The sequence below is a fragment of the Heterodontus francisci genome, unplaced genomic scaffold (assembly GCF_036365525.1).
Source record: "Heterodontus francisci isolate sHetFra1 unplaced genomic scaffold, sHetFra1.hap1 HAP1_SCAFFOLD_86, whole genome shotgun sequence".
Taxonomy (NCBI): Eukaryota; Metazoa; Chordata; class Chondrichthyes; order Heterodontiformes; family Heterodontidae; genus Heterodontus; species Heterodontus francisci.
This window is the reverse complement of record NW_027141093.1, coordinates 1,925,204-1,997,292: the sequence shown is the minus strand read 5'-3', so window position 1 is coordinate 1,997,292 and position 72,089 is coordinate 1,925,204. Positions and strand designations below refer to the sequence as shown.

The following is a 72,089-nucleotide window of genomic DNA, read 5'->3' as shown; positions in this document are numbered from 1 at the left end:
AGTCCCTCGAGAGGGGCCACATGCAGGAGGAATATGTGTGTCCACATCATGGACTGCTGGACTATCACCATCAGAGATATTGGGTTTGTCCCCGCTGGGAGACTAACTTTGTTGATCATAGTGGCTGCAGGAGAAGACAGCCCACAATCGGAAAGAGTATGTCAAGACTGGCAGTGGATGCCTTATCTCCATGTCCTCATCCCGATGGAGGAGGAGGCCATGGAAAAGGCCGGGCAGCAAAGCAGCTGCTCCATAGCTGATGGAGAGACAGGGACACCTACCTAAGAGAGTGAATGAACATCTCCTGGGGCACAAGGGTGCATGCGCTGCAAAGGAGCCACACTGCTCTTCTGTTCACCACTGCATCAATGGAGCTGCACAGTAGGGGTGGTTGGAATGTCACGATGGGCAGACCCTAACCCTTCAATGTCCCTGTTTTCACATGCAGGCTAGGATGAACGACAAGAGCGAAGAGCTGGAGAGACTGGGGGACAGCCAGACACCTCTGAGGAGGAGGAGGGAGCCTCAGAGGGTGCACCGTCACATCATTCCCCTGCACCCTCCACCAGCACAGAAACCCTCACTCGGTGGGTATCCACTCGCTGTTAGATTTGGGCACACAAGCTGGTGAGCACGTCACAGACAGGCCCGGGCAGCTGACGGAGGCAGTGACAGCCGAGGCAACTGGCAGTTGGAAGTCTGTGGGAGGCCAGGCCCATGCTGAGTCCCAGGCTGATGACGTGCCTCTGGTGTCAACAGCAACACGGGAAATGCTGAAGCTGCAGCAGAGTTGCCGGAGGTTATGTGTACCCAATTTCGGATGATGGAGGAGTCCATCCAGGCCTTGCATGCTGTACTGTCTCTGATGGGGGTGTGTCTGGCTTCCTTCCTTGAGAGATTGGTGACTCTGATGGAGAGCCAGATCCAGCCGACCAATCAGTGGCTGCCGGAGATGTGTGCAGACCTGCACTCCATCGCTTTGTCCAAGAGCTCCATCCAGCGGTGACAAGGCGAGAGGGGGGACGAGGCACCTGAACTCTTCACCAGGTCCACGTCCCTCTCAGGTCAGCAGCGAGTTACAAGTGTGTCTTATAAGGGGGAGGAGCAGCTGGCTGCTACATCTGGGGTCTCCTCTCAGGGTGCTCCTGGTGTGGACAGTAGCTCCAAAGCCCCTCTGCCAGTGACACAAGTGATGCCAGTGCCTGCCTCCATCACCTTCGATGACAGAGGGGGGTCCCTGTACCTGTGCAGGAGGCCCTCAGTGTGCCGGGGCCCTCCAGGCCTCAGGCAGCAAGAGGACGGCCACCAATGTCATCCCAAGCCATGGGGCAGCAAGGTCAGCAGCCTGTCTCCACCTCAGCTGACAGAGCAGGGGGAGCACCACGTAGGAGCACCCGGAAAAGATTTCAGAAGAGCACCTAGATTCACTTAGGGTTCACGGTGAATGTACATTCCAGATGGATAGGGTTGCGTTTGTTGTCACACGGAAGAAAGAAATGATGTTCTCTCACTATGTCTCCTTCCTATTGTTGATGCCTTTTGGGACTTCATTTAAACCCTTCCTCCCAAGGGGCTGGAAGTGAGGGACCAAGCCCTGAGTTCACAAAGCTTCGGCCTTGTCACTGTGCGATGTGTACCTGGATGCTGCAGTGCAGAAGGAAGGAGGCGACAACAGGGCTGTTTAAAGCTAAGACTTTATTGACTTGGTTCCTGAAGGTGGTAAGACTCAAAGGAAACTTGAATGTATAAGGGTGTCTCATGTCTCCCTTGTGTGTATCTCATGGCCCCTTTCCTGCTGTGCCTGAGGTTCTTCATCTGGCACTGCTTGGGCAGCATCCTCCTCCACATCCTCATCATCAGAGGAGACATCACACTCCACGATATCCTCACTAGTCAACACCTCACCCCTCTGTAATGCCAGATTGTGCTGTGCACAGCAAACCACCACGATATGCGAGACCCTCGCCGGGACATACTGAAGGGCTCCACTGGATCGATCTAGGCACCTGAATCTCATCTTCAGGAGACCAATGGCCTCCTTGATGGTCGCTCGGGTTGACCCGCAGCAGGTGTTGTACCTCTCCTCTGCTTCCGTGCGTGGGTTCCTCACAGACGTCAGTAGTCATGTCCTCAGTGGGTAGCCCTTGTCTCCAAGGATCCATCTCTGAAAGCGGATGGGGCCGCGGAAAGGTTCTGGCACCTGGGAGTGCCTTGGTATGCAGGCGTTGTGGCTGCTTCCCGGGATTTGTGCACACACCTATGGGATCCATTTGCAGTGGTCGCAGACCAATTGCACACTGAGCAAGTGGAAGCCCTTCCTGTTGAAGGCTGCTGGCTGGTCTGCAGGAGCCATGATGGTCACATGGGTGCAGTCAATGACAGCCTACACCTGGTGGAATCCAGCGATGGCCCCGAATCCTACAGCTCTCTCAGCTTGACTGTTTGGATCAATGTGCACATAGTCACCGGCCCTCCTGAACAGGACATTGGTGACCTCCTTGATGCACTGATACACTACAGACTGTGAGATTCCGCACATATCTCCAGTGGATCCCCGCAATGATCTGGTGGTGAAGAAGTTCAGTGGCACGGTGACCTTCAGTGACACTGGCATCAGGTGCCCACCAAGTCGCATGGGGCACAGCTGCATCATGGCAGAGAGATCAGTGACGACCCCCGTGGAGAGGTGCAGTCTGCGGAGACACTGCAGGTAGTTGATCCTCGGCTGACGTGTTCCTCTGCTCCTTCTCCAGCCTCCTGTTCGAGGCTGGCCTTCCTGTGGGCCCCCAAGCTGCTGTGGTGCCCCTGCTGGTGCCTGCGCCTCCCTCCCTTCCTCTCTACCCCTCCTCCTCCTCCTCAATGGGAGCCTCGAATCCAATGAGAGCCTCGAATGAGGCCCATGACAGGTTGCCCCTCCCTGAGTGCAAGGCCTTCACAGTGAACAACACCCAGCCACATTTACCTCACTTGTCACCCTCAATGAAGTGGCACTGCCCCAATGGCACCCTGGTTTTGTTCCCTCTGCAGAGCTGTCACATTGGCCCCCACTCCTGACAGTGTTTCCCGATGCCCTTTCCCCCTCCACCCTTGCTGCCAAGTTTTGCTGCCTCACCCGATAGCTTCCCAGTGAAGACAACACTCAGCTCCCACCTCCCAGTCACCTCCTTTAACCAGGCGAGGCTCTGAAGCCCCGTGGTTCCCGTGTGCTATTAGTTCAATTGGATCCAGTGAATAAAATTGCTGACAATTGGACTCATAAATACTTGAAATGCCTTCTTGCCGTGTGGATGTGCGAAGTCTGCCCTGCATGTCAGTCGCCGACAGAAAAATCCGGTCCAACGTCTTCCATCCCTATTTTATACACCCCCCCCCTCCCCCTCCCCGGCCTCCATTCCCGTCTCCAACGGTCCCTTAAAATTCTGGCGCATGTCTCTAAGACTAATGGGAGTGAAACTACATCTGCTCCTTAGACTGAACAGGGAGAGCTGCTCTCTCTGTGTTTAAAGTGAATGAATCTGCTCTTTCCCTTGTCTTACTGGAACGTTCACTGTCTGGAGATGTCTGTTTGAAAATGTTTTCCTGTTATATTAATGGAGCAGAGGAGCAGATGTGAAGTACTGTTGAACAGAGAGGTTTGGAAGTGGGTGAAGGGGTGCAGTGACGGTGTGAGTGAGAGGCGCAGTGAGTTGGCCATTCTCAATAGAGTGTCAGGAATGAAGGTCAGAGGAACAGACCAGGCTGGAAACACAGAAAGAGCGAGGAGAAGCTGGTGTGAAAAACAGAGATTAAACAACGGGCTTGTTCATTTGGTTTGGGTCTGGTGTTTAGAATACCCAGAATCTGGGTTCACTTCCCTTCCAACTCAGGAAATTGTACCAACATTATGTTCATAAAACCATAGATTGATACCCAAAGAAGGAGACCATTTGGTCCATTGTGTCAGTGCTGTCTCTTTGGTTGTGCTATCCAATTAGTCCTGGTGTTCAGCTTTTTCCTGTAATCTGTAAATTTTCCTTCCAGTATTTATCCCAATTGCTTTTCAAAGTTACTACTGAATCTGCTTTCAAGTCCTGATCAGACAGTGCATTCCAGATGACAACACATCACTGTATAAAAAATCATTCCTCATTTCGCCTCTGGTCTTTTCTCAATCACCTGATAAATACATCCTCTGGTTACTGACCCTTTTGCCACTGGAAACAATTTCTCCTTATTTAACTTATTGAAACCTTCTTGATGATGTCACATACTAGACTGCCAGTAAAACTGAAGCCCATGGAATAATAGGGACAATGACAGCATGCACATGAAGTTTGCAGACTGATAGGAACATAGGAGCAGGAGTAGGCCATTCAGCCCGTCGAGCCCACCCTGCCATTCAATATGATGATGACTGATCGTCCACTTCAATGCCTTTTTCCCACACTATCTCCATATCCCCTATGTCATTTGTATTTCGAAATCTGTCAATCTCTGCTTTAAACATACTCAATGACTGAGCTTCCACAGCCCTCTGAGATAGAGAATTCCAAAGATTCACAACCCACTGAGTAAAGAAATTTCTCCTCATCGCTGTCCTAAGTGGCTTTCCCCTTACGTTGAAATTGTGTCCCCTGGTTCCCGACTCCTCAACCGGGGGAAACACCTTAGCTTCATCGACCCTGTCTATCCCTTTAAATATTTTGTAAGTTTCAATGAGATCACCTCTCATTCTTCAAAACTCTAGAGAATACAGGCCCAGTTTCCCCAATCTCTCTTCATTTGACAGTCCCGCCATCCCGGGAACAAGTCTGGTGAACCTTCGTTGCACTCCCTCTATGGCAATGATATCCTTCCTGAGGTAAGGGGAACAAAACTTCACACAGTATTCCAAAGTGCAGTCCAACCAAGGTTATATACAATTGAAGCAAGACTTTACTGCTCCTGTACTCAAATCCTCTTGTGATAGAGGCTAACATATCATTACTTGCTGCACCTGCATGTTAGCTTTCAGTCACTTATTGACAAGGACACCCAGGCCCCTTTGTACATTCACACTCTTACCATTTAACAAATAATCTGCACATCTGTTTCTCCTACCAAAGTGGATAACCTCACATTTTGACACATTATATTTCATGTGCCACTTTCTTGTCCACTCACTAAGTCTGTCCAAATTCCCTTGAAGCCGCTTTGCATCTTCCTCACAACACACATTCCCACCTAGTTTTGTGTCATCTGCTAACTTGGAAATACTACATTTGGTCCCCGCATCCAAATCATGTGAACAGCTTGGTCACAGTGTGGTGGTGAACAGTTGTATTTCTGTCTGGAGGAAGGTTTACAGTGGGTTCCCCATGGTTCCTCATAACTTCAGTTATGTGCAGACACTGGAAAAGCTGGGGTTGTTCTCCTTGGAGCAGAGCAAGTTCAGAACAACTTTGACAGAGTTAGAATCAAGGAATCAAATGGTTACAGTACAGAAGGAGACCATTCAGTCCATCATGTCCTTGACAGCTCTTTGCAAGAGCAGATCAGCTAATTCCACTCCTCTGCCCTTTCATTGTAGCCCTGCAAATTTTCTCTCTTCAGGTGTTTATCCAATTCCCTTTTGAAAGCCACGATTGAATCTGCCTCCAGCACACTCTCAGGCAGTGTATTCCAGATCCGAACCACTCACTCTGTCCCACACCCCTGGTACCATTGCAGAAAATCTTTTCTGTTCATTTCATCCCTCATAAATAATTGAAATGAAATGTTTATTCGGAAATGCACAACATAAAAAGGAGAGAGAAATAAATGCTGAGCAAAATAGAAGTCAATGTTTGGAAGGTAAAAAGAGCAAAAGATGTAACTTTTATTCTGGTTGAGTGAGGAATATATCACACTTTGGGGCTTTTGTAAGAGGATTTACTGATAAACCTGGGATTTGAGAGGAAGCTGCTTCATGGTTTACAGAACAAATTTAGCCCCTGGGGTGGAGCCAACAGCTGCACCGTCCAATAACAGACAGGATGGGGACACTGTCTCAGGCCTGGTGAGCTCAGTCGATGAAAGCATGAAACTCTGAATCTCAAGTTTTTGAGCTTGAGCCCACGGTGGGTGTTTTCTATTTCCTTTTTATGCTGATTTTACAGGCGTTATCCAGCTCTGAATACCTCGGCAGAGAGTTCAAGGAGTGTTTGAAATGAGATTCAACAGCAGTATGAGAAAGTCTCTCCTTGATTCAGGACTCTTACCTCTCTGCAGCATCTCGCTGCTGAAGATTGAACTTTTTCTCATTTCATTCTCAGCTCAGGGTCAGTGTGGATCACTGGGACTTCTGGCTGTCTCCCACTTCACAATCCATCAGTGCTGAGAAATCAATGGGGAATATTACTCACATGTTGTAATGTTTTATAAATACTTGAATGTATTTCACACTGTGTCCAACAGTGTGAATCTCCCCTGGTATATCAGCTCACCAACACTTCAACAGAACATTCACATAATGTGAGCTCTGACATCTGTTCAGATCCCATTCCCAAGACCTGGAAAGTGGGATTGGGCTGGATCGCTCTTTTTCAGCTGGCACAGACACGATTGCTAAATGGTCTCATTCTGTGCCATAAATTTTCTCGATTTTCTATGTTCTATGAAGTGAGGTGTGATTGGGAGGGGCAATTCCACCAAGGTTATATTTTCGACCAAAAGAATGACACAAGGGATACTTCACATTTTTATTCATTCATTCATGCGATGTGGGTATCGCTGGCTAGGCCAGCACTTATTGCCCATCCCTAATTGCCCATGAGAAGGTGGTGGTGAACTGCCTTCTTGAACCGCTGCAGTCCATGTGGGGTAGGTACACCCACAGTGCTGTGAGAAAGGGAGTTCCAGGATTTTGACCCAGCGACAGTGAAGGAACGGCGATATAGTTCCAAGTCAGGATGTTGTGTGGCTTGGAGGGGAACTTGCAGGTGGTGGTATCCCCTGCATTTGCTGCCCTTGCCCTTCTCGGTGGTAAAGGTGGCTGGGTTTGGAAGGTGCTGTCTAAGGAGTCTTGGTGCATTGCTGCAGTGCATCTTGTAGACGGTGCACACTGCTGCCACTGTGTGCCGATGGTGGAGGGAGTGAATGTTTGTAGATGGGGTGCCAATCAAGTGGGCTGCTTTGTCCTGGACGGTGTTGAGATTCTTGAGTTGGAATTGCACCCATCCAGGCAAGTGGAGAGTATTCCATCACACTCTTGACTTGTGAATTGCAGATGGTGGACAGGCTTTGGGGAGTCAGGAGTCATGGATGAGTGAGAGGAATATATCACACTTTGGGGCTTTTGGAAGAGGATTTATTGATAAACCTGGGATTTGAGAGGAAGCTGCTTCATGGTTTACAGAACAAATTCAGCCCCTGGGGTGGAGCCAACAGCTGCACTGTAATTACTCACCTCAGGATTCCAAGCCTCTGACCTGCTCTTCTAGTCACGTTATTTGTATGGCTACCCATGATAACCTCCATGATGTTGATGGTGGGGGATTCAGTGATTGTAATGCTATTGAATGTCAAGGGGAGATAGTTAGATTCTCTCTTGTTGGAGATGGTCATTGCCTGGCACTTGTGTGGTGCGAATGTTACTTGCCACTTATCATCCCAAGCCTGTGAGACTGAAATAGCTCAGTTGGGAGTGTGTTGGACTGAAGATCCCTGGTTCAATCTGGGGTTTTGGCAGTTCTCCTTTATTCTGCATCGCCCTTTGGTTTTGACTCTTGAGCTGCACAATTTACACTGAAATTATTTACCCAACTCTGAAGGTTGGATTGGAATAGAGAGATATCAATGATGGGAAATATTTACATTGTCAGCTTTAGCTTATTCTCTATCTCCTTGTGTCCGTTTCCCCAGTTTTTGACTCTTTCGGGGCCGGGTGAACATTTGATTTGCTGCATATGTCCCAAACTGAAGCCTTTTCCACATCTCTGGGCGGTCAGACTTGCTCTGTCTGTTTTTGCTGCTCGTGACCATTAACGAGAACAGGCCACGAGTTGAACGTTTATCAGCAAATGGAAGATAATTGGAAAGAATTCTGTGTTACTCCAGACCAGTGACAAAGATGCAATGGATGTTATTCAAAATAAATTCCCTTTGACATTTTATGTAAACTTGTTTGCATCTAAAAGTTGGATTTTAAGTGTTCCAAAAATGTGTCAAATTAATGACTGACCATGTGACAGTGCACATGGGGATCAAATCCACAGCCTTGTTGTTATCAACACTGCGTCCTAACCAACTGAACTAAGCGGCCGATGGACAGAGCCAGGTATGGGTTTGAGCCGCACGCTGTGCGGTTTGTGTTTTATTTCTCACACTGGGTGACAGAGCGATTGTCCACATCACATCCCTGAAACATTGTTCTGATATAAAACAGTGTGAAATAAGAACTGAGCATGGAAATGGAACGGAACCAGAAATCAGGACTTTAATCTATTAAAGTTGACATTGAAATTCTACCATGCACGAACATTCCAAGAGAACGAACTCTCTTCTGATACAAAATCCAGGAACTTGAGCTGCTGTGAAACATAACTGAGCCTAACATGATTTGAACACGCAACCTTCTGATCTGGATTCAGACGCGCTACCGTTGCGCCACAAGCTTACAGATAAAGCAAAGCCTTCCATTCCTGGCAGATTTACTTCTTGTTTAGATTCAGTGATTGAAATTAATTCAATCCTCATCTGACCTCCGCTCTGTGAAGGCCTATCTCTGTACTACCTCCAATGCATTTACATCCTTCCGCAAATAAGGAGACCAGTACAGTACTCAGTACTGCAGAAGAGGTCTCACCAATGTCCTGTGTAGCTGAAGCATAACCTCCCTACTATTGTATTCAATTCCCATGGTGATAAATGATAACATTCTATTAGCTTTCCTAATTACGTGCTGGACCTGCATACTCACCTTTTGCAATTCATGCCCTCGGACACCCAGATCCGTCTGCATCTCAGAGCTCTGCAATCTCTCACCATTTAGATAATATGCTTTTTTATTCTTCCTGCCATAGTGGACAATTTCCGACTTTCCCACATTATACTCCATTTGCCAGGTCTTTGCCCAATCACTTAACGTATCTATATCCCTTTGTAGCCCCCTTATGTCCTCTTCACAACCTACTTTCCTACCTATCTTTGTGATCAGCAAATTTAGCAACAATACCTTCGGTCCCTTCATCTAAGTCATTTATATAAATTGTAAAAAGTTGAGGCCTCAGCACAGATCCCTGTGGCACACCACTCGTTACTTCTTGCCAACCAGAAAATGACCCATTTATGCTGACTCTCTGTTTCCTGTCAGCTAGCCAATCTTCTATCCATGCCAATATGTTACCCCCGACACCATGAGCTTTTATTTTCTGCAATAACCTTTGATATGGCACCTTATCCTTCTGGAAATCGAAATACAATACATCCACTGGTTCCCCTTTATCCACAGCACATGTAACTCCCTCAAAGAACTCCAATAAATTGGTTAAACATGATTTCCCTTTCAAAAGACCATGTTGACTGTGCCTGATTACCTTAATTTTTTCTAAATGCCCTGCTATAACATCCTCTGTAATAGCTCCAAACACTTTCCCGAAGACAAATGTTAAGTTCACTGGCCTGTCGTTTCCTGCTTTCTGTCTCCCTCCCTTTTTGAATAAATGAGTTACATTCACTCTTTTCCAATCTAACGGAACCTTCCCGAATCTAGGGAATTTTGGAATATTAAAACCAGCGCATCAACTATTTCACTAGCCAATTCAGGACCTGGCGACTTGTCAACCCGCAGCTCCAACAATTTGTTTAGTACCACTTCCCTGGTGATTGTAATTTTCTTGAGTTCCTCCATCCCTTCAATTTCCTGATATACGGTTAATACTGGGATGTTATTTGTATACTCAATAGTGAAGACCGATGCAAAGTATCTGTTCAATTCATCTGCCATCTCTTAATTATCCATTATTAATTCCCCAGACACACTTTCTATAGGACCAACAGTCGCTTTGTTAACTCTTTTCTTTTTAAAATATCTATCAAAACTCTTACTAGTTGTCTTGAAATTTCTTTCGAGCTTTCTCTCATACTCTAATTTTACCTTCCTTATCAATCTTTTAGTCATTCTTTGCTGTTTTTTTATCTTCTGTCCAATCTTCTGACCTGCCTCCCACCTTTGCACAATTATAGGCTTTTTCTTTAAGTTTGATAGTATCTTTAACTGTTTTCGTGAACCATGGATGGTGAGTCCCACCTTTGGATCTTTTCTTTCGCGTTGAAATGTATCTATTCTGTGTAGTCTGAAATATCCCCTTAAATGTCTGCCACTGCATCTCTATTGACTTATCCCTTAACCTAATTTGCCAGTTCACTTTAGCTAGCTCTGCTTTCATGACCTTATAATTGCCCTTATTTAAATTTAAAATACTAGTCTGGGACCCACTCTCCTCACCCTCAAACTAAATGTAAAATTCACTCATATTATAATCGCTACTACCGAGGGGCACCTGAACTATGAGGTCATTAATTAATCCTATCTCGTTGCACAATGCCAGGTCTAGTATAGCCTGCTCTCTGGTTGGCTCCAGAATGTATTGTTCCAAGAAATTATCCCCAAAACATTCTATGTACTCCTCATCTAGGCTACCTCTGCCCATCTGAATTTTCCAGTCTATATGTAGATTAAAACCCCCATAATTATCACAGTACCTTTCTGACAAGCTGCCATTATTTCTTCCTTTATATCCCATCCGACAGTGTGGTTAATGTTAGGTGGCCTGGACACCACTCCCACAAGTGACTTCTTGCCTTTATGATTTCTCATTTGTACCCAAACTGCTTCTGCATCCTGATCTCCAGAACTCAGGTCATCCCTCTCTATTACGCTAATACCATCATTAATTAACAGAGCTACCCCGCCAACTTTGCCTAGCTTCCTGTCCTTCCAAAATGCCATGTCACCTCCAATATTCTCATCCCAATCTAGGTCGCCCTGCAGCCATGTCTCTGTAAAGACTATCAGATCGTACGTATTTATTCTATTTGTGCTCTCAGTTCATCTGTTTTGTTTCGAATGCTCCATGCAGAGCATTTAGTTTTGTCCTTTTATTATTTTTGTCACCTCTAGCCTTATCTGTCGATTTACTCTTAGATTTGTACATTCTGTCCCTTCCTGTCACAGTCTGTTTATCATTTCCCATATTTATACCTTTCTCTCTTGCCTTGTCTCTCCTCCTTGATTCACCATATCTTCCCAAATTTGATCCCTTGCCCCCACTATTCAGTTTAAAACCGTCTCTACTTCCCTCATTATGTGGCTCGCTAGAACACCGGCACCAGCACGGTTCAGGTGTAGACCGTCCCAACGGTACAGCCACCTCTTTCCCCAGTACTGGTGCCAATGCCCCACGAACCAGAACCCACTACTACCACACCAGTCTTTCAGCCGCACATTACTTTCTCTAATCTTATTTGTCCTATGCCAATTTGCACATGGCTCAGGTAATAATTCAGAGATGATTAACTTTGAGGTTCTGCTTCTTAATTTGCTGCCCAGTTCCTCATACTGACTATGCAGAACCTCTATCCTTGTCCTGCCTATGCCGTTGGTACTGACATGGACCACGACGACTGGATCCTCCCCCTCCCATTGTATGTTTCGCTCCAGCACTGAGCAGATGTCCTGAATCCTGGCACCGGCAGGCAACACAGCCGTCTGGACTCTTGCTCTTTGCTGCAGAGAACAGAGTCAATCCACCTTACTATACTGTCCCCTACTACCACTACATTCCTTTTTTCTCCCTCTTTGAGCCGCAAACACTTACTGCAGACGTGTTTGCCCTGGATCACACTGGCATCCAGGAGCTCCCACATGCTGCAGCTGTGACACATCACCTGTCCTGTCATCCTTAACGTGTTTCAATTAACTACTTAAATATTTTATTCAATTATTCATTTTATTGCATATTTTATTAAACTTACCACTAGTTTGTTTACTATTTTAAACGTTAGGGCTAAAATGGACCTTAATCACTTACCAGATGCGAACAAGCAGGTCGGTTCTTCCAAACCAATCAACTACCTGCTTGCCTGTGATGTCACAGCTTTCCAGATCCTCACCAAACAGCTCCTTCCACTGCACCGCAGAAAGAACCATTTCCTGTGCACTCACCCCAGCGGCTCTCTGTTTCCCTGCTCTCAATCTCCATTGTGACGTCACTCCTCGATTTTATTCCCCTGCTCTGCTCCTGCCGTGCTCCTTTCTCTCTCGCTCTGTCTCCGAGTCTGTGCTTTTGGCGCATTTCTTCATTTGTTGTTCCGTTGTGCTCCTCTGTTTCTGGTCCAAAATCTGACTCTGGTGGGACTTGAACCCACAACCTTTGAATATCTTCTTAGTCATTATTTAGAAGTCCAACACGCTATCCACTGCACCACAGAGCCTCACACAATTCTATCGACATCACTAAGGCCTTTGATCTTGTCAGCAGAGACGGCCTCTTCAAACTGCGATGGAACATAGGCTGCCCTCCTGACCTCTTGGGCATCATCTCTTCTTTCCACGAGAACATGCATAGTTCCATCAGTTACAATGGAGCAACATCAGACGCTTTCAAGATCAGCAGTGGGGTAAAGCAGGGCTGCACGCTGGCGCCAACTCTCATAGGAACAGAGGAACATCGGAGTAAGCCATTCAGCCCATCGAGCCTGCTCTGCCATTCAATTCGATCATGTCTGATCATCTACCTCAAAGCCCCTTTCCCGTGCTATCCCCATATCCCTTGATGTCATGAGTATCAAGATTTCTATCAATTTCTGTCTTGAACATGCTCAATGATTGAGCTGCCACAGCCCTCTGGGGCACAGTATTCCAATGATTCACCACCGTCTGAGTGAAGAAATTCCACCCATCTCAGTTTTAAATGGCCTACTCCTTATTCTGAGACGATGTCCTTTGGTTTTAGACTCACCAACCAGGGCAAACATCCTGTCTACATCCACACTGTCACGCCCTGTAAGAATTTTGTCAGTTTCAATCAGATCACCTCTCATTCTTCGAAACTTTAAGGAATACAGGCCCAGTTTCCTCAAAAGACAATCCCACCATCCGAGGGATTAGTCTGGTGACACAAAAACAAGAAATGCTGGAACCACTCAGCAGGTCTGGCAGCATCTGTGAAAAGAGAAGCAGAGTTAACGTTTCAGGTCAGTGACCCTTCTTCGGAACTGACATATATTAGAAAAGTCACAGGTGATTAGCAAGTGAGGTGGGGGTGGGGCAAGAGATAACAAAGGAGAAGGTGTAGATTGGACAAGGCCACATAGCTGACCAAAAGGTCATGCAGCAAAGGCAAACAATATGTTAATGGTGTGTTGAAAGACAAAGCATTAGTACAGAGTAGGTGTTAACGGACTGAATATTGAACAGCAGCAAGTACAAACCTGAAAAAAACAGTAGGTAAGCAAACTGAACAAACTGAGATGAAATGAAATAAATGCAAAAAAAAGATTAGTCTGTTGACCCTCTGTTTCACCCCCTCTATGGCAAGTGTATCCTTCATAAGATGAGGAGACTAAACTGTACACAATACTCCAGTGCGGATTCACCAAGGCTCTATACAATTGCAGCAAGACATCTTTACTCCTGTACTCATGACCCCTCATGTGGGTACAACATACCATTTGCCTTCCTAATTGATTGCTGCACCTGCACAAGAGCTTTCAGTGTCTCAGGAACAAGGACACCCAGGTCCCTTTGGACATCAACACTTCCCAACCTCTCACCATTTAAGAAATACTCTGTCTTTCTGTTTATTCCACCAAAGTGGATAACTTCACACTTATTCACATTATATTCCATGTTCTTGCCCATTCACTGAGCAGCTCCAGGTCCCCTGGAAGCCTCTCTGCATCCTCCTCACAACTCACACTTCACCGAGCTTTGTGTCATCTGCAAACTTGGAAATATTACATTTAATCCCCACATCCAAATCATTTATTTCGGTTGTTAACAGCTGTGGCTCCAACACTGATCCTTGCAGTACCCCAATAGTAACAGCCTGCCATCCTGAGAAGGACCCGTTATTCCTGCTCTCTGTTTTCGGTCTGTTAACCAATTCTCAATCCATATCAGTATATTATCCCCAAGCCTATGTGCTCTAATTTTGTTTACTCACCTCCTGTGTGGGACCTTACCAAAGGAAAATACAAATACCACACATCCACTGGTTCTCCTTTATCTGTTCTGTAGGTAACATCCTCAAAAATCTCAACAGGTTTTTCAAACCTGTTTTCCTTTTCATAATTCTATGTTGACTCTGCCCAATCATGTCATCATTTTCGAACTGTCTAGTTATCACATCCTTTATAATTGGCATATTCTTCTCCATGCTGCTATTGTACACTTTCAATTACTCAGATATAGGTGTTCACCTGCACATCAGAGCTGACGACAAGCTGTTCAACTTGGCAAGACTGTGCGCCAAGACCAAAGTGGGTAAATTCCTAGTCTATGAGTTGCTATTTGCTGATGATGCTGTGCTGACATCCCATAATGAAGTTCAGTCACAGCAGCTTGTAGATCGGTTCTCCCTGGCCTGCAAAGAGTTTGGACTGACAATCAGCATCAGGAAGATGAAAGTTACGGGCCAGGACGTAGAGACTCCACTTTCCATCAACATCGACAACGTCACTTTGGAGGTTGTCAACAGCTTCACATACCTTCAATCAACAATCACCAGCAATCTGGCCCTTGATGCTGAAATCAGCACCAGGATTGCCAATGCTGCAGCTGTCATGTCAAAGTTGAGTAGACAAGTGTGAACCGACAGCAAACTGACCGAAAATACAAAGCTCCACGTGTACAAGGCTTGTGTTCTCAGCACCCTCCTTTCTAGTAGAGAAGCATCAACAACTTATACAAGCCAAAAAAAGCGGCTGAACAGCTTCCACCTCCACTGCCTCAGATGGATACTGGGCATCTCCTGGCAGGACAGAGTGCCGAATGCGGAAGTACACCAGCTTGCAGGGATCCGCAGCATGTTTCCCCTCTTGAGTCAGCGGTGACTCTGTTGACTGGGCCAAATGGATGACGGTCACATTGCCAAATACATGCTCTCTGGTGAGCTTGCTATCAGCATGAGATCAACAGGTCAGGGAAAAAAATCAAGTCCTTTGGAGAGGTTTGAGTTAATTCAGGAGAGTGGGCATGGATTTATCAATGGGAGTTCATGCTTGACGAATCGAACTGCATTTGTTGATGAACTATCTGAGAATACTGATGAAGGGAATGCAGTGGATGTTGCTTATATGGATGTTAGGAAAGCATTTTATAAAGTACCACATAAAAGGGTGGTTAACAAAATTGGGGTTCATGGATTAGGAGGGTCAGTGTCCATTTGGAGAGTAAATTGTTTTAAAGACTGAAAACAGCGAGTCATATTAAATGCTTCCTTATGCGTCCCTTGCCTTGGTTCTGATTTTCCAGTTGCACAATTTACTTTGAGATTATTTACCAAGCACCAGTGGATTGAATTTGAGAAACAACACAGAGTCATTTACAGCACAGAAGGTGGTCGTTTGGCCTATCACGTCAATGCTGGCTCTCCCGGAGCAAACTAGTCAGTTCCACTCACCTGCTCGGTCCCTTTCCTCCTGCAAGTTTCTTTCCTTCAAGTATCCATCTAATTTCCTTTTCAAATCATTGATTGTCTCTGCTTCCACCACACTCGTGGGCCAAGACATTACTACCCACAGCATAAAAAATTCCACCTCATCAAGGATGGGAAATACTTATATCTTCTATATTTGCTTATTCTCTATTTCTATGAGAATAGACTGACAGTCAACATGAAAGGAAACCCAAAAATCTTCGAGCAGCATGTAAATGATAAGTGGGTAGTAAGAGGTTGAGTCGGGCCTATGAGGGACAAAAAGGATAATATAAGCTTAGAGGTGCAGGGCGATGTTAATCGACTTAATGAGTACTTTGTATCAGTGATCACCAAGGAAGTGGAATTTGACAAAATATCAGTCGAAGTGAAGAGAGTAGAGTCAATGGAGAGGGTACAAATTGAGAGAGGGAGGTACTAAAAAGGCTGGCTGTGCTTAGGGAAGATAAATCACCTGGTCCGGATGGCTCACATCCCAGGTTGCGAAAGGAAATGCGGATGCAGATAACGGAAGGGCTTGCTATAATCTTCCAATCTTCCCTGGATACGGGGGAGGTGCCAGAGGATTAAACAGTGGCAAATGCGACACCCTTATACAAGAAAGGGTGTAAGGACAGTCCGGGTAACTACAGGCTAGTTAGATTAACAGCAGCGGTGGGAAAGGTTTTAGAAAGAATAATCAGGGTAAATAGTCAACAGTCACTTGGAGAGGTTTGACTTAATTAAGGAGAGTGAGCATGGATTTATAAATGGGAGTTCATGCTTGACTAATTTAACTGCATTTTTTGATGAACTAACAGAGCAGGTTGATGAAGGGAATGCAGTGGATGTTGTCTATATTGATTTTAAGGAAGCGTTTGACAAGGTACCACATAAAAGGGCGGTTAACAAAATTGAGGTTCGTGGTATAGGAGGGTCAGTGTCCAATTGGATAGAAAATTGGTTTAAGGACAGAAAACAGCGAGTCTTATTAAATGGTTCTTTGTCAGACTGGACGATAGTCGACAGTGGTGTTCTCCAAGGGTCAGTGCTAGAACCACTGCTTTTTTTGCTCAAGGTAAGTGACTTGGATCTTGGAATACAGAGTAGAATCTCAAAATATGCCGATGACACCAAACCTGGAGGAGCGGCAAACAGTGAAGATTAAAAGAACTGCCTGCAACAGGACAGTGATAGGCTAGCAGAATGGGCAGGCAGGTGGCAGATGGAATTTAATAGTGACAAGTGTGAGGTGATGTATTTTGGCATAAGGAATAGGGAGAGGCAATATATACTTAATGGCACAGTTCTAAAGAGTGTACTGGAATAGAGGGACTTGGGGTTCATGTGCATCAATCTTTGAAGAAGGCAAGACATATTGCGAGAGTGGTTCGCAAAGCATATGGGATCTTGGGCTTTATAAGTAGAGGCATTGAGTACAAAAGCAGGGAAGTTATGCTGAACCATTATAAAACTCTGGTTAGGCCCCAATTGGAGTGTTGCTTCCAGTTCTGCTCAGCAGACTTTAGAAAGAATGTGAGGGTCCTTGAGAGGACGCAGAGGCGATTTACCAGAATGGATCCAGGGATGGGGGATTTTAGTTACAAGGTTAGGTTGGAAAAGCTAGGATTATTCTGCCTTTCTCAAAGGAGATTGAGTGGAGAATTGATAGAGGTGTATAACACCTCTAGAGAACAGGCCATCCTGGACTGGGTATTGTGCAATGATAAAGGATTAGTTAACAATCTTGTTGTGTGGGGTCCCTTGGGGAAGTGCGCCCATAATATGATAAAATTCTTCATTAAGATGGAGAGTGAGAGAGTTGATTCCGAGACTCGGGTCCTGAATCTAAACAAAGAAAACTATGAATGTATGAGGCGGGAGTTGGCTATGATAGATTGGGGAACGTTACTTAAAGGGTTGACAGTGGATAGGCAATGGCTAGCATTTAAGGAGCGCATGGATGAATTACAACAATTGTTCATTCCTGTCTGTGCAAAAGTAAAACAGGAAGGGTGGCTCAACTGTGGCTTACAAAAGAAATTAAGGAAAGTATTAGATCCAAGGAGGAGAAATATAAAATGGCCAAAACAAGCAGCAAACCTGAAGTTTGTGAGCAGTTTGGAATTTAGCAGAGGAGGACAAAAGGATTGATTAAGAAGGGGGAAATAGAGTATGAGAGTAAGCTAGCAGAGAACATAAAAACTGACTGTAAAAGCTTCCATAGATATGTGCAGAGAAAAAGATTAGTGAAGACAAATGTGGGCCCCTTACAGTCAGAAACGGGGGAATTTATAATGGGGAACAAAGAAATGGCAGACCAATTAAATACATACTTTGGTTCTGTCTTCACAAAGGAGGATACAAATTATCTCCCAGAAATGTTGGGGAACATAGGGTCTAGTGAGAAGGACGAACTGTATGAAATCAGTATTAGTAGGGAATGTTTGGGAAATTGATGGGATTGAAGGCAGATAAATCCCCAGGGCCTGATAATCTACATCCCAGAGTAATTAAGGAAGTGGCCCTTGAAATAGCAGATGCATTTCTGGTCTTTTTTCAAAAATCTACCGACTCTGGCACAGTTCCAATGGATTGGACGGTAGTTAATGTAACTCCGCTATTTAAAAAAAGAAGCAGAAAGAAAACAGCGAATTATATACCGGTTAGCCTGACATCAGTCGTGGGGAAAATGCTGGAGTCCATTATAAAAGATGTAATAGCAGAGTGCAATAATAACTCGTCTCCACTCCTAGTATTTCTAAATCCCACACATTCACTATAATGTGAACAATTATTTCCTGTTGTGTCTCTCTCAGATTTGTAAACTTCACTGTATTGGAGTGCGGTGACATCTACTGGCGGGAAGCAAGGACTGCAATCAAGCAGCAGAAACTCCACAGTCTGTCAGGGTGAAAGAAACATTGCAATGTGAGGAAACAGCGAAGTGGTTTGATTGGGTAGATGGAGACATGATTCCACTTGTGGTGGTGTCTGAAGCAAAGGCCAGAAATACAAAATTGTCATTAATAAAAGAAATGAGGAATTCATGAAAAATGTAGTAACGTAGTGAATGGTTAGAATGTGGATAGAATAGAAAGTGAGATTGGATGGACAGAAGCAGTCTGAAAGGATGGCTGAAACAAAAGGTGAGTGCCGTGAAACGTTAACTGTGTTTCTCACAGCACAGATGCTGCCAGAGCTGCTGAACATTTCCAGCACTTTCTGTTTTTATTTCAGCATTTGCAGGATGTCGCTTTGATCTGAAAAAAAATGGATGATTGGCTGGGGGGGTTCCAGTGAAATTCCACAGCAGCTAATAAAGCTTAATCTGTCAGCGGTTCGTTGGTCTAGGGGTATGATTCATCCTTTGAGTGTATGGTTAATTAACATGCGAGAGATCCCGGGTTCAAGTCCCGGGCGAGTCTTGGTCTGCTGGCATTTTTAGATTATGGTTATCTATTGGTTTCAGCCTTGCAGAAGGTGGAATTGACTTCCATCCGGAGCTGGCTTGAAGACCAGACAACTGGATTCAAAGAGCTTGTCGACAAAATTGTAATTAACTAAATGTACAGATAGCCAAGTGGAAATATAAAGTTGTTGCTGTAATTGTGACCTGACTCCAAAAATAACAGGACTGGGTTCTGGACTGGAATGGAATGGAATTTTCAGTGTTTCTGTTGTTTGGCTTGCATTGACTCATCGATTTTCTTGTTTTTCACTTTGTCGATGCCTTTGAATAATTGTGGATCCTTCTTCAGAGTGTCTTCTTTCACCAGGTAGTTCTGACCTCTGATGATGTTGATTGCAATCAGCTTCAATTCGCTGATAGTTTTGGAAGTGAGCAGATTTCCTTTGCTTGAGTCTACAACATGGAACTCAGTCTGACATGTGGACCCATGGGAGGATTTGAATGCCAGCCCTGCGTTGGAGTTGCATCCATCCAATAAGAGACCGAGTAGAAGTGACAGTTCTGTCAGTCGAATATGAGACTTTTAATGGCAGGGTTGTGAGTTTGAGTGCTATTCCGTTTTTCCCTTTTTTAAGGCTTCATGAGCAGAGAGTACAGGGAGTGTTTGAAATGAGCAAGTCTCGCTTTGATTCAGGACTCTTACCTCTCAGCAGCATCTCACTATGAAAGATTGAATTTGATCTCATTTCATTCTCAGCTCGGGGTCTGTGCGGCTCAGTGGCACTTCTGGCTGTCTCCCGCTTCACAATCCATCAGTACTGAGAAAGCAATGGGGAATATTACTCACATGTTGTGTTCTTAAATTTTTTGGAAAACTTGAATGTATGTATTTTCTTCCAAAACAAGGACACCAAGCCACTGTTAACGTCGGGCTGAAATAGCTCAGTTGGGAGAGCGTTAGACTGAAGATCTAAAGGTTCCTGGTTCAATTTCGGGTTTCAGCAACTTTGCTTCCTTATGCGTCCCTTGTCTTGGTTCTGATTTTCCGGTTGCACAATTTGCTTTGAGATTATTTACCAAGCACCAGTGGATTGAATTTGAGAAACAACACAGAGTCATTTACAGCACATAAGGTTGTCGTTTGGCCTATCACGTCCATGCTGGCTCTCCCCGGAGCTATCTAGTCAGTTCCACTCACCAGCTCGGTCCCTTTCCTCCTGCAAGTTTCTTTCCTTCAAGTATCCATCTAATTTCCTTTTCAAATCATTGATTGTCTCTGCTTCCACCACACTCGTGGGCCAAGACATTACTACCCACAGCATAAAAAATTCCACCTCATCAAGGATGGGAAATACTTATATCTTCTATATTTGCTTATTCTCTATTTCTATGAGAATAGAGCGACAGTCAACATGAAAGGAAACCCAAACATCTTCGAGCAGCGTGTAAATGATAAGTGGGTAGTAAGAGTTTGAGTCGGGCCTATTAGGAACAAAAAGGAGAATATAAGCTTCGAGGTGCAGGGCAATGTTAATCTACTTAATGAGTACTTTGCATCAGTGATCACTAAGGAAGTGGAATTTGGCAAAATATCAGTCGAAGTGAAGAGAGTAGAGTCAATGGAGAGGGTACAAATTGAGAGAGGGAGGTACTAAAAAGGCTGGCTGTCCTTAGGGGAGATAAATCACCTGGTCTGGATGGCTGGCATCCCAGGTTGCGAAAGGAAATGCGGATGCAGATACTGGAAGAGTTTGCCATAATCTTCCAATCTTCCCTTGATACGGGGGAGGTGCCAGGAGTAAACAGTGTCAAATGCGACGCCCTTATTCAAGAAAGGGTGTAAGGACAGTCCGGCTAACTACAGGCTAGTTAGATTAACAGCAGCGGTGGGTAAGGTTTTAGAAAGAATAATCAGGGTAAAAAATCAACAGTCACTTGGAGAGGTTCGAGTTAATTAAGGAGAGTGAGCATGGATTTATAAATGGGAGTTCATGCTTGACTAATCTAACTGCATTTTTTGATGCACTAACAGAGCAGGTTGATGAAGGGAATGCAGTGGATGTTGTTTATATGGATTTTAAGGAAGCGTTTGACAAGGTACCACATAAAAGTGGGGTTTACAAAATTGAGGTTCGTGGTATAGGAGGGTCAGTGTCCAATTGGATAGAAAATTGGTTTAAGGACAGAAAACAGCGAGTCTTATGAAATGATTCTTTGTCAGACTGGAGGATAGTCGACAGTGGTGTTTCCCAAGGGTCAGTGCTGGAACCACTGCTTTTTGTGCGAAAGATAAATGACTTGGATCTTGGAATATTGAGTCGAATCTCAAAATATCCCGATGACAACAAACTTGGAGGAGTGGCAAACAGTGAGGATGATATGAACTGCCTGCAACAGGACAATGATAGGCTAGCAGAATGGGCAGACAGGTGGCAGATGGAATTTAATAGTGACAAGTGTGAGGTGATGTATTTTTGCATAAGGAATAGGGAGAGGCAATATTTACTTAATGGCACAGTTCTAAAGTGTGTGTTGGAATAGAGGGACTTGGGGTTCATGTGCATCAATCTTTGAAGGTGGCAAGACATATTGCGAGAGTGGTTCGCAAAGCATATGGGATCTTGGGCTTGAAAAAAAGAGGCATTGAGTACAAAGCAGGGAAGTTATGCTGAACCATTATAAAGCTCTGGTTAGGCCCCAGTTGGCGTGTTGCTTCCAGTTTTGCTTACCACACTTAAGAAAGAATGTGAGCGTCCTTGAGAGGATGCAGAGGAAATTCACCAGAATGGATCCAGGGATGGAGGATTTTAGTTACAAGGTTAGGTTGGAAAAGCTAGGGTTGTTCTACCTGCATCAAAGGAGAGTGAGGGGAGAATTGATAGATGTGTTTTCGGCTATGACAGTTTTAAATAAGTTGGCAAGGAAACATTGTTCCCGTTAACTATTGGTACAAGGACTAGGGGACACAGATTGAAGGTTTTGGACAGGAGATACAGGGGGAATGTGCGCAAGAACTTTCTTACAATGATTGGTGATGATCTGTAACTCGCTGCCCACGGGGGCAGTGGAAATTGAGACAATCGAGGATTACAAAAGGAATTTGAATGGGCACTTGAAGGAAATAATTTTACAGGGCTATGGGGATCGAGCAGACAAGTAATAACTCGTCTCCACTCCTAGTATTTCTAAATCCCACACATTCACTATAATGTGAACAATTCTTTCCTGTTGTGTCTCTCTCAGATTTGTAAACTTCACTGTATTGGAGTGAAGTGACATCTACTGGCAAGAAACAAGAACTGCCGTGATGAGATCAGCCATGATTGTATTGAATGGCAGAGCAGGCTCGAGGGGCTGACTTGCCGACTCAGGCTCCTCGTTCTTATGTTCATAGAATCATACAGCACAGAAGGAGGCCATTCGGCCCCATTGTGTCTCTGCTGACTCTCTGACAAAAAGATGCAATTAGTCCAACCCCCTGCCTATTTCCCCATAATCCTGGAGAATTTCACTTTGAAATATTTGTCCAATTCCTTTATGAAAGTTATAATTGAATCTGTTTCCACCACCCTGTCAGACAATTCATTCCAAATCCGAATCAGTTACTGGGTAAAAAGATCTCTCCTCACCTCCCCTTGACATTTTTGGCCAATTATTTTAAATCTGTGCCCTCTGGTTACTGACCCCCAGGACAGTGGAAACAGTTTCTCCCTCTCTACCCTATGAAAATCCTTCATGATTCTGAACACCTCTATTAAATCTTCCCTTAACCTTCTCTACTCTGAAGAGAACAATCCCAGCTTCACCAGCCTGTCCAGAGAACTGACACCCCGCATCTCTGGGATCATTCTAGTAAATCTCCTCTGAACTGTCTCAGAAGCGTTGATGTCCTTTCTAAAGCCTGGTGCCCAGAACTGGACACATTACTCGAGCTGAGATCGAGCCAGCGACGCCCACATCCCACGAACGAATAAAAAAACGCTCCCGAACCAGTCCCCAATTCTTATCCATTTATTGACGCCGTTTCGGGAAGCCTCACCGGGAAAAGCTTCACCACCGCCATCCGCAGGGATACAGATGGGATTGTTCCATCTTATTGTGGCCCTGAGGCCCTGCTCCAGCTGTGTGAGCCCGCAAAGTCTTCTCGCACATTGTGAATATCCAACTCCGAACCCGCAGCTCTTGCTGCTGACAAAGCTCTCTACCGCGCCTGCGCGCCCCGCTCCTGTCACAGACAGGGCGGATTCTAGGCCGCTGAGCATTCTGGGTATAACACCTGTCATTAATGCTATTCTTTCAGCTGAAAGGTTTTATGACGTACATTTCATGACCTGGAATCGTCGTGAGTGTTTTCTTTTACACCTGTCAGTGCTTCACTTTGTAGCCATGAGTTTCTGGTGTGAGAAAGTGGTGTTTAACTCAGTATATTTCAGTTTTTGGTCTGTGACTGTGGGTATTATTCAGTACTTGTTTGTTTCTGCTATTGCTCTGTGAGTTTCACCACATATCTTTCAACAACTTGTATGTGATCATCAGCTTTTGTCTATATCTATCAGTTTCTGAGAAGTGAGAAAGGGTTTGATTCTATCCCTATCAGTTTCTGTTCCATGCATGTGTCTTTAATCTGCACCTCCTCTGAGTGTGTCTTCTTCTCTGTACTTGTAGGTGAGTATGTGTTTTGCTTTGTATCTCTCAGTCTTTGAAGTGTGAGCCTGGGTTTGTACCTAATTTCCTTTGTACCTTGCAGTTGGGATATGAAAGAAAGATTTTTACACGTTACCTGCCAACCGCTGCTACGTGACTGTGGGTTTCACACTGTATCTGTCAATTTCTTGTCTGGTAATGCGAAGTTTACAGTGTACCTGTCAGTTTCTTGTATGTGAGTGTTGATTTCACTCTGAAAAGAATCATAGATCATAGAATAGTTACAGAACAAAAGGAAGTCTTTCAGCTCATTGTGCTTGTGTTGCTTCTATGCACGAGCAACTCAGCTCATGCCACAGACTCATGTATTCCATGAAAACATGCAATTTTTCCACTTCAGATAATTATCTTATACCATTTTGAAAGCCATGGTTGAATCAGCCTCCATCACACTCTCAAGCAGTGCATATCAGATCTTAACCACTCGCTGTGCAAAAGAAGTTTTTCCTCATGTTGCCTTTGGTTCTTTTGCCATTCACCTTAAATCGGTGTCCTCTGGTTACAGAGCTTTGAATAATATTCCCCATTGCTTTCTCAGCACTGATGGATTGTGAAGCAGGAGACAGCCAGAAGTCCCACTGAGCCGCACTGACCCCGAGCTGAGAATGAAATGAGATGAAGTTCAATATTTCACAGCGAGATGCTGCAGAGAGATGAGACCCGAATCAAAGTGAGACTTTCTCATACTTTTGCTGAATTTCATTTCAAACACTCCTTGTACTCTCTGCTAATGAAGCCTTAAAAAAGGGAAAAACAAAATGGCACTCAAACTCACCACCCTGAAATTAAAAGTTTAATGTTTGACTGACTGAACTGTCACTTCTACTCGGTCTCTTATTGGATGGATGCAACTGTATTCTTCAACGCAGGGGTGGCATTCAAATCCTCCCATGGGTCCACATGTCAGACTGAGTTCCATGTTGTAGACTCAAGCAAAGGAAATCTGTTCAGTTCCAAAACTATCAGTGAGTTGAAGCTCATTACGATCATCATCATCAGAGGTCAGAACTACCTGGTGAAAGATGACAATCTGAAGAAGGATCCACAATTATTCAAAGGCATCGACAAAGTGAAAAACAAGAAAATCGATGAGTCAATGCAAGCCAAACAGCAGAAACACTGAAGAATTCCATTCCATTCCAGTCCAGAACCCAGTCCTGTTGTTTTTGGAGTCAGGTCACAATTACTGCAACAACTTTATATTCCCACTTGGCTATCTGTACATTTAGTTAATCAAGCTCTTTGAATCCAGCTCTCTGGTCCTCAAGCAGGCTCCATATGGAAATCAATTCCGCCTTCTGCAAGGCTGAAACCAATCAATGACCTTAAACTAAAAATGCCAATGAAGAAGGGCTTGTCTAGGATTTGAACCCAGGATCTCTCACACATTAATTAATCACTCACCCTAAGCAAGGATCATACCCCTAGATCAACATGCCACTGTTATCAGAACTTCCTTTTAGCTCCTGTGGAATTTCACTGGCAGCCAAAGCCGACCATCCATTTTTTTTCAGAGCAAAGCAACATCTTGCAAATTCTGAAATAAAAACAGAAAGTGTTGGAAATGTTCAGAAACTCTGGCAGCATCTGTGGAGAGAGAAACAGAGTTCACCTTTCAGGGCGTTTACCTTTTGTTTGAGCCATCCTTTCACACTGCTTCTGTCCACCCAATCTCACTTTCTATTTTATCTAGATTCCACCCACTCACTACCTAAATACATTTATCATGAATTCCTCATATCTTTTAATAATGCCAATTTTATATTTCTGGCCTTTGCTTTGGACTCCACCACAAGTGGAATCATGTCTCCATCAGCCCAATCAAACCCATTCACTATTTCCTCACATTGCAATGTTTCTTTCACCCTGACAGACGATGGAATTTCTGCTGCTTGATTGCAGTTCTTGCTTTCTGCCAGTAGATGTCACCTCACTCCAGTACATTGAAGGTGACAAATCTGAGAGCACACAACAAGAAGTAATTGTTCACGTTGTTCATTGTTCAGTGAACAGGTCCCTCTATTCCTGCACACTCTTTAGAACTGTGCCATTAAGTATATATTGCCTCTCCCTATTCCTTCTGCTAAAATGCATCACCTCACACTAGTCACTCTTAAAATCCATCTGCACCTGTCTGCCCATTCTGCTGGCCTATCACTGTCTTGTTGCAGGTGGTTCATTTCATCCTCACTGTTTGCCACTTCTCCAAGTTTGGTGTTATCGGCATATTTTGAGATTCTACTCTATATTCCAAGATCCAAGTCATTTATTTGTCGCAAGTAAAAAGCAGTGGTTCCAGCAGTTACCCTTGGGGAACAGCACTGTCGACAACCTTCCAGTCTGAGAATGAATCATTTATTATGACTTGCTGTTTTCTGTCCTTAAGCCAATTTTCTATCCAATTGGACACTGACACTCCTATTCCATGAACCTCAATGTTGTTAATCACCCTTATATGTGCCGTTTCTTAAAATCCATATAAACAACATCCACTGCATGCCCTTCATAAACCTTCTCTGTTAGTTCATCAAAAAATGCATTGAGATTAGTCAAGCATGAACTCCCATGTATAAATCCATGCTCACTCTCCTTAATTAACTCAAACCTCTACAAGTGACTGTTGATTTTTTCCCTGATTGTTCTTTCTGAAACCTTACCCACCACTGCTGTTAATCTAACTAGCCTGTAGTTACCCGGACTGTCCTTACACCCTTTCTTGAATAAGGGTGTCACATTTGCCACTGTTTAATCCTCTGACACCTCCCCCGTATCCAGGGAAGATTGGAAGATTATAGCAAGCCTTTCTGTTATCTGCATCCACATTTCCTTTCGCAATCTGGGATGAAAGCCATCCGGACCAGGTAATTTATCTTTCTGAAGCATAACCAGCCTTTTCAGTACCTCCCTCTCTCAATTTGTACCCTCTCCATTGCCTCTACACTCTCCACTTCTCCTGATATTTTGTCAAATTCCACTTCCTTAGTGATCATTGATACAAGGTACTTATTAACTAGATTAACATTGCCCTGCAGCTCAAAGTATATATTGCCCTCTTTGTCCCTAATGGGGCCCACTTCACCGCTGACTACCTGCTTATTATTTATATACTGCTCGAAGATTTTTGGGTTCCCTTTCATGTTGACTGCCATTCTATTCTCGTAGAGATACGGAATAAGCTAAATATAGAAGATATAAATATTTCCCATCCTTGGGTGAGGTGGAATTTTTTTATGCTGTGAGTGGTAATGTCCTGACCCATGAGTGTGGTGGAAGTAGAGACAATCAATGATTTGAAAAGGAAATTGGATGGATACCTGAAGCAAAGGAACTTGCAGGAGGAAAGGGATCGAGCAGGTGAGTGGAACTGAGTAGTTGGCTCCGATAATTGCTGCAGTCACTGCGATCCCCCTTAATTTTGTACAAGGTGACAATGTTTGCAGCACGCATGTTTTGAGCCCTTGTTGAGCTCGACTATGGAGGGCTCACTGTCCAGTTCATCCATGACAGGGAAGTCTGGAATGGCACTGAGAGCGACTTCAATGACAATGTTCTCCGTTATGTAGAGTTCAAGATAATGCTCCACTCACCTTTCCATCTGCTTGTTAGGTTCAGTGATGATCACCCCTCTCTTTGTCTTCAAAAGGTGCTGATTTAGTTACTACTGGGCCCATTGCTTTCTTAATTCCTTCATACATCCCTCTAGCATCCCCGGATTCATCAGCAGAGTTTTAACCAGTATTGATTGGTGCAGTGCCGAGCAGTCTGCAGAGACTTGATTCTGGCAGCTCTGAGAGCATTTAGATGTTGTTTGCTGGGGACTTGTTTGTAGTTCATGAGGGCTCTCCTCTTAGTTACAGTAACTGACTCCATTTCAGTCCAATAAGCCTCAAACCAGCCTGATCAAGGATGTTGAGGAACTCCTGGGTCCTTTCTGGATCAGTGGTTCGGCAAGTGTTGATCAGAAGACGAGCTTTCATCATGGATGGATGAAGCTTCCTTGGCTGAAGCCTGACCTTGTTACACACCAGGGAGTGGTCAGTGTCACAGTCAGCGCTGTGATAGCTGCGAGTGATGAGGACACTGCTGAGGGTGTTATGTCTGGTGAAGATAAGGTCTAGCTGGTGCCAATGGCATGATCTCGGATGTCTCCAGGACACCTTGCAGCACAGCTTGACCTGGAAGTAGCTGTTCATCACACAGAATCCATGGTGACAGCATAGCTCCAGCTATCTCTGTCCATTTTCGTTCATCTTGCCAATCCCCTGGTGCCCTATGCACATTGGCAAAGCTGTGTAGTCAGTACCCAAGCTTTTGTTGAAGTCTCCTAGAAGGTACAGTCCCTCAGTGCTGGGAATTCTACTGATGGCAGTGTCAAGTGTCACATAGAATTGATCCTTGACATCTGGGGTGGAGGTGAGTGTCGGGACATAGATGCACATGAGATTAACTGGGCCCACACTTGTTGTCAAGTGAAGAGTAAGAAGTCTCTCTGAGCCTACTGTGGGTGGTTCACTCATCTGAAGTGGCGTGTATTTTACTGTGAACCCCACTCCATGCTCACGAGTTGCCTCTTGGGCTTTCCCCTGCCAGAAGAAGGTGTAGTGTTTCTCTTTGAGGGATCCACTTTGAACAAGTCTAGTTTCTTGCAGCACAGCAATGTCCACATTGAGCCTTGTGAGTTCCTTGTCGATCAGAGCTGACTTGTGTGTGTCATCAACCTGCAGAAGGTTGTCGGTAAGGCAAGGACACATGGTCCTTACATTCCAGCTTGTGATGCGAAGGACTGGTGTCTTCTTTGTTGAGTTTGTTTTTCTTGGTGCATAGATAATCAATCCGCCTGTTGAGAGATGACTCTCTAAGCTCCAAGCACCCATTGAAGCAAGCAGGTCGTGGCTTCACAGCACCTAACTAACTGGGGGCTGCCCAACTTGGAGTGAATGGTAGCTATCCAATGAGACACTAAGAGCTCTCCCACTGTCCGAAGTAACCCCTGGCGCTCATACTCTGCACCAATTGAAAGAGAGCTTATAATCAGTAACTGTTTATTCCCGGGTTGTGCTCATGTTTAACCACAAAGCTGGAGTGTCCTCTCTAGGGCACAGGCCTGGGCAAACAGGATGGAGACCCTGAGCATCAGGACCCCCTCTCAGCATTGCTCGTATTGTCCAAAGGAAAGGAAAATACCAGTACTGTTTGCTACCAGCTCTGCTGTCGGAGTTGCTGGAAAACTGCCTGATAAGTCACAGGTAACCGCCTCCAGGACTCCACTCCGGATTTACTGTCCAGGTTTACTGCCTCAGCCTTCTTATTTATTTATTTAGAGATACAGTACTGAAACAGGTCCTTCCAGCCCACCGAGTCTGTACCGACCATCAACCACCCATTTATACTAATCCTACATTAATCCCATATTCCTAACACATCCCCTCAATTCCCCCACCACCTACCTGCAATAGGGGCAATTTACAATGGCCAATTTACCTATCAACCTGCAAGTCTTTGGCTGTGGGAGGAAACCAGAGCACCCGGCAGAAACCCACGCAGTCACAGGGGGAACTTGTAAACTCTGCACAGGCAGTACCCAGAATCGAACGCGGGTCACTAGAGGTGTGAGGCTGCGGTGCTAACCACTGCGCCACTGTGTCTTCTCGAGACACCCCTTGAGAAGTGAGACTTTTTGCCCAGAGATGGGGCTCTGTTTCTTGGCATCAGGATGGAACCACACACCAGTGGGCCTGTATGACATGCACAAGGATATCACACACTGCCCCATCTCTGGTACAGATCAGAGTCAGACACTGAACAGATTGCAACCCACAAGGACATCACAACCTTCCCGCTCTCTGGGACAGGTCAGTGTGATACACCAAACAAACAGCACCCCACAGGGACCTCATAAATGCCACGTCCCTGTGACAGATCAAGGTCAGACACTGCAAATATTGCAACCACAGGAACATCACAAATTGCCCCATCCCTCGGACAGCTCGGGGTCTGACATTGAACATATTGCAACAACAAGGACATTACTGTATAACTCCCTCCATTCTGAAAAACAAGCATTCACCCTACTTTTTACCCTGCAGCCAATTTTGGATCCACACTGCCACTGCCTCTTTAATCCCATCTGCTTGAATTTTGTTAGCAAGTCATAGAGAGATGCAAAACTGAAACAGGCCATCCGGCCCACTGAGTCTGTGCTGACCAACCACCACCCATTTATAGTAATCCTACAGCAATCCCATATTCCCTACCACGTCCCCACCATTCTCTTACCTACACTAGGAGCAATTTACAACAGCCAATTTACCTATCAACCTGCAGTCTTTGCTTGTGGGAGGAAACCGGAGCACCCAGCAGAAACACACACAGTCACAGGGAGAACTTGCAAACTCTGCACAGGCAGTACCCAGAACTGAACCTGGGTTGCGAGAGCTGTGAGGTTGCAGTGCCAACCACTGTGCCATTGTGCTGCCCCAAGTCTAGTTTATGGTACCTTTTCAAACACAATTTTGATGTCCAGACACGTACCATCAACCTCACCACCCTCGTCAACTCTCTCTGAAACGTCATCAAAGAAATTAATTCATTAATTATTTCAGACACAATCTTCTGTTAACCAATCTGTACTGGCTGTCGTTTATTAGCCCATGTTCTACCAAGTGACAGTTAATTTCCTCCTGGATAATTGTCTCTAAAAGTTTCCCCACCACCGACATTAGACTAATTGGTCTGTAGTTCCTGGGTTTATCTCTCTTTTTAAACAGGGCTGTAATATTCACAATCCTTGCTGACTTATCTTTTAATTCTGGAAAGTCTATTGCAGACAATCACTTTGGGCATGACTTTAACCAATTAAAGCAACAGGATACTTGATTAATAAGTCCAGAACTTTTATTGAGAGTAAAATAGTACTTAATAATTGAAAGTAAAATTATACTTAACAAACTTGGGGAATATAACTTGACAGCTCTGGGGACTGGTCGAGCTTGGTCTCAGAGTGTCACGGTCCTCTTTGTCCAGTCTAGATCCCTCATCAGGTGGAGAACTTGGTCGATGATCTGAGCCTTTACCCCTGAGATCTTCTAGTGTTCCTGCACACTGAAACCTGACAAGATCCCTACTTTTAACCCCTGGATGGCCATCACACCACCATGTAAAATAATAATTGGTCCCAGCTGTTGCTAGGTACATTTAATTAGTTCTTAATAATGTCTTCCACGAACAGTCACCTGTCCTCAGAATCTCAGACATGAGGACAATGGAGTGGTTTCACACTGTCTCCCAATCTGATCTGAAACAAGTTTCCTGTTCATTAAATCAAGACTCTTGAAGGTCACGATGTGGCATACCATGGGTTTTATCAGGGGTCCGAGAAAGGTCCATTGTTTGAATAAATTTAGCTGAAACTGCCCTTTCCCACAAAGACACAGAAACTCACAGTAATTAGATTGAACTAACTTTAAATGAAAACCCATTCTCTCTAAAATGTTTATTGATTCATTAATTATAACTCAATCAAGGTTCATTACTTTTACAATCATCTGTTTCAGGATGGGTAGCTACTCATTAATTATACAGGATTTAAACATTAGTACTGAACACAAAATGGTTCCTTTGGTCATGTGTTAATTATAAAATGGCTTTCGTAATGTTGTTAGTTATGACAATGGATACATTATAAAAATGGTCAAGTTAAACTAAGATCGAACTACCCAAGCTTACCTCCATCCTCCAGTCCTCTGGCATCATTCCCATATTCAAGGAGGATTGAAAGATTGTGGTTCGAGTCTCCTCTATTTCCACCCTTACTTCCCTCAGCAACCCAGGATGCAGCCCATCCAGACCGGGTGACTTTTCTACTGTGAGCACTGCTAAACTTGTAATTGTCTCCTCTTTATCTATTTTCATCTCCTCCAAATTCTCCACTTCCTCCTCCTTTACTGTGACATTTGCAGCACCCGTTTGTTTTGTGACAGATGAAATCTACTTAATTAGTGCCTCAGCCACACCCTCTGCCTCCACAGGATCTCCTAATTGACCCACCCTTTCATTGACTGTCCATATGTTGGTAAAAGACTTCAGTGTTCCCAGTTATGTGACCTGCTAATCTTTTCTCATACATTCTCTTGCTGATCTCTTTTCCTTTTTCAGCTCTCCTCTGTACTTTCTGTATTCTGCTTGTTTCTCTACTGCATATGAATCCTCACATGATTTCTCAGTGAATGGTTTTTGAACTATTTTGTAAAAGGATTTAATTTTGTAAATTTCTCCCTAGCTCCCCTCATGGTCAGGCAGAAAGTTTAACTGCTGTGTTTTCAAACAGCAACAGCTTTATTTGAAAAGCCATTGGGACAGGATTCCGGGTTTTAATCCAGTCACAAATCTGGTTCTGACGTCTTGTGGCTCCAGCTGTCACATGACCTGTCAGAGGATGACCTCATCATTGACCCAGTCATGGAGCTGTGGGTTGATGTTTAAATTGTTTCAAAATAATTTTCCAGAAGGACAATCAAAATGAATCCATATATAAAAGGTAGATTTTGTGAATTTGTGCTCCCAGTGGAAATTCCTGCAGAGTCTGCTGGTTTTCATATCCCCAATTCCCCACAGGAAGCTCTGTGCTCAGAGTCTGTATTCATTACATCAACATTATACAGAATCATTTCATGGGAGACCTCAGTGTGAATTGTAGACAGGTGGGTCAGTTTTAACGTTCAAAGTAACACAGAAGCAAAATACTGCTGATACTGGAAATCTGAAATAAAAACAGAAAATGCTGGAAATACTCAGCAGGTCTGGCAGCATCTGTGGAGAGAGAAACAGAGTTCACGTTTCAGATCTGTGACCTTTCATCAGAACTGAGCTGAAATTGTCTGAGGGACTGCGATTGTGGAATCAATTTCAGGGTCAAAGACATTGTACTTGGTAAGGATAGGAAGATGGAGATTATTAAGTATAGTGCAAAAATATAGATGCTTTTACATTATTTTAATCAAAATTGATTTAAACTTTGTGCTCATGAATCCTATCTTTTGATCACAATGACACTGATAACAATGGAAAAAGCAAGACTTGCATTTCACGACCACAGGACATTGCAAAGCCTTTGAGAGCCAATGAAGGAAGGACTTTTCAAGTGTCGTCACTCAACAGTACAATAGAGTACCCTACAATAAAGATGTGTAAGATTCTCACCACACAACTGCCAGACAATGACCATTCTAAACAAGAGAGAATCTAACCATCTCCCTTTGACATTCAATGGCATTACCATCGCTGAATCCCCCACTCTCAACAACCTGGGGGTTACCATTGAGCAGAAACTGAGCTACAGTAGCCAGATAAATATTATGGCTACAAGAGCAGGTCAAGAGACTGGGAATCCTCCGGCAAGTAACTCACCTCCTGACTCCCCAAAGCCTGTTCATTAGTCAGGGGTATGATGGAATACTCTCCACTTGTCTGGCTGGATGCAGCTCCAACAATACTCAATAAACTCAACAGGACAAAGCAGCCCGCTTGATTGGCACCCCATTTACAACATTCATGCCCTCCATCACTGGCACATAGTGGCAGCAGTGTGTACCATCCACAAGATGCACTGCAGCAATGTGCCAAGGCTCCTGAGACAGCACCTTCCAAACCCGCGACCTTGATCACCTAGAAGGACAAGGGCAGCAGATGCATGGGAACACCACAACCTGCAAGTTCCCCTCCAAGCCACACACCATCCTGAATTGTAACTGTATCACCGTTCCTTCACTGTTGCTGGGTCAAAATCCTGGAACTCCCTTCATAACAGCAGCACATGGACTGCAGTGGTTCAAGAAGGCAGCTCAGCACCACCTTCTCAAGGCAATTAGGGATGGATAATAAATGCTGGCCTAGCCAGTGACACCCACCTCCCATAAATGAATAAAAAAAATGATAATATCCTGTAATCCTCCAAAGTAGAAAATACAGATGGAAATGAAAAATAATAAAGCACAGTCAGCATGGATTTCATAAAGAAAGACTTGATTAACCTTATCTTTGAAAAATCAACAGCAAGAGTAATATAGCAGATGTAGAAGAGTTTAAGTTAATAAAGCCTCATCCATTTATGTGCTTGAACCAACAAATTGTGGGTTAACAAACAAACACACTAACTGACAGAGCTGGGTGTTGTTCTTTCTAAATTACCATAAAGTAGGTTGTTAATGAGTTAAAGCTTCATGTTCCTGCAACCAGAATAGCCATTGTCCACTATCAGTTTTAATGTTATAAATAAAGGGTGGAACATTCATCGTGAATCTATAGAAACAGTCTGGTCCTGCACACTGCAGACACATCCACGTCATCACCAACCAGCTCTCCTATAATTGGTGCAGTTATTTGACTTTGCCCCATTCGCTCCATGGAATTACTTTTAAAAGATTTTAAATTCCAAGAAGTTTTGTTAATGTTCAGCCTTTGAGAAGAAATCATTCCCTGGCCACAGTGGAGAGAGCATTAAATATAAAACTGTAGATTACCAGGTAACACAGTGAAAGCTGATCAGCTAATCTATAATTACTTACTTTTCTTACTTTTGCTCTTGCTATTCAGTTTTTCATCATTTTCAGTTCCTGACTCCGGATATTATTGTGATTAAATGTGAAAAGATGCACTGTGTCTCAGCCCCGGTATATTGACTCTTTCTCTGTACAGTGCTGTGTACACTCAGATACTGACACTGTCTCTCCCTCCCTCCATTTTCCAGCCCTGACGGTGCAGAAAGCGCTGCTCAAAGTTACACATTCTGACTGTTTGCAGTTGATTAGTGAGAGATTATTAACGTATCCTTCTGCAGCGCTGCCTCGGTTAATAACAGCAGATAGAAGTCACATTTCAGGTACAGAAACAGACGCATCAATTATTCACTCTTTCCCAGTGTGAGTGAGGCCGGGACAAGCAGCAACATTCCAGCCTCACACTCTGCAATTACCCAGCACCAGCGGAAAGCAGTGAATACAGATTCAATCAGTGGGTTAATGTCCATTACAGGGATGCAAGATTCCACAGCCCAGGACAAACATCCCCAAACACCGAGAACAAGCTCAGGAAAACCCAGGGGAGGTAATATCCCAGTCACTGAACATTCCAGTAACATTGAACATTTCCTGAACTGAGTGAACCTTTCAAAGTACAGAAGTGAGGACGAGGTCAAAAACGTCTGAACAGTTGAGGTGACTGAGTGGTTTCAGCTTCTCTGTTCAGGTTGCAGCTTTCACTGGAGGCATGTGTTTAAATCCCACTTCTGACAAGTTGATTTTCAGTTACTTTGCAGAGCTTCCTTGAAGGTTTGAGGTAGAGGAAATACTGAGGAACTGTTTCTAACTGCTGAACGGTCAATAACCGAAGGTTACAGATTTAAGGTGACTCACAAAACCAGAAGGAACTTGAGGAAAAATTCCTTTCTGCAACGTGTGGTTAGAATTTCAGTTATGTGGATAGATTGGAGAAGCTGGGGTTGTTCTCCTTGGAGAGGAGATTTGATAGAGGTGTTCACAATCATGAGGGGTCGTGACAGACCCGATAGAGAGAAACTGTTGGTAGAAGGATTGAGACTCGGGTAAAAGCTGTGGCTCAGTCGGTCACACTCACCTCGAAATCACAAGCTTCTGGGTTCATATTTCACAGCTGACACTCCAGTGCAGCACTGAGGGTGTTGAAGGTGCTGCCTTTCAGGTGTGATGTTAAACCAAGACCTGGTCTGCATGTTTGGGTGAATGTAAAAGATCCCATGCTGCAATTTCAAACAAGTGAAGAGCAATTCTCCCTGGTGTTGTGATCAATATTTGCCCCTGAATCAGATCAGTTGGTCATTATCACATTGCTGTTTGTGAATATCAGCTGCTGCATTTCTGACATTACAACAGTGATTACACTTCAAAAGTATTTCATTGTCTACAAAGTGCTTTGATATATCCAGTGGCCTTGAAAGGTGCTATAGAAATGCAAGTCTTTTCTTTCTTTATCACAACACATTGCTGTGTAAAAAATGGTTCTTCATGTCACCTCTGGTTCTTCTCCAATCACCTGATATCTGTGTCCTCTGCTTACTGACCCTTTTACAACAGGAAACAGTTTCTCCTGATTTAAACTATTGAAAACGTCCATGATATTGAACAAATGTGTCAAATGTCTTCTGGATTTTCTCTGCTGCAAGGAGAACAACCCCAGCTTCTCCAATCTCTCCACATAACTGAAATCCCTCACCCTGCTACCATTGTGGTAAATCTCTTTTTTATTCTTTCCTGGGTTGTGGGCACTGCTGACACAATGTGATTCATTTCAACGCAGCGGCCCGCTGACATCATCGGACTGTGCCAAGCTGTGCATAGGCACAGCTACATCTTGCCAGGATTAAGTGGCACATGCGTAGGATGATGTCATTGTGCAGCGCCAACATCATCGCATATCTGCGCCTGGTCCATCTTCGCACATGTGCGCTAAAGAGTCATCGGGTATCCAGCCCCTCACTCAGCTGGAGGAAGCGGCTGAATAGGAGACTTTGAGGCTGGAGCTCTCCCCCCTCGGCAACTCGCTCCAGGCCTCGACGCTTCCTCCCCTCAGCCGCTCGCTCCACACCTCGATGCTCCCCTGGACAATTGTTCCCCACTCGCGTCATCCAGCTCTATGGCCGCTTGCTCTCTGCCCCCCAACCCCCGCTCCAGCCGCAAGCACTAGGCCGTGCCACTTCCCTCGTCCAGGCCACTCACTACTCACTCCTACGTCACACTTTGCAGCCCACATTGCTTCTTCGGGCGGCACGTGGAGACTGGACAAACGTGGGAGCAAGTAGCCGAGAGAAGGGAAGCAGCGCAGCCCAGAGCTAGCGGCTGGAGGGGAGGGGGGGTGGGGAGTGAGCGAACGACTGGAGAATGGGGTGACATGATCGGGAGACAATCGGCCAGGGAAGTAGGGGGGGGAGCAGCGAGGTCTGGAGCGAGCGACTGTGGAGGGTGGAGGCGGCCGGTGCAAAGCAGGGGGAGAAAGCGAGTTGTGCCACTTAGTGGTTGCGTTGTCAGCAAACGCAGCCTTTATTGTCCATCCTTAATTGCCCTTGAGAAGGTGGTGGTGAGCAGCCTTTTTGGAGCTGCTGCAGTCCATGTGTTGTACGTAGACCCACAGTGCTGTTAGGAAGGGAGTTCCAAGATTTTGATCCAGTGACAGTGAAGGAATGGTGATATAGTTCCCAGTCAGGACAGAGTGTAACTTGGAGGGGAGCTTGCAGATGGTGGTGTTCCCATTCATCCAATGTCCTTCTAGGTGGTCGAGGTTGGGGGTTTGGAAGGTGCTGTCGAAGGAGGCTTGGTGAGTTGCTGCAGTGCATCTTGTAGATGGTACACACTGCTGCCACTGCTCACTGGTGGTGCAGGAAGTGAATATTCAAAGTAGTGGATGGAGTGCTGATCAAGTGATATGCTTTGTCCTGGATGGTGTTGAGTTTCTTTGGTGTTGTTGGAGCTCCACTCATCCAGGCAAGTGGGGAGTATTACATCACACTCCTGACTTGTGCCTTGTAGATGGTGGACAGGAGGTGAGTTACTTGCAGCAGAATTCCCAGCCTCTGACCTGCTCTTGTAGCTACAGTATTTTTATGACTGATCCAATTCAGTTTCTGCTCATTGGTAACCCCCCGGATGTTGATTGTGAAGGATTCAGCAATGGTAATGTCATTGACTGTCAAGGGGAGATGGTTAGATTCACTCTTGTTGGAAATGGTCATTGCCTGGCATTTTTGCGGCGTGCATGTTACTTGCCACTTATCAGTCCAAGCCCAATCTTGCCCAGGTCTCTCTACATGTGGACACGGACTGCTTCAGTATCTGAGGAGTTACTAATGCAACTGAATATTTTGCAATCATCAGTGAACATTTCCACTTCTGACCTTATGATGGAAGGAAGTTTATTGATGAAGCAACTGAAGACGGTTGGGGCCGAGGACACTACCCTGAGGAACTCCTGAGCGATGTCTGGTACTGAGATGATTGGCCACCAACAACCAGCACCATATTCCTTTGCGCAAGGTATGACTCCAACTACTGGAGATTTTTCTCCTTGATTGCCATTGACTTCAATTTTGCAAGGGCTCCTTGATGCCCTTGGCAAGAGCAGTCACTGTCACCTCAACTCACCTCCTGAATTCAGCTCTTCTGTCCATATTTAGGCCAAGGCCATAATGAGGTCAGGAACTAAGTGGCGGAACCCAAAATGAGCATTGGTGAGTAGGTTATTGCTGTGTAAGTGCTGCTTGATAGCACTGTCAGCGACACCTTCCATCACTTTACTGATGATCAAGAGGAGGCTGATCGGGCAGGAATTGACCGGGTTGGATTTGTCCTGCCTTTTGTATACAGAACATACCTGGGCAATTTTCCACATTGCTGGGTAGATGCCAGTGTTGTAGCTTGGCGGGCGGTGTGGCTAGTTCTGGAGCACAAGTCTTCAGCACTGCAGCCAGCATGTTGTCAGTATCCAGAGCCTTCAGCCATTTCTTGATATCATGTGGAGTGAAGTGGATTTAGCTGAAGATTGGCACCTGTGATGCTGGGGACCTCAGGAGGAGGCCGAGATGGATCATCTACTTGGCACTTCTGGCTGAAGATGGTTGCAAATGATTCAACCTTGTATTTTGCACTGATATACTGGTCTCCCCTATCATTAAGGATGGGGATATTTGTGGAGCCTCGTCCTCCTGTTAATTGTTTAATTATCCACCACCATTCAGGACTGGATGTGGCAGGAGTGCAGAGCTTTGATCTGATCTGTTGGTTGTGAGATCACTCAGCATTATCTATTGCATGCTGCTTCCGCTATATGACATGCAAGTAATCCTGTGTTGTAGCTTCACTCATTTTTAGGTCTGCTTGGTGCTGTTCCTGACATGCCCTCCTGCACACTTCATTGAAGCACTATTGCTCCCTTGGCTTGATGGTAATGGTAGAGTGAGGGGTATGCCAGGCCATGAGGTAACATATTGTGTTTACATACAATTCTGCTGCTGCTGATGGCCCACAGTGCCTCATGGATGCCCAGTTTTGAGCTGCCAGATCTGTTCATTTCTTCCCTCAGATATAATTGAAAAAAAAATTCTGAAGAAATGCATGAACTAAATAAAAAGGAGAGAGAAATAAATACTGACAAAATGGATGGCAGCATTTGGAAGGTAAAAATATTTCAGTTTTATTATCGATGAGTGAGAGGAATATATCACACTTTGGGGCTTCTGGAAGTGGATTTACTGATAATCTGGGGAATTGATAGGAAGCTGCTTCATAGTTGGTGGAACAAATTCCCGCCTTTGGGGTGGAGCCAACAGCTGCATCCGTCCAATAACAGACAGAGTAGAAGTACTGTATCAGGCCTTGTTAGCTCAGTTGGTACAGCATGGGACTTTTAATCTCAGGGCCTTGGATTTGAGAGCCTTGTTGTGTGGTTGTTCTTCCCTTTTTCAGTCTTTATCAGCAGAGAGTTCAAGGATTGTTTGAAATTAAATTCAACAACATCACCAGATTTCAACTACTCCCACCCCGCCCCCTCCCAGTGTAATTGACAGAACTCTCAACCTCTGCCTTCCCCCTTCCCCTCCCTCCCAGAACTGCGACAGGGTTCCCCTTGTCCTCATTTTCCACCCCACCTGCCTCCACATCCAAAGGATCATCCTCCACCATTTCCGCCACCACCAGCGTGATGCCACCACTAAACGCATCCTCCACTCCCCTGTCAGCATTCCGAAGGGATTGTTCCCTCCGCGACACCCTGGTCCACTCCTCCATTACCCCCAATACCTCGTCCCCTTCCCAAGGCACATTCCCATGCAATCGCAGGAGATATAATACCTGCCCTTTTCCCTCCTCTCTGCTCATTATCTAAAGCCCCAAACACTCCTTTTAGGTGAAGCAGCGATTTACTTGTACTTCTTTCAATTATGTATACTGTATTCACTGCTCACAATGCGGTCTCCTCTAAACTGGGGAGACCAAACGCAGATTAGATGGAACACCTCTGCTCAGGCCGAAAGCATGATCCTGAGCTTCTGGTTGCTTGCCATTTCAACACTCCCCCCTGCTCTCATGTCAACATTTCTGTCTTTGGCCTGTTCCAGTGTTCCAGTGAAAATCAACCCAAGCTCGAGGAGCAGCACCTGACCTTTTGATTTGGCACTCTACAGCCTTGTGGATTGAACATTGTGTTCAATAACATCAGAGCATGACTGGTGTCAGGCAACCACAAGCATTAACACACTCTTTGCATTTGTCCCAGGACAGCTTTGTTATTTAATCTCTCCTGCCCTCTGCCCTATCAAACACCTTCCCCTTTGTTCTCTCCCACATGCCCCTCCCCTTCACTTGTTTAAAACCGAATTATTTTCTAACCTGTGTCAGTTCTGATGAAGGGTCACAGACCAGAAACAGTAACTCTGTTTCTCTCACCACAGATGCTGCCAGAGCTATTGAGTATTTCCAGCACTTTTTGTTTTTATTTCAGATTTCCAGCATCTGCAGTATTTTGCTTTTATTGTGTCAGAAAGTCTTTCCTTGATTCAGGACTCTGACCTCTCTCCAGAATCTCTCTGCTAAAGATTGAACTTTATCTCATTTCACTCACAGCTCAGGGTCAGTGTGGCACAGTGGGACTTCTGGTTGTCTCCCACTTGACAGTCCAAAAGTACTGAGAAAACAATGGGGAATATTACTCACATGTTGTGTTCTGTAACTTTTTACAAACACTTTAATGTATATATTGTCTTCCAAAGCAGTGACAGAATGGTGGCTTTAGTGTGTTGTTGAAATAGCTTTGTTGAGTTCGTGTTGTACTAACAGTTAAACAGTTCTTGATTCAATCCCAGGTTTTGTCACTTTCAACCTCTCCTGTGTCTTTTTCTTTGGCTCCAATTGTCAAGCTGCATGATTTACTCTGAAATTAGCACCAGAGAACCAAGGCACCAGCGAGCATGAGGAGCTGAAATTAGCACAGATCAAATCCACTTAATATTTCTGACTGAAGATGGTTGCAAATGCTTCAGCTTCATCTTTTGCACTGACGTGCTCAGCACCACCATCATTGAGGATGTGAATATTTTTGGAGCCTCCTCATCTTGTTAGTTATTTAATTATCCACCACCATTCACGACTGGATGTGGCAGGACTGTGGAGCTGTGATCTGATCCTGAGGGAGATATCCGTGCGTGGAGTGGCGGGATGTATGGAGAGTGATCCTGAAGAGGGTGTCCGAGCCTGGAGTGGAAGCTTTCTGTGGAGGTACAGGAGTAGGCCATTCAGCCCCACTGTTTTATAAAGGTTTAGCATAACTTATTTGCTTTTACTCTATGCCTCTATTAATAAAGCCAAGTGTCCTGTTTGCTCTTTGCAACCTTTTCAAACCTTGATCAAAAAAGATTGGTGTACATTGTCTCATTCTTCCTCCCAAACTGTATCACTTCACAATTTTCTGTGTAAAATGTTATCTGTTGTGTGAAAGCCCATTTTACCAGTGTGTTTAAGTTCCTCTGAAGTGTGTTACTGACACTGGCATAGGACGAAATTCACGAGCATTCTTTGATGCTATCTCCGTGGAAAGAGCAATCTTACACACTAGCTCAAATTGGGATTTTGTGTGTTTGGTATCTTTCCTCATCCACCAATATAAGCACAAATCTGTCTCATAATGTAAGGTCTAAGAATGTGCCAATGTTGCAATGTGGTGATAAATTCTTCAGTGTCACAATGTACTCACCAACTGTTTCACTACTTTTCTGATTTCTGGATCCAAGTTTGTAGCTTTCGCGATCTCTAGTGGCTTAGGGTTGAGCCTCACTTCAACGAAGAAACGGAAAGTTATGATTTAAAGATTACACTGTCGATCATTCACATCTCTGTCTTCTCCTGAACTTCGAGTTCAAATTTGTTTGTGACGTTGAGACACACGTTAAGACAGCACAGTCTTTGTCTTTGTGAAGGAATTGATTTGGGAATGGCTGTTTGAAACTGTCCCTTCTTGCACAGAAATTCAGTGCAAATACTTGGTCACTCACAATTTCCTTGAGAGAAATTTGTTCACAATCGCATTCGACACGGAAACTGCCTCAGCATTAATCTCACTGAAGCAGAATGTGACCGTGTTGTCTGTTTCAGAATGTTGGTGCCGTTATTTGTCGCTTTTAACCGAGACCGGGACGCAGGGAAAGGTTCATCCGAGTTTGGAATATATTATCATTCAGGAGCAAGAAAAATCAACAGGAACCAAATAAGAAAACCCAGTCTCCAGATTTGAGAATCTGGAGATCCGCTTTGGGAAAGTGAATCAGAGCAGAATGAAGGGTGAACAGTCCAACTGCCCAGAAGAGATGAAAACACGGCTCAGTCAACACGTTCCCCTGGTTTATGATGCTGGAACATTCCTCACACAGAAATGATTCAACCCAATGACAAACATTCTTACAGCTGATAATTTATGCTTCTGATTTAAGGACTGTCTCATGTGGTTATCGAGTGACGACGAGAAGATATTAAACTTTGTTCTATTCAATCTAGCTGTGATGATGTTTGAATTTTTCTACCTTTTATAAACAGTATTTGAAGGGTCTCGGTAACAATGTTCAGTGTTGATGAGAGTGGGGTCTGGGTGAGAAGCTGCTGAGTGTGACAGGGTCAGGACTGGATGCAGGAAGTTCTCTGACAGTCTCCCTCTATCTCTCTAATGGGTTTGAGTTGATTTACGACTGGTAGCTTTTATTTTACTTTTCTTATTTAGAGATACAGCACTGAAACAGGCCCTTCGGCCCACCGAGTCTGTGCCAACCAGCAACCACCCATTTATACTAATCCTACATTAATCCCATATTCTCTACCACATCCCCACCATTCTCCTACCACGTACCTACACAAGGGACAATTTCCAATGGCCAATTTATCTATCAACCTGCAAGTCTTTTGGAGGTGGAAAGAAACCAGAGCACCCGGCGGAAACCCACACAGACACAGGGAGAACTTGCAAACTCCACACAGGCAGTACCCAGAACTGAATCCTGGTCGCTGGAGCTGTGAGGCTGCGGTGCTAACCATTGCGCCACTGTGCTGCTGTTGGTGTTTTGATAAATGAAGGAAGTTCCCTCCACCCATTTTTTTTGGACAGACAGTGTGGTATAAGGATGTAAAGGGTTAATGCTGAAGATAGTTGGATCAACCCCTCCCACTGTCAGAGTGATGATGGAACAGTCACATGAGATGAAGTTTGGGAGAAGAGAGAGCAGCACCAAGGATATTGTGTAAATTAGAAAAGAGCTCTTAATTCTTTAAGCAGGAACTGTGTCCAGAAAATATCGAGAAACTCACAATTTTATTATTCAGGAGTAGGAACACAGATATTAATTCCAAGTGACAGTTCTGGGACCAATTAACAAAAAAAGTAGAGAACAATATTGCTCACTGATTGAAATCCCCCAGTGAGGAGACAGTTAAACAGGTGATCTGTTGGGGCATCCTTCGATCCAAGGTTTCAGCAACATTTAATCTCCATTTTTGGTGAAATTCTCTGTTATTTGCAATTTTTTTTATCAGCTTTGATGGGCGAGTGAAAAAACTGAAAAAATTGAACAGTTCCATCCTTTCTTTTCTTCCTTCTTCTCTTCTTTCCATCAGTTTCTCTTTTCTGTCCCAGATCAAATAATGATGAGAATCCCAATTTAATCTGCTGTTTCTGGTGTTTTATCCATTCCAATCAAAATTTCAACATTCCAATCAAATCTATTTGTTATTCCACAGTGTCTCTCCATGTGTTTTATTCTGTTGTATTCTCTCACAGTCTGTTTGATGATCAATGTAACATCTCACTCTCTGTTCTGGTGAAGATCAGAAGCAGTGATATCTGTTTACACCACCCGACAAGTCGGCCTGAGGCTGTTCCTCGCTGATCATGTGGAGTTAAAGCAATTCTTCCAGTCAGTTAGTTCAGTTGTCATTTCATGAGAAATTCGGTCATCATGACTTCGTCAGTGACCTAATGGTTCAGGTGTCTGAGTGATGTTAATCATGATGTGATGAAATGATTGTATGTTCCAGTCTTTCCGTGGTGGGTTTTCACACTGAGTAGAAACGTGTTGGACATGGTCTGGAAATGTTTCACACCGCTCCATTCCCAACTTCATTTATTGACAGAAGATATATTTCCATCATTGCACAGCTGGCTGCATAGCCAGAAACTGTGCTGAAGGTGACAGCTATGCCTCTACAGCTGACAAGGTGGCCGAGAGGTTAAGGTGATGGACTGCTAATCCATTGTGCTCTGCACACGTGGGATCGAATCCCATCCTTGTCGCCAGTTTATGAACTGTTTAGTGTTTCGTTTATGTTGGGGGAGTTGATGTGTGAAGTCAGCATCGAAACCTGTTCTTGTCAATGTCCAGACAGTGATTCCAGAATTTGTTATACTTATTTAAAATTGAGACAGACAATTGGAATTCTTCACTCAAACTGCACTGGAATGAAGATCAAATAGGGATCACGAAACGGAGCAGGATTTTTCCTCCCCTCCTTCCTTCCATCTTTACTTTCTCTGTATTGCGCCAAGTGAAAGACAAATGGGAAAAGCAAATGGCGAGGGAGCAGATGCCGAAAATTATCCTTTGGCAAGAAATTTATTTTCAAATCTTCTTGATAGATTAAGTGAGTGAGCAATGCTTTGGCAGATGGAGTTTAAAATGAGGGGTCATCTACTACCTACGACAGATCAGAGTGTTTTTTTGTAAGAGGTGAGATGTTAGAAACGGTGGAGGAGCAGAGACCCGAATACTGAATTAATAAAAGCTAGTGGACTGGTAGAAAATAATATGAAAAGTGAACAGAATCTGAAGATTGGAACTCATGTTGCAGTGATATAAAGCTCTGTGCTCCTGAAGTAAATGTCCAAGCCCAGATTGTGGGGAATCTGTGGAGAGTGATTTGGTTTTTATTCATTCTTGGGTGTGAGTATCGCTGATAAGGCTAGCATTTATTACCCATTTATATTGCCGTTGAGAAGTTGGTGGAGAGCTGCCTTCTTGAACTGATGCAGTCTTTATGGTGCAGGAACACCCACAGTGCTGTTGGGGAGGGAGTTCCAGGATTGTGACCCAACAACAGTGAAGAAATGGCGATATCGTTCCAAGTCAGGATGGTGAGTGACTTGGAGGGGAACCTGCAGGTAGTGAGTTCCCATGCATCTGCTGCCCTTGTCCTTCGAGGTGGTAGTGGTCACGAGTTTGGAAGGTGCCGTTGAAGGATACTTGGCGAGTTGCTGCAGTGCATGTGGAGATGGTACACACTGCAGCCACTGTTTACTGGTTGTGGAGGGATTGAATGTTTAAGGTGGCGGGTGAGGTGCCGATCAAGTGCGCTGCTTTGTCCTGGATGGTGTTGAGCTTCTTGAGTGTTGTTGAGTGGGATGTATTCCATCACACTCCTGACTTGTGCCTTGTAGATGGTGGACAGGATTTGGGGTGTCAGGAGGTGAGATACTTGCTGCAGAATTCGTAATCTCTGACCTGCGCTTATAGCCACAGCATAGATGTGACTGGTCCAGTTACATTTCTGGTCAAGATGTTGATGGTGGGGGATTTAACGATGATAATGCTTCTGAATATCAAAAGGTAGATTTTTTTTCTCTCTCATTGGAGATGTTCACTGCTTGGCACTTGTGTGGCCAGAAGGTTGCTTGTCACTTATCAGCTCAAGCCTGAATGTTGCTCAGGTCTTGCTGCTTGCAGGCACAGACTGCTTCAGTATCTGAAAAGTTGTGAATCATCATCTAACATTCCCACTTCTGACTTATGTTGAAGAGAAAGTCGTCAATGAAACAGCTGGGAAGTTTGGGTCTACGACACTACCCTGAGAAACTCCTGAGGCAATGTCCTGGGCTGAGATGATTGGCCTCCACTAACCACAACATCTTGTTTTGTGCTAGGTATGACTTCAACAAGTGGAGGGTTTTCCCCCTGATTCCCATTGACTTCAATTTTGCGAGGCATCCTTGATGCCACACGCACTCAAGGGCAATCACTCTCACCTCTCCTCTGGAATTCCAGTCTTTCGTCTCTGTTTGGACCAAGCTGCAATGAGATCATAAGAACAGAAGATCGGAAGAACTCTTAGCAGGAGTAGGCCATTAGGCCCCTCGAGCTTGCTCCGCCATTCAATGGCTGACCTGATCATGACCTCAACCCCACTTTCTTGCCTGCCCACATAACCCTTGGCTCTCTTGTAGATAAAAATCTTGAAGACATTCAATGACCCAGCCTCCACTGCTCTCTGCGGTAAAGAATTCCAAAGATTAATGACCCTCTGAGAGAAGAAATACCTTCTTAAATGTAAAAGCCCTAAATCTGAAACTGTGTCTCCTAGTTCTAGATTCCACCACGAGAGGAAACATCCTCTCAGCATCTACCCTGTCAAGCCCCCTCAGAATCTTATATGTCTCAATACGTTCTCCTTTCATTTTTCTCAACTCCAATGAGTATCGGTCCAACCTGCTCAACTTTCCTCATGAGACAACACCTTCATCACAGGAATTAATCCAATGAACCTTCTCTCAACTGCCTCCAATGCAAGTATATCCCTCCTTAAATAAGGAGACCAAAACTGTACACAGTACTCTAGGTGTGGTTTCACCAGCACCATGTACATTTGTAGCAAGACTTCTTTACTTTTATACTCCATCCCCCTTGCAATAAAGGGTAACATTCCATTTGCCTTCCTAATTATTTGCTGTACCTGCATGGTAACTTTTTGTGATTCATGCACGAGGACACCCAGATCCTTCTGCACCGCAGCATTCTGTAATCTCTCACAATTTAAATAATATTTTCCTTTTCTATTCTTCCTACCAAAGTGGATAACCTCACATTTTCCCACATTATACTCTATCTGCCAAATTATTTCCTGGAGTTGAGAGACCCTGGCAGAACCTAAATTGAGCATTGATGATCAGATTATTGCGAAGTGTGTGGTGCTTGATAGCACTGTTGGTGACATCTTCCATCACTTTGCTGATGATTGATAGTCGACTGATGGGGCGGCAATTGGTCAGATTGGATTTGTCCTGCATTTTTTTTGTGGAGAGGGCACACTTGGGCAACTTTCCACATTGTCAAGTAGATGCCCGTGTTGTAGCTCTACTGGAACAGCTTGGCTGAGGGCGCAGCTAGTTCTGGAGCACAAGTCTTCAGTACTAGTGTGGAAGTGAGCAGAAAGGCATGGCACTATGCTTAATGGGAAATATAGCCAAGTTAGGAATAGTAGCTTTGCTGAGCTTTGATTTTAAGTGGCAGAAACCACAATGAAATAGTTAAAAGTAAAGGCAGAGCGTGTGAGACTGTAAAGACTAGCCGACACTGGTAATTGCAAAGACATCTGTTCTTTATGGCCTGATTGTGTGACTCCCTGTGGTTTGGAACAAATGGACTCCTGTGAATCAAATGATGTCCATCCCTGTGTGAGTGATAAGGAGTGCTCGGCCCCTCTTATCTTCGTGAACTGCCACTACTTGATGCAGCTGCAGACTGCATGAAACACTCAGGAATGTACACCTAACAGAGATAGCAGGATGCGCCGCAATTACTTGTCACAAGGTAGAGACAGACTCATGATCCATGTAGGGAGTGAGACTAGAATGATTATTGATGATTCCTATGCTCTTGCTAATTAGCTTGCTTGTCCGCTTTGTTTTATCTTGCTGGTACAAAACAATATTTTATTAGTAACAAGTATGTATTGAAAATGCAGTGTATTGTAACCTCAGTAACAGATGTACTGCATGTCACCACGTGGGTGAAGTCGAATTGTATCGCACTGATTGGTTAAACAAGGGGGTGTAGCATGAATCTTAATGTATAAACAGTAGTACCTGTATCAAAAAACTTTACTTACTCTAGTGGACCAGACAGACTCTGGGTGGAGTCAGTGTTGTTGCATTAGAGTAAGTCAGCTGGCTAAATGGGCAAATAAAGTAATTGATTTTACCTACACATCCGACTCAGTATATTTACTGAACCAGACTGAAGCCAAAAAGAACTCAGATTTACACTAGAGCCGGAATGTTGTTAGGGCCCATAGTCTTTGCTGTATCGAGTGCCTTCAGCTATTTCTTGCCATTATGTGGAGTGAAGCAAATTGGCTGAAAACTGGAAGCTGTGATGCTGGGGACCTCAAGAGGCCGAGATGAATCATCCACTGAGCAATTTCTGACTGAAGATGGTTTCAAATGCTTCAGCTTCATCTTTTGCACTGACGTGCTCGGCTCCACCAACATTGAGGATAGGGATGTTTTTGGAGCCTCCTCATCTGGTTCGTTATTTAATTGTCCTCCACCTTTCATGACTGGATACCTAGTTTCTCAGGGCAGTGTCCAAGGCCCAACCATCCTCAGCTGTTTCATTGATGGCTTTCTCTTCAACATAAATGAGAAGTGGGAATGTTCGCTGATGATTCACAACTCCTCAGATACTGAAGCAGTCTGTGCCTGCAAGCAGCAAGACCTGAACAACATTCAGGCTTGAGCTGATAAGTGACAAGCAACATTCTTTGATCGGATCCTGATTGAGATATCCGTGCGTGGAGCGGTGGGATGTATGGAGAGTGATTCTGAAGAGGATGTCTGAGCCTGGAGGGCAGAATCTGTGGAGAGTGGTCCTCAAAGGATGTCCGTGTCTGGAGATTTAGGATCTCGAAGAGGGTCTCCGAGCCCATAGTGCTGGGATCAATGGAGAGTGATCCTGAAGTGGGTGTCCGAACCTGGAATGGCGGGATCTGTGGAGAGTGATCCTGAAGTGGGTGTCTGAGCCTGGAGGGCAGAATCTGTGGAGCGTGATCCTGACGAGTGTGTGTAAACCTGGAATGGAAGCTTTCTGTAGAGGTACAGGTGGAGGCCCTTCATTCCCAGTATTTTATAAAGGTTTAGCATAACTTATATGCTTTTACTCTATGCCTCTATTAATAAAGCCAAGTGTCCTGTTTGCTCTTAGCTACCTTTTCAATCCTTCTGACATTGGTGGACATTGTCTCTCTGCTCCTGCACCCAGTTTAGAATTGTAACGTTTCATTTATCTGGCATTCTTCCTTCCAAATTGTATCACTTCACACTTCTCTGTGTAAAATTTCATCTGTTATGTGAAAGCCCATTTTACCATTTTGTTTTAAGTTCCCCTGAAGTGTGTTACGAACACAGGCATAGGACAAAATTCCTGAGCATTCTTTGATGCTATCTCCATAGACAGAGCAATCGTTTACGCGAGCTCAAATGTAGGATTTTGTGTGTTTAGTATCTTATTTCACCCACCAATATAAGCACAAATATGTCACGTAAATCCTGTTCACTGCAGTCCCTGCTGCTGTTTGCTGCCTATATTTACAGACTTTAATCTCAACCTCGTCACCATGTTCCCTAATATATTCAGGGGGCATCAGCAGAGAAAATGTTCAAGCGTGGCAAGTGCAAGGAAGTGTTTATTTATGTCATTATGTCATGAACATAATATACAAATTTTACATGTGTGAATCATCAATATGTGTCTTCATAAATGGAACCCCGTCACAATAAACACTGCCACCTTTCAATGTTTAGCAGACTGGTTTGACGGCCTGACGTGTGTGATTCCCATATTAATGTGTTTGTACAAAGTTCGGGGAAAGGTGGAGATACGAATAATTTACAGGGAAACCTTTTAAGCATATTACCACATCTCTCACTCACAAAGATCTGCAAACACATGGATTCCAAAAGAACCTGAGTACAAAATCACCTAAAATAAACACAGCCAGAGAGACTTGCAATAACCTGTAGCTCAGGGAAAATACATGATGTTATGGAAGGGATTCTGTTTCTTCTGTTAAAATATTTTTTGAAGAAGTCATAATCAAACTGAATAAATGTAGGACCAGTTCTTTTTCAAGAGAGCACCAAAAGAACCAATTTGGCAACAATGTTTACTGGTTGTCACATGATTCAAGTTAAATATAGAACAGAAACCCTGGTAACCGGGAGAAATATGGTTCGTGAAGTCAGTCATGCCCCTTGATTGGACAACCTTGGCAGCAGCAGCGCAAACCTCAGACAGCAGAAAACTCAGAACCTTTGGTTGGAGCAGTCAGTGTGTTTTACCTGCTGGAGTGAGCAGCTGATAAAGTTAGCCTGAAGAATCGTCAAGGAAGGAGAGGAGACCACAACCCAGTTTGTTTTCCAGAAAATCTTTAAAAGACCCTGAGAAGTCCACTGAGTTAATTCATCTTGTCGCATGTCTTTGAAGAAGGCCTGCTAAAATTAATTCTCAATGCCTTCTGAAAAGAACTGTTCTAAAATACCCTAGTGACCTGTCTGCGTATACTCGGAAGTTAGACTGTATTCCAGTTTTGGAGCAACATATCTCATCTGATGATTTCTTCAAAAATGAGCAAATAAACAGCCCAAGAGGTTTTTTTTGTCTGTAACAGAGTGCTGAATAAAAAAAAAATCCCTTTTATTTTTTCAGCTATCCGGTGTGTGTGTGTGCGTGTGGCTCGAAGATAAAAAAAAAGACTTTAAAAGTTGTTCAAGGTGAAAAAGGAACTTTTAAAATTTCCACCTGTGTGTTTATGCTTTACTTCATGACTAGTTAAAACTTGTTCGACAATAAATGGATAATGTTGTTGTTCATTAAAGAAACCTGGTCAGTGTCTTCTATTCTGGGAAAAATAGAGTATATTATTGACTGTATCAGTAGTGGGAAAAGTTCACATAGATGTTGTGACCTGTGGAGAAGTGGGATGAGAATAAAGAGTGCCCTCCTCTGCCCTTAGTTGTCACAGCACTTGTGATCTGGCTCAGCAGCTTAATTGGTTCGAGTGTTTGTCTAATAATCAGAAAATCTTGAATTCATATCATGGCTTCAAAAGTTTAGCTATCAATCATTTCCATCCATTTTCTTGTGAACTTTAACTTTTCTTATGAATTTCATTCACAAAAGAAAACAGCTCAGTGGTTGCCTTTGTGAAGGATGTGAGTTTGAAATGGCTGTTCCTGCTCGTACAGATGTCCAGTGCTAATATTTCAACGGCAACTCAATCCCCGACAATTTATTTGAGAGCAATGTGTTTGCAGTTGCATTTAACCTGGAAAACAGCTCAACATTAATCTCACTGAAGGAAAGTGTGACCGTGTTGTATGTTTCAGAGTGTTTGTGTCATTTTGTGTCTCTTTTAACCAAGACTATAACACGACGCAAAGGGGAGGGTTGATCCGAGGTTTAGAATATATTATCATTCAGGAGCAAGAAAAATCAAATGGAACAAAATAAGAAAACCCAGTCGCCAGATTTCAGAATCTGTAGATCCGCTTTGGGAAAGTGAATCAGAGCAGAATGAAGGGTGAACTGTCTGACTGCCCAGAAGAGATGAAGACACAGCTCAGTCAGCACGTTCCCCTGGTTTATGATGCTGGAACATTCGTCACACAGAAATTATTCAATCAATATTCATCTGCCAAGTCGGTCTGAGGCTGTGCCTCTCTGATCATGTGGAATTAAAGCAATTCTTCCAGTCAGTTAGTTCAGTTGTCATTTCATGAGAAATTCGGTCATCATGACTTCGTCAGTGACCTCATGGTTCAGGTGTCTGAGTGATGTTAATCATGATGTGATGAAATGATTGTATGTTCCAGTCTTTCCGTGGTGGATTTTCACACTGAGTAGAAACGTGTTGGACATGGTCTGGAAATGTTTCACACCGCTCCATTCCCAACAGGCCATGACCTGATGTGATGGAAATTTCATTTACTTACAGAAGCTGCATTTCCATCATTGCACATCTGGCTGCACAGCCAGGATCTGTACTGTCCAAACAGCTGACAAGGTGGTCGAGAGGTTAAGACGGTGGCGTATTAATGCATTTTGCTTTGCATGTGTGGGTTCGGATCCCAATTTTGTCGTTAGTTTATGAAGTGTCTAGGACATTGTTGTGGGGGAGCTTTTGTGGAAAGTTGGCCTGGAAACATGTTCTTGTCAATATCTCGCTGGTGATTCCAGAATTGTTTATACTTTATTAAAATTGAGACAGACAATCGGAATTCTTCACCCAAATTGGACTGGAATGAAGATCAAATAGGGATCACGAAAAGGAGGAAGATTTTCCCCTCCCTCCTTCCTTCCATCTTTACTTTCTCTGGATTTACACCAAATGAAAGACTAACGGGAAAAGCAAACGGCGAGGGAGCAGAAGCAGAACATTATCCTTTGGCAAGAAATTTATTTTCAAATCTTCTTGATAGATTAAGTGAGTGAGCAATGTTTTGGCAGATGGAGTTTAAAATGTGGGGTCATCTAGGACCTACGAAAGACAGATCAGAGTGTTTTTTATAAGTGGTGAGATGTTAGAAACTGGAGAAGCAGAGACTCACGTGCTGAATCACTGAACACTAACGGACTGGTAGAAAATAATGTGAAAGGTGAATGGAATCTGAAGATTGGAACTCACGTTGTAGTTATATAAAGCTCTGTGCTCCTGAAGTAAATGTCCAAGCCTGAATTGTGGGGAATCTGTGGAGAATGATTTGTTTTTTATTTATTCTTGGGTGTGAGTATCGCTGGCAAGGCTGGCATTTATTGTCCATCCCTAATTGCCCTTGAGAATGTGGTGGGGAGCTGCCTTCTTGAACTGCTGCAGTCAATGTGGTGTGGGAACACCCACAGTGCTATTGCAGAGGGAGTTCCAGGATTTTGACCCAACAACAGTGAAGAAATTGTGATATAGTTCCAAGTCATGATGGTGAGTGACTTGGAGGTGAACCTGCAGGTGGTGGTGTTCCCATGCATCTGCTGCCCTTGTCCTTCGAGGTGGTAGTGATCACGGGTTTGGATGGTGCTGTCGAACGTTACTTAGCGAGTTACTGCAGTGCATCTTGTAGGTGGTACACACTGCTGCCACTGTGCTCTGGTGGTGGAGGGAGTGAATGTTTAAGGTGGTGGGTGAGGTACCGATGAAGAGGACTGCTTTGTCCTGGGTGGTATTGAGCTTTTTATATGTTTTTGGAGCTGCAGCTATCCAGAAAAGTGGAGAGTATTCCATCACACTCCTGACTTGTGCCTTGTAGACAATGGACAGGCTTTGGCATGTCAGGAGGTGAGATACCTGCTGCAGAATTCCCAATTTCTGACCTACGCTAAAAGCCGCAGCATAGATGTGACTGGTCCAGTTTAGTTTATAATCAATGGTAACCCCCAAGATGTTGTTGGTGAGGGATTCAGTGATGATAATGCTGCTGAGTATTAAAAGGTAGATGGTTTGATTCTCTCTCATTGGAGATGTTCACTGCGTGGCACTTTTGTGGCAACCAAGTCGCTTGTCACTTATCAGCTCAAGCCTGAATGTTGTTCAGGTCTCGCTGCTTGCAGACATGGACTGCTTCAGTATCTGAGGAGTTGTGAATCATCACCTAACATTCCCACTTCTGACTTAAGTTGAGGGGAAACTCATTAATAAAACAGCTGAGGATGGTTGAGCCTCGGACACTATCCTGAGAAACTCCTGAGGCAATGTCCTGGATTGAGATGATCGGCCTCCACCAACCATAATCATCTTGCTTTGTGCGAGGTATGACTCCAACAAGTGGACAATTTTCCCCTGATTCCCATTGATTTCAATTTTGCTAGGGATCCTTGATGCCACACTCACTCAAGGGTAATTACTCTCACCTCTCCTCTGGAATTCCACTCTTTTGTCTCTATTTGGAACAAGCTGCAATGAGATCACAAGAACAGAAATAGTAGCAGCAGGAGGCCATTTGACCCCTCGAGCCTTCTCCGGCATTCAATAGGATCATGGCTGATCTGATCATGGCATCAACCCCACTTTCTTGCCTGCCCCCCATAACCCTTGACTTCCTTGTAGATAACAATCCAAAGATGAACGACTGTCTGAGAGAAGAAATTCCTCCTCATTTCCTTCTTCAATGGAAAATCCCTAATTCTGAAACTGTGTCCCCTAGTTCTAGATTCCACCACGAGGGGAAACATCCTCTCAGCATCTACCCTGTCAAGACCCTTCAGAATCTTATATGTCTCAATACGATCACCTCTCATGTTTCTAAACTCCAATCAGTATAGGTCCAACCTGCTAAATCCTCCTCATAAGACAACCCCTTCATCACAGGAATAAATCCAGTGAAACTTCTCTGAACTTTTTTTTTAAATTTCCAACATATACTTTATTCGTTAAAAAAACTATAAAAAGATACATTACAAAACAGTTCAAAAACAGCACCAAGTCAACAATACAAAGATTGCAAAGGAGATCAGTTTCCTTCAGTACAGGAGTGAATTGCCTCACAACCCTTCCATTTCATTTTACCTGCCATGTACTTTTCGCAGCAAACAAATATTTTCTGGAACAAAAACAAGAAATACTGGAACCACTCAGCAAGTCTGGCAGCATCTGTGGAAAGAGAAGCAGAGTTAACGTTTCGGGTCACTGACCCTACTTCGAAACTGACAAATATTAAAAATGTCACAGGTTATAAGCAAGTGAGGTGGGGGTGGGGCAAGAGATAACAAAGGAGAAGGTGCAGGTTGGACAAGGCCACATAGCTGACCAAAAGGTCAGCAATATAAAAGGTTGTAAAAAATGTAAAAAAGCAAAAAAGAAGAAAAAAGAAAAAACAACGAAAAATGAAAGTAAAATGGGGGGCTGTCATGCTCTGAAATTATTGAACTCAATGTTCAGTCCGGCAGGTTGTAGTGTGCCTAATCGATAGATGAGATGCTGTTCCTCGAGCTTGCGTTGATGTTCACTGGAACACTGCAGCAATCCCAGGACAGAGATGTGAGCATGAGAGCAGGGGGGAGTGTTGAAATGGCAAGAAACCGGAAGCTCAGGGTCCTGCTTGCAGACCGAGCGGAGGTGTTCCGCAAAACGGTCACCCAGTCTGCGCTTGGTCTCCCCAATATAGAGGAGACCACATTGTGAGCAGCGAATACAGTATACTACATCGAAAGAAGTACAAATACATCGCTGCTTCACCTGAAAGGAGTGTTTGGGGCCTGGGATAGTGAGGAGAGGGGAGGTAAATGGGCAGGTATTACACCTCCTGCGATTGCAGGGGAAGGTGCCATGGGATGGGGACGAGGTGGTGGGGGTAATGGAGGAGTGGACCAGGTTGTAGCGGAGGGAACGATCCCTTCGGAATGCTGACAGGGGAAGGGAGGGGAAGATGCGACTGGTAGTGGCATCACGCTGGAGGTGGCGAAAATGACAGAGGATGATCCTTTGGATATGGAGGCTGATGGGGTGGAAAGTGAGGACAAGGGGAACCCTGTCACGGTTCTGGGAGGGAGGGGAAGGGTTGAGGGCAGAAGTACGGGAAATGGGCCGGACACGGTTGAGGGCCCTGTCAACAACAGTGGGGGGGATTCCTCGGTTGAGCAAAAAGGAGGTCATACCAGAAGCACCGTCATGGAAGGTAGCATCATCAGAGCAGATGCGTCGAAGACGGAGAAACTGGGAGAACGGAATGGAGTCCTTACAGGAGGTAGGGTGTGAAGAAGTGTAGTCGAGGTAGCTGTGGGAGCCGGTGGGCTTATAATGGATATTGGGAGACAACCTATCCCCAAAGATGGAGACAGAGAGGTCGAGGAAGGGAAGGGAAGTGTCAGAGCTGGACCACGTATGGGTGAGAGAAGAGTGGAAATTGGAAGCAAAGTTGATAAAGTTTTCCAGTTCGGGGCGGGAGCAGGAAATGGCACCGAGACAATCATCAATGTACCGGAAAAAGAGTTGGGGGAGGGGGCCTGAGTAGGGCTGGAACAAAGAATGCTCGACATATCCCACAAAAAGACAGGCATAACTAGGACCCATGCGGGTACCCATAGCGACACCTTTTACTTGAAGGAAGTGCGTGGAGTTGAAGGAGAAGTTGCTCAATGTGAGAACAAGTTCAGCCAGGCGGAGGAGGGTGGTGGTGGATGGGGACTGGTTGGGCCTCTGTTCCAGGAAGAAGCGGAGAGCCCTCAAGCCATCCTGGTGGGGGATGGAGGTGCAGCGCGATTGGACGTCCATAGTGAAGAGGAGGCGGTTGGGACCAGGAAACTGGAAATTGTCAAAATAACGTAAGGCGTCAGAAGAGTCACGGATGTAGTTGGGAAGAGACTGGACCAGCGGAGAAAAGATAGACTCAAGATCGGAAGAAATAAGTTCAGTGGGGCAGGAGCAGGCTGACACAATGGGTCTGCCGGGACGTACCCGTTTGTGGATTGTGGGAAGGAGGTAGAAGCGGGCTGTCCGGGGTTGCGGGACTATGAGGTTGGAAGCTGTAGAGGGAAGAACTCCAGAGGAGATGAGGTCAGTGACAGTCCTTTGGACGGTGGCTTGATGTTCGGTGATGGGGTCATGGTCCAGAGGGAGGTAGGAAGAAGTGTCTGTGAGTTGGCACTGAGCCTCTGCAAGGTAGAGGTCGGTACGCCATACAACAACAGCACCACCCTTGCCTGCAGGTTTGATGACCATGTCGGGGTTAGACCTGAGAGAACGGAGTGCCTCAAGATCAGAGGGGGACAGGTTAGAGTGAGTGAGGGGGGCAAAGAAATTGAGATGACAAATGTCTAGCCGACAGTTTTCAATGAAGAGATCAAGAGCGGGTAAGTGGCCAGCGGGGGGGGTCCAAGTAGAGGGAGAATGCTGGAGGTGGGAGAATGGGTCTGCTGGTCGGGAGGAGGACTCCTGGTCAAAGAAGTGACCCTGGAGGCGGAGAAATATTTTCTGGATACAGCCCGAGGGGATTTCCATGGATCCAGTCCCTCAACTTCACCTTGGTGGGGGTACCTTACACAGTGGTCTTCCCCAGTGAACCTTTGCAGCGGCTGCCCCAAGCTGTAGTGCGTCCCTCAGCACGAAGTCTTGGACCTTGGAATGTACCAGTCTGCAACATTGGGTCGTGGACAACTCTTTGCTCTGGACGACCAGCAAGTTTCGGGCAGACCAAAGGGCGTCTTTCACCGAATTAATAGTCCTCCAGCAGCAGTTGATGTTTATCTCGGTGTGCATCCCTGAGAACAGCCTGCAGAGCACAGACTCCTGTGTTACACAGCTGCTTGGGATGAACCGCGATAAAAACCACTGCATCTTTTTCTACACCTGCTTTGCAAAGAAAGACAGGGCAGTCCTCTCTCCTCTGTCTTGTTTGTTTGCTGTATTGAACCCTTTGCTGAGTCTATTAGGAAGGATGCAAGCATAAGGGGGGGGGGGTTACAATCCGAGGCAGTGGAGTCACTCAGGTTAAAACTTCCCTGTACCTGGATGACGTCGCCGTCTTTTGCTCGGATCTGCTGTCCGTTCACAGACTGATCAGCATCTGCGACCAGTTCGAACTCGCCTCGGTAGCCAAAGTTAACCACGACAAGTGCGAGTCCATGTTCTTTGGGAACTGGGCTGACCGATCCTTTGTCCCCTTCACCATCAGGTCAGACTACCTGATGGTGCTGGGGATATGGTTTGGAAGGGCTGGGACGTGCACCAAAACCTGGAAGTAGCGAGTAGCCAGGATACACCATAAGCTGAGCATGTGGGAGCAGCGATCTCTCTCCATTGTGGGTAAGAACCTGGTGATCAGGTGCGAGGCGCTCACGTTGCTGTACGTGGTGCAGGTCTGGCCCATACGCCACTCCTGCGCTGTGGCGATCACCCGAGCCATTTTCCGCTTCATATGGGGTTCCAAAATGGACCAGGTCTGGAGGGACACGATGTTCAAACCCCTGGATAAGGGCGGGAAAAATGTACCCAACGTCGCCCTCATCCTGATGACTACCTTCGTGTGCGGCTGCATCAAGCTGTGCGCAGATTCCCAGTGCACAATCTCCAAGTGTCACTACGTGCTGAGGTTCTATCTGTCCCCAGCGTTGTGAAGGATGGGCCTGCTCACATTGCCGCGGAATGCTCCATCCAGTTGGACCGTGCCGTACCACCTATCCTTCGTGGGAAAGTTTCTGTGGAAAAACATCTTTGACCACCAATCCTTCAGGTAGTGGTCTGCACGGAATGTCTTCAAGGCCCTACAGGAAAAGGAGATGGTGGATCCAGTCGGATGGTTCCCCTAGCAAACTTCCAAAGTCATTTGGCGGAATGCCTCATCACCAGAACTTTCAAACAAGCACGAAGATGAAACTTGGCTGGTGGTGAGAAGAGCACTCCCCATCAGATCCTTCCTGCACGCCCGAAGTCTAACCCCCTCCGCACAATGCCCTCGAGGTGGCTGTGGTGGGGAAGAGACAGTTGCCCACCTCTTTCTCTGAATTGCCTCCAATGCAAGTATATCCCTCCTTAAATAAGGAGACCAAAACTGTACACAGTACTCCAGGTGTGGTTTCACCAACACCCTGTACATTTGGAGCAAGACTTCTCTCCTTTTATACTACATTCCCCTTTGTAATAAAGGGTGACATTCCATTTGCCTTCCTAATTATTTGCTCTACCTGCATGCTAACTTTTTGTGATTCATGTACGAAGACACCCAGATCCTTCTATACCGCAGCATTCTGTAGTCTCTCGCAATTTAAATAATATTTAATTTATCTGTTCTTACTACCAAAGTGAATAACCTCACATTTTCCCACATTATACTCCAGCTTCCAAATGTTTGCCTGGATCCGAGAGGCCCTGGCGGAATCTAAACTGACCATCGATGAGCAGATTATTGCTAAATGCGTGGTGATTGATAGCACTGTTGATGACATCTTCCATCACTTTGCTGATGATTGATAGTAGACTGATGGGGCGGTAATTGGTCAGATTGGATTTGTCCTGCTTTTTTTTATGGACAGGACACACCTGGGTAATTTTCCACATTGTCGAGTAGCTGTTTGTGTTGTAGCTCAAAAAAAAATTATCTTAATAAATTATCGGCTGTAAGCACGTTTGTCATCGGGTTGAATAATTTCTGTGTGAGGAATGTTCCAGCATCATAAACCAGGGGAACTTGCTGACTGAGCTGTGTCTTCATCTCTTCTGGGCAGTCGGACAGTTCACCCTTCATTCTGCTCTGATTCACTTTCCCAAAGCGGATCTACAGATTCTCACATCTGGAGACTGGGTTTTCTTGTTAGGTTCCTTTTGATTTTTCTTGCTCCTGAATGATAATATATGCCAACCTTGGATCAACCTTGCGTTGTGTCCCAGTCTTGGTTAGGAGCGACACATAACGGCACCAACACTCTGAAACAAACAACACGGTCACACTTTCCTTCAGTGAGATTAATGTTGAGGCGGTTTCCATGTTGAATGCAATTGTGAACAAATTTCTCACAAAGAAATTGTGGGTGATTTGAGCATTTGCACTGAATTTCTATGCAAGGAGGGGCAGTTTCAAACAGCCATTCCGAAATCACTTCCTTCACAAAGACAAAGACTGTGCTGTCTTAATGTGTCACTCAACTTCACAAACAAATTTGAACTCGAAGTTCAGGAGAAGACAGAGTGGTGAATGATTGATAGTGTTATCTTTGGATGAGAAAAGATACTAAACATACAAAATCCAACATTTGAGCTGGCATGTAAGATTGATCTTTCCATGGAGATGTTCAATGGAACACTGGAACAGGCCCAAGACAGAAATGTTGACATGAGAGCAGGGGGTAGTGTTGAAATGGCAAGGAACCAGAAGCTCGGGGTCATGCTTTCGGACTGAGCCGAGGTGTTCCATCTAATCTGAGTTTGGTCTCCCCAGTTTAGAGGAGACCACATTGTGAGCAGTGAATACAGTATACATAATTGAAAGAAGTACAAGTAAATCGCTGCTTCACCTGAAAGGAGTGTTTGGGCTTCAGATAATGAGCAGAGAGGAGGGAAAAGGGCAGGTATTATATCTCCTGCGATTGCATGAGAAGGTGCCTTGGGAAGGGGACGAGGTGTCAGGGATAATGGAGGAGTGGACCAGGGTGTCGTGGAGGGACCGATCCCTTCGGAATGTTGACAGGGGAGGGGAAGATGAGGTAGGTGGTTCCATCACACTGGAGGTGGCGGAAATTGTGGAGGATGATCCTTTGGATGTGGAGGCAGGTGGGGTGGAAAGTGAGTCGCAGTTCTGGGAGGGAACGGAATGGGGAGGGCAGAGGTTGAGGGACCTGTCAACTACACTGGGAGGGTGGGGGGGGGGGTGGTGGGGGGGCGGCAGGGTTGAAATCTAGTGATGTTGTTGAATTTAATTTCAAACACTCCTTGAACTCTCTGCCGATGAAGTCTGAAAAAGGGAAGAACAACCAGACAACAAGGGTCTCAAATCGAAGACCCTGTGATAAAAAGTCTCATGCTCTCCCAACTGAGCTAACAAGGCCTGATACAGTACTACTACTCTTTCTGTTATTGGACGGATGCAGCTGTTGGCTCCACCCCAAGGGTGAGAATTTGTTCCACCAAACATGAAGCAGTTTCCTATCAATTCCCCAGATTATCAGTAAATCTACTTACAGAAGCCCCAAAGTGTGATATATTCCTCTCACTCATCAATAATAAAACTTTCTTTTCACTTTCGAAATGCTGCCATCTATTTTTTCTATATTTATTTCTCTCTCCTTTTTATTTAATTCATGCATTCCTTAGGAATATTTTCCCAATTATTTCTGAGGGAAGAACTGAACAGATCTGGCAACTCAAAACTGGGCATCCATGAGGCACTGTGTGCCATCAGCAGCAGCAGAATTGTATTTAAACACAATATGTTACCTCCTGGCCTGGCATATCCCTCACTCTACCATTACCATCAAGCCAAGGGAGCAATAGTGGTTCAATTAAGTGTGCAGGAGGGCATGTCAGGAGCAGCACCAAGCAGACCTAAAAATGAGTTGTCAACCTGGTGAAGCGACAACACAGGATTACTTGCATGTCAAACAGTGGAAGCAGCATGCAATAGACAGAGCTAAGCGATCTCACAACCAACAGATCAGATCAAAGCTCTGCAGTCCTGCCACATCCAGTCCTGAATGGTGGTGGATAATTAAACAATTAACAGGAGTCACAGAGAGTCATAGAGTCGTACAGCATAGAACCAGGCCCTTCGGCCCACCGCGTCCATGCCGACCATAATGCCCATCTGTACTAATCCTACCTGCCTGCAGTAATTCCATATCCCTCCATGCCTTGCTCATTCAAGTACCTGTCCAGATGCCTCATAAATGTCACTGCTGTTCATGCCTCCACCAGGCAGCTCATTCCAGATACCCACGATTCTTTCTGTGAAAAATTTACCCCTTTGGTCCCCTTTAAACCTCCTCCCTCTTACCTTAAATCTATGCCCTCTAGTTTTAGTCACCCCTACATGGGAAACAGACTCTGGCTATCTACACTATCTATGCCTCTCATAATTTTATATACCTCTATCATGTCCCCTCTCAGCCTCCTTCACTCCAGGGAAAACAGACCCAGCCTATCCAATCTCTCTTCATAACTCAGTCCCTCCAAACCAGGCAGCATCCTTGTGAAACTTTTCTGCACCCTCTCTAGCTTAATCACATCTTTCCTGTAGTGCAGCCACCAGAACTGCACACAGTACTCCAAATGCGGCCTAACCAACGTTATGTACAACTGTAACATGACGTCCCAACTCTTGTACTCAATGCCTCAGCCGATGAAGTCAAGCATGCCATCCGCCTTCTTCACCACCCTGTCTACCTGTGTTGCCACTTTCAGGGAACTATGTACTTGCACCCCAAGGTCTCTCTGCTCAACAACACTCCCCAAGGCCCTGCCATTCACTTTATATGTCCTGCCCTGGTTTAACTTCCCAAAATGCATCACTTCACACTTGTCCGCGTTCAATTCCATTTGCCAATCCCTTGCCCACTTTTCCAGTTGATCTATATCCTGTTGCAAACTTAGACAACCTTCTTCACTGTCCACTATACCACCAATTTTGGTGTCATCTGCAAACTTACTAATCATGCCCCTTACATTCACATCCAAGCCATTAACATATACGACAAGCAACAGAGGGCCCAGCACCGATCCCTGCGACACACCACTGGTCACTGGCCTCCAATCTGAAAAACAACCCTCCACTACCACCCTCTGCCTCCTATCACCAAGCCAATTTTGTATCCAATTGGCTAGCTCACCCTGGATCCCATGTGTTTGAACTTTCTGGACCAGCCTACCATGCAGGACCTTGTCAAAGGCCTTGCTAAAGTCCATGTCGACAGCATTCATTGGCCTGCCCTTGTCAATCCTCTTGGTCACCTCCTCGGAAAACTCAATCAAAATCATGAGTCATGATTTCCCACGCACAAAGCCATGCTGACTATCCCTAATCTGACCTTGCCTTTCCAAATGCATATAAATCCTGTCTCTCAGAATCCCTTCCAAGAACTTTCCCACCACTGATGTAAGGCTCACCGGCCTGTAGTTCTCTGGCTTATCCCTGCTGCCCTTCTTAAATAAAGGCACAGCATTAGCTATCCTCCAGTCTTCGGGTACCTCACCTGTGGCTAACGATGATACAAAAGTCTCTGCCAGGGCCCCAGCAATCTCCTCCCTTGCTTCCCATAGCATCCTAGGATACACCTGGTCAGACCCTGGGGATTTATCCACCTTAATGCGCTTCAATACCTCCAACACCACTTCCTTTGTAATGTTGATATGCTTCAGGATATTGCTGTTCCCTCCCTTGAACTCACTGGCTTCCATGACCTTCTCCACGGTAAATATGGACGAGGAATATTCATTTAAGACCTCGCCCATTTCGCGTGGCTCCACACATAGATTACCACACTGATCCTTAAGGGGACCTACTGTCTCCCTGGCTACCCTTTTACTCTTAATATACTGATCGAATCTTTTAGGATTCTCCTTTATCTTATCTGCCAGGGAGATCTCATGGCCCCTTTTCGCCCTCCTAATTTCCTTCTTAAGTGTAGTCCTACATCCCCTATACTCCTCGAGGGTCTCGCTCGATCCCAGCTGCCTATACCTGCCATATGCCTCCTTCTTTATCCAGACCAGGCCCTCAACACCCCGAGTCAACCAAGGTTCCCTAAACTTGCCAGCCTTGCCCTTCCATCTGACAGGAAAATGCCGGCCCTGAATTCTTCCGATCTCACTTTTAAAAGCCTTCCACTTGCCAGACGTCCCTTTACCTGTAAACAGTCTCTCCCATTCAACTTTTGAGAGTTCCTGTCTGATGCCATCAAAATTAGCCTTCCCCCAATTTAGGACTTCAACCTGAGGACCAGTCCTATCCTGTTCCGTAACTATCTTGAAGCTAATAGAGTTATGGTCACTGGTCCCAAAGTGCTCCCCCACTGACTCATCAACCACCTGCCCATCCTCATTTCCTAAGAGGCGGTCAAGTGTAGCCCCTTCTCTAGCAGGGCCATCCACGTACTGCTTCAGAAAACTATCCTGGACACACAACAAATTTTTCCCCATCTGACCCCTTAGTACTAGAGCAGTCCCAGTCAATATTAGGGAAGTTAAAATCACCTACTATTACAACCCTATAATTCCTACACCTATCTGTGATTTCCCTACAAATATGCTCCTTCAATTCCCCCTGACTATTGGGGGGTGTATAGTATAATCCCATCAAAGTGATCACCCCTTTCTTATTTCTAAGTTCTACCCATATGGCCTCGCTTGTCATTCCCCCCGGGATATCCTTTGTAAGTACTGCCGTGATGTCCTCCCAAATCAATAGTGCAACCTCCTCTCTTACCTTCATCTCTGTCACGCTGGAAGGATCGGTACCCCGGAACATTGAGCTGCCAGTCCTGCTCATCCCTCAACCACGTTTCCGTAATAGCTATAATATCACAATCCCATGTACCGATCCATGAGTTCATCTGCCTTACCTGTAAGGCATCTTGCATTAAAGTAAATGCAGTTTAGTCTACCAGACCTTCCACGCTCCCCGTCCTGCATCTGCCCGGCCTGCCTACTGGACTTGCTTGCTTTGACCTCTATATTTGCCTCAAATATCTCATCAGAGAGACCACTACTTTGGGTCCCACCCCCCTGCCAGACTAGTTTAAACCCTCCTGAGTAGTACTAGCAAACCTCCCTGCAAGGATATTGGTCCCCCTCCAGTTTAGATGCAACCCGTCCCTCTTGTACAGTTCACCTCTGCACCAGAAGATCCAAGTACCTGAAGCCCTCCCGGCTACACCAGCTCTTCAGCCACGCATTCATTTGCCTAATCCTCCTATTCCTACTATCACAAGCACGTGGTACAGAAAGTAATCCTGAGATTACAACCCTAGAGGTCCTGCTTTTTAACATTCTGCCGAACTCCCTATATTCACTTTGCAGGACCTCAACTCTCTTCCTGCCTATGTCGTTAGTACCAATATGGACCACGACCTCGAGCTGCTCACCGTCCCTTTTCAGAATGTCCTGCAGCCACTCCGAGACATCCTTGACCCTAGCACCAGGGAGACAAGATACCATCCTGGAGTCTCGTTTTTGGCCGCAGAAATGCCTATCTGCACCCCTTATAATGAATCCCCTATCACTAAAGCTCTTCCAAACCTTTTCCTCCCCTGCAGTGCTGCAGAGCCCTCTGTGGTGCCACAAACTCGGCTGTTGCTGCTTTCCCCTGGGTGGTCATCCCCCCAACAGTATCCAGAGCGATATATCTGTTTGAGAGGGGGATGGCCACAGGGAACCCCTGCACTACCTACCTGCGCCTACTACTCCATCTGGTGGTCACCCATCTCTTTTCTGCCTGTGCAGCCATTACCTGTGGTGCGACCACCTCACTAAACGTGCTGTCCACGACTTCCTCAGCATCGCGGATGCTCCACAGTGAATCCACCCGCAGCTCCAGCTCCCTAATGCGGGTAGCCAGTAGCTGCAGATAGATACACTTCCCGCACACGTGGTCATCAGGGACACTGGAAGCGTTCCTGATTTCCCACATAGCGCAGGAGAAGCATGTCACGGGGCTGAGCTCTCCTGCCATGACTTACCCTTAGGTTAATGAGTTACTCCCTTAATTAAAAAATACTAATTATACTAGAGGCCTTGTTCCACCCACTTCAACCCAAAGTCCTTAAAAAAAAACTTTAGTAGTACTCACCTTAACACCAGCGTTTTTTTTCCAACAAAAATAAACAACTTTCCCCTTTTTTAAGAGCTGCTACTCACCAACCAATCAGCATACAGCTCTCCTCTGACATCACTGTTTGCCTTTTTTTTTCAAAACTCCGGCCCGCTGGAAGAGGTTCAACTGCTCTCTGGTCCTGGAAGGTAAGGAGGACAAGGCTCCACAAATGCCCCCATCCTTAATGATAGGGGAGAACACCATATCAGTGCATAATACAAGGTTGAATCATTTGGAAACTTCTTCAGCCAGAATTGCCAAGTAGATGATCCATACCGGCCTCCTCCTGAGGTCCCCAGCATCACAGGTGACAATCTTCAGCTCATCCAATTCACTCCACATGATATCAAGAAATGGCTGAAGGCACTGGATACTGACAACATTCCGGCTGCAGTGCTGAAGATTTGTGCTCCAGAACTAGCCGCACCGCTAGCCAAGCTGTTCCAGTACAGTTACAACACTGGCATCTACCCGGCAATGTGGAAAATTGCCCAGGTATGTCCTGTACACAAAAAGCAGGGCAAATCCAACCCGGTCAATTACTGCCCCGTCAGCCTCCTCTTGATCATCAGTAAAGTGATGGAAGGTGTCGTTGACAGTGCTATCAAGCAGCACTTTCACAGCAATAACCTTCTCACCGATGCTCATTTTGGTTTCTGCCAAGGCCACTCGTTTCCTGACCTCATTATGGCCTTGGCTCAAATCTGGACAAAAGAGCTGAATTCAGGAGGTGATATGAGGTAACAGTGACTGCTCCTGCCAAGGGCATCAAGGAGCCCTTGAAAAATTGAAGACAATGGCAATCAGGGGGAAACTCTCCACTAGTTGGAGTCATACCTAGCGCAAAGGAATATGGTGATGGTTGTGGATGGCCAATCATCTCAGTCCCAGAACATCGCTCAGGAGTTGCTCAGGGTCACATCCTAGGCCCCAATCAACTTCAGCTGCTTCATCAATGACCTTCCCTCCATCATAAGGTCAGAAGTGGGGATGTTTGCTGATGATTGCAAAATGTTCAGTCACATTAGCAACTCCTCAGATACTGAAGCAGTCCGTGTCCATATGTAGAGAGACCTGGACAACATTGGGCTTGGGCTGATAAGTGGCAAGTAACATTCACGCCACAAAAATGCCAGGCAATGACCATCTCCAACAAGAGAGAATCTAACCATCTCCCCTTGACAGTCAATGACATTAACATTTCTGAATCCTTTACTATCAACACCCTGGGGATTACCATTGAGAAGAAACTATATTGGATCAGTCAGAGGATGGTAATTCTGCTGGAAGTAACTCACCTCCTGTCCACCATCTACAAGGCACAAGTCAGGAGTGTGATGCAATACTCACCACTTGCCTGGATGAGTGCAGCTCCAACAACACCAAAGAAACTCAACACCTTCCAGGACAAAGCAGATCACTTGATCAGCACTCCATCCACTACTTTAAATATTCACTTCCTGCACCACTAGTGAACAGTGGCAGCAGTGTGTACCATCGACAAGATGCACTGCAGCAACTCACCAAACCTCCTTCTGCAGCACCTTCCAAACCCCCGATCTCGACCAACTAGAAGGACATTGGATGAATGGGAACACCACCATCTGCAAGCTCCCCTCCAAGTTACACACCATCCTGACTGGGAACTATATCTCCGTTCCATCACTGTTACCGGATCAACATTCTGGAACTCCGTTCCGAACAGCACTGTGGGTTTACGTACAACACATGGACTGCAGTGGCTCAAAAAAGGCAGCTCACCACCACCTTCTCAAGGGCAATTAAGGATGGACAATAAAGGCTGCGTTTGCTGACAACGCAACCACTAGGTGGCACAACTCGCTTTTTCCCCCTCCTTCGCACTGGCCGCTTCCACCCTCCACAGCAGCTCACTCCAGACCTCACTGCTCTCCCCCACTTCCCTGGCCGATTGTCCTCTGATCGCGCCACCCCATTCTCTGGTCGCTCGTTCCCCACCCCACCCCCTCCCCTCCAGCCGCAAGCTCTAGGTTGTGCTGCTTCCCTTCTCTCGGCCTCTTGCTCCCACGTTTGTCCAGTCTCCACGCGCCGCCCGAAGAAGCAAGGCGGGCTGTAAAGTGTGACGTAGGAGCGAGTAGTGAATGGCCGAGAGGAAGGAAGTGGTACGGCCTTGAGCTAATGGCTGGAGCAGGGGTTGGGGGGCTGGGAGCGAGTGGCAGGAGAGCTGGGTGACGCGAGCGGGGAACAATCGGCCAGGGGAGCAGTGCGGTGTAGAGCGAGCGGCTGAGGGGAGGAAGCATCGAGGCCTGGAGCGAGTTGCCGAGGGGGGAGAGCTCCAGCCTCAAAGTCTCCCATTCAGCTGCTTCCTCCAGCTGAGTGAGAGGCTGGATACCTGATGATGCTGCAGCGTGCATGTGCGAAGATGGACCAGGCGTGAATATGCGATGACGTTGGCGCTGAGCCATGACATCATCCTGCGCATGTGCCACTTAATCATGGCAAGATGTCGCTGTGGCTATGCGCAGCTTGGCGCTCTCCGATGATGTCAGCGGGCCGCTCCGTTGACAGGAATCACATTCTGTCAGCAGTGCCCACATCCCAGGAAAGAATAAAAAAGAGATTTACCACAATGGTAGCAGGGTGAGTGACTTCAGTTATGTGGAGAGATTGGAGAAGCTGGGGTTGTTCTCCTTGCAGCAGAGAAAGTTCAGAAGAGATTTGACACATTTGTTCAAAATCATGAAGTTCTTCAACAGTTTAAATAAGGAGAAACTGTTTCCAGTGGTAAAAGGGTCAGTAAGCAGAGGGCACAGATATCAGGTGACTGGCAGAACCAGAGGTGGCATGAAGAACCATTTTTACACAGCAATGTGTTGTGATAAAGAAAGAAAAGACTTGCATTTCTATAGCACCTTTCCTGACCACTGGAAATATCAAAGCACTTTGTAAACAATGAAATACTTTTGAAGTGTAATCACTGTTGTAATGTCAGAAATGCAGCAGCTAATACCCACAAACAGCAATGTGATAATGACCAACTGATCTGATTGAGGGGCAAATATTGATCACAACACCAGGGAGAATTGCTCTTCACTTGTTTGAAATTGCAGCATGGGATCTTTTACATTCACCCAAACATGCAGACCGGGTCTTGGTTTAACATCACACCTGAAAGGCAGCACCTTCAACACCCTCAGTGCTGCACTGGAGTGTCAGCTGTGAAATCTGAACCCAAAAGCTTGTGCTTTCGAGGTGAGTGTGACCAACTGAGCCACAGCTTTTACCTGAGTCTCAATCCTTCCACCAACAGTTTCTCTCTATCGGGTCTGTCACGGCCCCTCATGATTGTGAACACCTCTATCAAATCTCCTCTCTAAGGAGAACAACCCCAGCTTCTCCAATCTATCCACACAACTGAATTCCTAACCACACGTTGCAGAAAGGAATTTTTCCTCATGTTCCTTCTGGTTTTGTGAGTCACCTTAAATCTGTAACCTTTGGTTATTGACCGTTCAGCAGTTAGAAACAGTTCCTCAGTATTTACTCGACCCCAAACCTTCAAGGAAGCTCTGCAAAGGAACTGAAAATCTAGTTGTCAGAAATGGGATTTAAACACATGCCTCCAGTGAAAGCTGCAACCTGAACAGAGAAGCTGAAACCACTCAGTCACCTCAACTGTTCAGACCTTTCTGACCTCGTCATCACTTCTGTACTTTGAAAGGTTCACTCAGTTCAGGAACTTGTTCAATGTTACTGGAATGCTCAGTGATTGGGATATTAACTCCCCTGGGTTTTCCTGAGCTTGTTCTCGGTGTATGGGGATGTTTGTCCTGGACCGTGGAATCTTGCATCCCTGTAATGGACATTAACCCACTGATTGAATCTGTTTTCACTGCTTTCCGCTGGTGCTGGGTATTTGCAGAGTGTGGGGCTGGAATGTTGCTGCTTGTCCCGGCCTCACTCACTCTGGGAAAGAGTGAATAATTGATGCATCTGTTTCCGTATCTGAAATGTGGCTTAGATCTGCTGTTATTAACCGAGGCAGCGCTGCAGAAGGATACGTTAATAATCTCTCACTAATCAACTGCAAACAGTCAGAATGTGTAACTTTGAGCAGCGCTTTCTGCACCGTCAGTGCTGGAAAGTTGAGGGAGGGAGAGACACTGTCAGTATCTGAGTGTGTACAGCACTGTACAGAGAAAGAGCCAATATACCGGGGCTGAGACACAGTGCATCTTTTCACATTTAATCACAATAATATCCACAGTCAGTAACTGAAAAGGATGAAAAACCGAATAGCAAGAGCAAAAGCAAGAAAAGTAAGTAATTATAGATTCGCTGATCAGCTTTCTCTGTGTTACCTGGTAGTCTACTGTTTTATATTTAATGCTTTCTACACTGTGGCCAGGGAATGATTTCTTCTCAAGGGCTGAATATTAACAAAACTTCTTGGAATTTAAAATCTTTCAAAAATAATTCCATGTCCCTAATGGGGAAAAATCAAATAACTGCATCAATTATAGGAGAGCTGGTTAGTGATGACGTGGATGTGTCTGCAGTGTGCAGGACCAGACTGTTTCTATAGATTCACAATGAATATTCCACCCTTTATTTGTAACAGTAAAGCTGATAGTGGACAATGGCTATTCTGGTTGCAGCAACCTGAAGATTTAACTTATTGACACCCTGCTTTAGGGGAATCTAGAAAGAACAACACCCAGCTCTGTCAGTTAGTGTGCTTGTTTGTTAACCCACAATTTGTTGGTTCAAGCACTTAAAAGGATGAGGCTTTATTAACTTAAACTCTTCTACATCTGCTGTATTACTCTTGCTGTTGATGCTTCAAAGTTAAGGTTAATCAAGTCTTTCTTTGTGAAATCCATGCTGACTGTGTTTTATTATATTTTCATTTTCATATGTATTTTCCACTTTTGGGGATTACAGGATATTGTCTTTTTATTGATTTTATTGCATTTATTTCCCATCCCTAATTCCCTCGAGAAGGTGGTGGTGAGCTGCCTTCTTGAACCACTGCAGTCGATGTGGTGCTGTTAGAAAGGGAGTTCCAGGATTTTGACCCAGCCACAGTGAAGGAACGGTGATACAGTTCCAATTTCAGGATGGTGTATGGCAAAGAGGGGAACCTGCAGGTGGTGGTGTTCCCATGCATCTGCTGCCCTTGTCCTTCAAGGTGGTAGAAGTCACGGGTTTGGAAGGTGCTGTCTAAGGAGGCTTGCTGCGTTGCTGCAGTGCATCTTGTGGATGGTACACATTGCTACCACTGTGTGTCAGTTATGGAGAGAGTGAATTTTGTGAATGAGGTGCCAATCAAGTGGGCTGCTTTGTCCAGGATGGCGTCGAGCTTCTTGAGTGTTGTTGGAGCTGCACCTAACCAGGCAAGTGGAGAATATTCCATCACACTCCTGACTTGTGCCTTGTAGATAGTGGAAGGCTTTGGGGAGTCAGGAGGTGAGTTACTCGCCGCAGGATTCCTAGTGTCTGATCTGCTCTTGTCGCCATGATATTTATATGCTCATTGAAATTCAGTTTCTGGTCAATGGTAACCCCCAGGATGTTGATAGTGGGGGGATTCAGCAATCGTAATGCCATTGAATGTCAAGGGGAGATGGTTAGATTCTCTCTTGTTTGAGATGGTCATTGCCTGGGACTTGTGTGACTCGAATGTGAAATATCCTTATTGTAGGGTATTGTATTGTACTGTACAGTGACTACACTTGGAAAGTCCTTCATTGGCTGTAAAAGGCTTTACAAAGTCCTGTGGTCGTGAAATGTTTGTTTTGCTTTTTCCATTGTTATCAATGTCATTTTGATCAAAAGATAGGATTCGTGAGCTCAAACTTTAAATCAATGCTGATTCAAATAATGTAAACGCATCTATATTTTTGCACTGTACTTAATAATCTCCATCTGCCTATCCTTACAGAGTACAATGTCTTTGACCCTGAAATTGATTCCACAATCTCAGTCCCTCAGACAATTTCAGCTCAGTTCTGATGAAAGGTCACAGATCTGAAACGTTAACTCTGTTTCTCTCTCCACAGATGCTGCCAGACCTGCTGAGTATTTCCAGCATTTTCTGTTTTTATTTCAGATTTCCAGCATCTGCAGTATTTTACTTCTGTGTTACTTTGAAAGTTAAAACTGACCCACTTGTTTCCAATTCACACTGGGTCTCTCATGAAATGATTCTGTATAATGTTAATGTAATGAATACAGATTCCGAGCACTGAGCTTCCTGTGGGGAATTGGGGACATGAAAACCAGCAGACTCTGCAGGAATTTCCACTGGGAGCACAAATTCACAAAATCTACCTTTTATATATGGATTCATTTTGATTGTCCTTCTGGAAAATTATTTTGAAACAATTTAAACATCAACCCACAGCTCCATGACAGGGTCAATGATGAGGTCATCCTCTGACAGGTCATGTGACAGCTGGAGCCACAAGACATCAGAACCAGATTTGTGACTGGATTAAAACCCGGAATCCTGTCCCAATGGCTTTTCAAATAAAGCTGTTGCTGTTTGAAAACACAGCAGGTAAAGTTTCTGCCTGACCATGAGGGGAGCTAGGGAGAAATTTACAAAACTAAATCCTTTTACAAAATAGTTCAAAAACCATTAATATCGAAATCATGTGAGGATTCATTTGCAGTAGAGAAACAAGCAGAATACAGAAAGTACAGAGGAGAGCTGAAAAAGGAAATGAAATCAGCAAGAGAGTGCATGAGAAAAGATTAGCAGGTCACAGAACTGGGAACACTGAAGTCTTTTACCAACATATGGACAGTCAATGAAAGGGTGGGTCAATTAGGAGATCCTCCTGGATGAGGTACTAATTAAGTACATTTCATCTGTCATCACAAAACAAGCAGATTGTGCAAATGTCACAGTAAAGGAGGAGGTTGTGGAGAATTTGGAGGGGATGAAAATAGATAAAGAGGAGACAATTACAAGGTTGGCAGCACTCACAGTAGAAAAGTCACCCGGTCTGGATGGGCTGCATCCTGGGTGGCTGAGGGAAGTAAGGGTGGAAATATCAGAGACTCGAGCCACAATCTTTCAATCCTCCTTGAATATGGGAATGTTGCCAGAGGACTGGAGGATGCAGGTAAGCTTGGGTAGTTCGATCTCAGTTTAACTTGACCATTTTTATAATGTATCCATTGTCATAACTAACAACGTTAAGAAAGCCATTTTATAATGAACACATGACCAAAGGAACCATTTT

General features: G+C 45.0%; 3 non-coding genes across 3 annotated transcripts; 2 read left to right on the top strand and 1 right to left on the bottom strand.

The window, feature by feature from the left end:
* Positions 1 to 12,341: 12,341 nt before the first annotated feature.
* On the bottom strand, positions 12,342 to 12,432 carry trnar-ucu (transfer RNA arginine (anticodon UCU)). Its single transcript is given in 2 exon segments — positions 12,342 to 12,377; positions 12,396 to 12,432. It is a non-coding gene; the product is annotated as a tRNA-Arg (tRNA).
* A 7,549-nt stretch (positions 12,433 to 19,981) lies between these two features.
* Positions 19,982 to 20,054, top strand: trnaf-gaa (transfer RNA phenylalanine (anticodon GAA)). The gene has a single exon. It is a non-coding gene; the product is annotated as a tRNA-Phe (tRNA).
* A 23,964-nt stretch (positions 20,055 to 44,018) lies between these two features.
* Positions 44,019 to 44,100, top strand: trnas-gcu (transfer RNA serine (anticodon GCU)). The gene has a single exon. It is a non-coding gene; the product is annotated as a tRNA-Ser (tRNA).
* The last annotated feature ends 27,989 nt before the right edge of the window (positions 44,101 to 72,089 follow it).